Source organism: Pseudophryne corroboree, chromosome 6 (genome assembly GCF_028390025.1).
Source record: "Pseudophryne corroboree isolate aPseCor3 chromosome 6, aPseCor3.hap2, whole genome shotgun sequence".
Lineage (NCBI taxonomy): Eukaryota > Metazoa > Chordata > Amphibia > Anura > Myobatrachidae > Pseudophryne > Pseudophryne corroboree.
The window spans coordinates 16,616,363-16,688,451 of NC_086449.1; the positions used below are offsets into that span (position 1 = coordinate 16,616,363).

The 72,089-nt window shown below is 40.7% G+C and overlaps 3 protein-coding genes across 3 annotated transcripts; 2 read left to right on the forward strand and 1 right to left on the reverse strand.

Annotated features, from left to right (window-relative positions):
• Positions 1-4,655: 4,655 nt before the first annotated feature.
• LOC134934042 (olfactory receptor 11A1-like) lies at positions 4,656-5,582 on the reverse strand. Its single transcript, XM_063929559.1, has one exon. The coding sequence runs from the start codon at positions 5,580-5,582 to the stop codon at positions 4,656-4,658; it is 927 nt and encodes a 308-aa protein (XP_063785629.1).
• Positions 5,583-14,647: 9,065 nt separating this feature from the next.
• LOC134934043 (olfactory receptor 5G25-like) lies at positions 14,648-38,764 on the forward strand. The gene is made up of 6 exons (XM_063929560.1): positions 14,648-14,684; positions 15,885-16,077; positions 16,721-16,844; positions 34,979-35,282; positions 37,762-38,159; positions 38,195-38,764. Exons 1-6 carry the CDS (start codon positions 14,648-14,650, stop codon positions 38,762-38,764), a joined length of 1,626 nt encoding a protein of 541 aa, XP_063785630.1.
• A 24,983-nt stretch (positions 38,765-63,747) lies between these two features.
• LOC134934044 (olfactory receptor 10AG1-like) lies at positions 63,748-64,794 on the forward strand. Its single transcript, XM_063929561.1, has one exon. It carries the CDS (start codon positions 63,748-63,750, stop codon positions 64,792-64,794), a length of 1,047 nt encoding a protein of 348 aa, XP_063785631.1.
• Positions 64,795-72,089: the final 7,295 nt, after the last annotated feature.

Sequence of the window (72,089 nt, forward strand, 5' to 3'; positions counted from 1 at the left end):
CACACTCCCAAAACATATGGTAGAAGGAAGCTGTACAAATATGACATTTGGGGCATTCCCCCATTACCGTGGGGTTAAACCGAGCATGTTGATTTGGGGAGATATAGGCTCTCTGCAAAGTTCGGAGGTGGACCTCCTATAAGTAAGTTGAAGCCAGGGCTTTCAGGGTAGAAACGTAATGATCACTAAGTTGATGGTGACTGGTCAGGCTAGGTATATCTTTACGCCATTGGATAAGTAGTTTATTCCATCTACACTCTGTTGCACTAGATGTCAGGATGGTATAAATCTGTCTAACACGTGTTGGGCCAGCCTTATGAATTATAAACGAGACTAACAATGGGTGAGAGGAAGGGGGTGTGTCATGTGGTATGATGCGCATGGCTGGAGATACATGAAAAAATGAGAGTGAGGCAGGTCAAATTTCTCTAGGAGTGATGAGAATGGATATATAGAACCTCCCGGGTCAAACACTTTGGAAGAGTTAGACAGTCACTTATCTTTCCAGAGCCGGTAATTGGAGTTAATGAGAGATGGGTGAAAGGCGGGATTACCCCATAGTGGAATGCATATGGACACCCCAGGGTTACATTTAAATTTCTTGTGTAAGGAGTGCCAGTTGTAATAAACATCATGAAAAAGGGGGTTGTTAAGGATATGAGTCGGGATCAGGGAGGGTTTAGACAGGAGCAATGCCCCCCTGGAGAGTAGGGAATAAATAAGGCCTCATCCAGAGCAGAGTCTGTAAAGAGTTCCCTGTCAAACAGCCACTCAGCAGCACATCGGAACAAAGTCGCCATGGAATAGGACATATAATCAGGAACACCAAAGCTACCAGCAGATTTAGGGGCCATCAACTTATCCAAAGCAATAAATGCTTTTTTCCCCTTCCACAGGAATTTTGACATAATCTTCCGTAAGTATTGAATGTCATGATTCGTAAGGCGGATCGGGAGCATCTGCATAAGATAAAATAATTTCGGAAAGACTATGCTTTGTAAAACAGCTATCCTCCCCAACAGAGACAGAGGTAGTAGTTTCCAACTATCTAGCAATGAGGTTACACGTGCTAAGGCAGGAGTGTAGTTTTCCTCATACAGTCTGGAGAGATTCGCTGGGATTTGAATCACCAGATAGGTAATCTTCGTGTGGGCAATTTTAAAAGAAAGAAATGGGAGGAGTTTGGAAATGGTATGAGCAGAAGGACCCAAGGGTAGAAGTTACGATTTGGCCACATTAATCCTATATCCCACCCTAATTCCAAATGCTTGTATCAATCCAAGGATTTCCGGGATATAGGTAGATGGATCAGAAACGAATAATAGCATATCATCGGCAAAAAGAGCAAGACGGAGGTGAATGTTTCCAATTTTAATTCCCGTAAAAACTCTCGATTGGCGTAAGGCTATCGATACGGTCTCCAGTGCTATTGCAAATAGTAGGGGTGATAAGGGGCAGCCCTGTCTAGTACCGCGCTGAATCTCAAAGGATGAGGACAGTTCCAGGATCCCACCGTCAGACCAGGCATATGTCAGAGTAAAAGGCAAAACAGATGCATTCTTTACTACCTTCACAAGGAACAGTAACATAATCACATCCTGATGGATGGGGGGTGGGAGAGAGGGGGGAGGGAAGAGACAAAACAAGAGAAGAAAAAGAGAAAGAGGAGGCAATCGTGAATAACAGGCCGTACAATCGGAGAAGTATTACTTTAGAAAATAACCAATACACCAATGGCCAGCGACTTCCGGTCAACGAGCATGGGTGAGCACCAGTGATGGTGGATCCGCACACAATTGTTCAGTGGTGGACACCAACAGGAAAGGAGGAGCCCCTCCCCACCGCCACAATGCAATTAACTATACCCACCCAGAATCCCACAAAAATAAACAGGATAACAGTATACTCTGAAGAACAACATCTCATGGGCGGAATGTAGTGAGCAGAGTATTGTAGAAAACCTATGTAAAAGATTACAAATAAGCAAAAATAACCACGGAAGTCCATGATAGTGGGGCAGCCCCCAGCAATTTTGGATAAAATGGTAAGCAATTGTAGAATATATTTATATATGAAAACATATCAAAGGTATAATGAAGCAGAATCATACATAGAGCAGCAGCAGTCGCAAAGAGAACCAAGGCAGTTCACGTAGAAGAAATGATGAGACCGCAGGGGGAAAACCTGTGAATTATGATCCAGTTGCCGCTGAAGGGAGGTCTGTAATATCCGTGTCGTTTTCTCTAGAGATATTACGGAGGTAGGCCACAGCGTCAGCAGGCGACAGAAAGTCTTTGTGGGAGGTACCCTCATAAATGCGCAAGCGTGCGGGGTAGAGTAAGCCAAACTTGCGACCCTCTGATACAAGTTGAGTGCAAATGGGGGAAAATGCTTTACGGGCCCGGGTCAATTCCACCGAATAATCCTGGAATATGAAAAGCTTATTACCCTCCCATTGGATATCTTTCATTTTGCGGGATGCGGACCAGAATGCCAGTTTATGAAGGTAGTTCAGACAGCGAAACAGAGTCACACGTGGACGCGGTCTGTTGGGGGTGGGGACAGGGCCCACACGGTGAACCCTCTCAATAACTAGATCGCTGCAGTCCCGTTCTATGTCCAAAATTGCAGGAAGGGTGACACGTACAAAATGAGCCAGCGCTGTGCCTTTAATTGATTCCGGCAAACCCACCAATCTGATATTATTTCTTCTTGAGCGATTTTCAATATCATCTAGTTTATTACATATTTGATAGTTCTCTGTAGTAAGAGATTTCACTGAGTGATGCAGCCCCTCTATGTCATGTGTAGCTGCTTGCAGCTGGGATTCAGTGTGAGAGACTATGCTGTAGATACTGAAGCTGTGTAGTTATATCAGTAACAACCTGTGATAGCAGGGGGGCCATGGTGGCTTTTATTGCTGACACTACGTCCCCATACGTTACAGAGGCTTCAGGATCGTGGCATACCTGTGATCCTGTGATGTCTGTCCCCTCGGCCACGGTTTCTTGGAGGCAGGAGAGGTGACTTCAGGGCCGGCGCCAGGTGCCATGTTGCTACCCGTGCAGTGCTTCTCCAGCCTCGTGTTAGCGCTGGCGTGAGCCAGCGGGAGCCTGGGGAACCACGGCTATGGGCGTCACATAGCGGTCCATGCTGACCGCGGGTCCTGCCGAGGGTGTGCTGGGGGATGTGGAGGCTGTAACAGCCTTTAAAAGGTTTATTGTGGCGGGCGGCGGGACGGAGCTCCTTTAGCATGCGGCTCACTCCATGGGTACCGGAACCCGAAGTCCAGTACCTGTAGAATATTTAATAACTATTGGCATTATGCTATTGTTTTTATATTAAATAGTACTGGTTATAATTATGAATTTTATATCCTTTGTTTTACGGATTATAGAGGGTTAAGTTCCCACCACCCTCTTCTCTCTGCTCACTCTTCAAAGCTTTAATTACTGGCTAATTAATCTAAAAAACTTACTAGATGTTTAATTCTGTGATTAGAAAATAGAAAATTACTGACTCAATGTTCCTCGAATCATGTATATACTACAGTTAAATGTTAGATATTTTAAATACACCCACTCTAAAGTTTCTGAATATTATGTACTTAAACAAAATTCTAATTTCCAATTAATACACCGGATTTCATTAAAGCAATTAGTTGGGTATAAATGACCCAGCTCTCAACAGGAAGGCATTCGTCTTGAGGAAGTCTCCGGTTGCTAGGAGACGAAACGCGCTGACGCCCCTTTCTCACATTTGTGCATTATTGAATGAACAACATCACAGCACGGATCAGCTCTTTATTTTTGAAACTCCCGCACTCCGCTGGTTATTCACAGTACAGCCATTCAAACTTGGTGCAAGTGTGGCAAGTCCATCCTAACCACACGCCGTAGCTGCTCTTGGAGAAACAGACCCGCGAGACGGACATCCACGGACCCCCGCAGTGAGGTCGAGACAGTGCCGGCTAACTGTAGCCATACAGCTATTCATCGAGATTATCTGTCAAACGGGTGATGTCGTCCGCCGTGAGGTTTCCGGAGTCAGCTGCATTCCGTCGAGGACTGACGGCTCTGAATTCAGCTATTATATAATACCAGCGGGTCAGCTTTTACATTGATTACCAGAGGCACCAATTGCAGCACCTTGTTTTACCCCATGTAATTTCACACAGGACCCTGCAGCATCATTCAGGAACCAGCACGGTGGTAACTATTACGGCGTGTATGCCTCAAGTAACTTTAACCTATTGCGGATTTATATCATCTAAAACTACACTGGGACGCCAGTGTTTTTAGTAGTTGTTATTATATAAAGAGCTTTTCCCTGTTTAAATCAACAGTGAGTTTTACAGTTTGCTGTCATAATCAGCACAGTTTTAGGTTAGACACATTATTACTTTTTAATGTGCACATTATAAGGCTAGGACATATGTGTCTTTTTAATATGTTTCATATATAAATTGATTCTTTTGTATCTGTTGAATTTAACAATTTGATATAAATATTTGTGATTTAAAAGAGTTGCATTGAGTCAATTATTCACCCTGCTAGACTGCACTTAATTAATTAATCAATTTATCATTCAATCAACTACTAATAAATTTGGAGCGCAGAGCATATTTCTCTATTGTTTTTATATATATTTTATAATTATGTTCGAATATTTAAAACTTTTTGCAGAGACTGCCTAATCTTGTGGTTTCTAAGGCTGTAGATAATGGGATTCATCATGGGAGTCACCACTACATATAATATAGAATAGAACTTTTTTTTGATATGTGAGCTGTCTTCTGATGACCCCATGTAAACAATCATTAGGGTTCCATAATATATGCATACAGTAGCTAGGTGGGAGCTGCATGTGGAGAAGGCTTTTTTCCTTCCACTGTTGAGAGAAATCTTTAGTATGGCGTAGAAAATGATCATATAGGTTACGATAATTACTGAAAAAGGAATAAAGATAAAAACAACAGAGAAGAAAAAATCAACCAGTAACAACAATGAATTGTCTGATGTGGATATTTCTAAAATTGGGTCAGAATCACAGAAGAAATGGTCAATGTACTTTAGACCACAGAATTGTAATTGCAAAACCAAAATTAATTCACCCGATGCAATAAACACCAATAACCAAGAAGCAGCAATAATTTTTCTGCAAACATCGGGTGACATTATGGAATTGTAACGCATCGGATTGCAAATGGCCAAATATCTATCATAAGACATTATAGCAATAACAATACACTGCACTAATTCAAAAATATCAAAAAAGTAAATCTGCATGAGGCAACCGGTGACAGACACTTCTTTTGTATCGCTTAATATGATATCCAACATCATTGGTATAACGGTTGTGGTTATTAAGATATCAGCGACTGCTAGTTGTGTAAGGAAGATGAACATTGGAATTTTGAGGCGTTCACTAATCGACACCAAAACAACTATGATCAGGTTCCCATTGAGCACCACAATATAGGAAAAGAGGAACAGGATGAAAAATAGAATCTTGTATGAATATAGACCTTTAAATCCAAGAAGTATAAACACTGTGACTGCAGTCTGGTTGTCCTCACACATTTTGAGTGGGTAGAGAAGATGTCACTGAGCACAACTTGTATCCTGCAAGAACATTAACTTGATTAAACTGATTTATTAACTAGCAACCGGTCAGTAAACTATGATCATATATCAAGGATTATGTCTCCACCATAATATTACAACAAATATTTTGATAATGAACCCATTCTTTAGGTCAATTTTGTCAGAGGACAAATACCACACAACTACACACCATGCAAATGTTTTGGGGCTGTGAAAAGAAGACAGCACTAGGAGGAAACGCAAGCAAACATGAGGAGAACTTTCAAACACCACATAGAATTACACTTACTCTATGATCTCTGGAAAAGGAGTGATTTAAAGGCCAATAATACATATTTTCATATATTACATTTATATATTACATTGTATTATTATTGTTATTATTAATAATAATAATAATAATAAACAACATGAACTATCCCAACTCCAGATGACACCAATTTTGCCTAGCCTCATACAGTGTATCTGGAAAGTATTCACAGCACTTCACTTTTTTCACATTTTGATATGTTACAGCTGGAATAAATTATTTTTTTACCCTCCAAATTCTCCACACAACACCCCATAATGAAAGCATTAAAAAAAAATTTTTTTGAGATTTTTGCAAATTTATTAAAAATAAAAACTAAGAAATGATATGTACATAAGTATTCACTGCTTCTGCCATGAAGCTAAAAATTGAGCTCAGGTGCATCCTGTTTCCACTGATCATCCTTGAGATGTCCCTACAGCTTAATTGGAGTCCACCTGTTTTAAAATTCAGTTGATTGGACATGATTTGGAAAGGCACACACCTGTCTATATAAGGTCCCACACTTGACAGTGCATGTATGAGCACAAACCAAGTCAAAGGAATTGTCTGTAGACCTCCGAGACAGGATTGTCTCGAGGCACAAATCTGGGAAAGGGTACAGAAATATATCTGCTGCTTTGAAGGTCCCAATGAGCACAGTGGCCTCCATTATCAGTAAATGGAAGAAGTTCTGAAACAGCAGAACTCTTCCTAGAGCTGGCCGGCTATCTAAACTGAGCAATTAGGGGAGAAGGACCCTAGTCAGGGAGGTGACCAAGATTCCGATGATTACTCTGTCAGAGATACAGCATTCCTCTGTGGAGAGAGGAGAATCTTCCAGAAGGACAACCATCTCAGCAATCCACCAATCAGGTTCTGTATGGTAGAGTGGCCAGACTGAAGCAACTCCTTAGAAAAAAGCACATGGCAGCCCACCTGGAGTTTGCCAAAACACACCTGAAGGACTCTCAGACCATGAGAAACACAATTATCTGGTCTGATGAGACAAAGATTGAAATATTTAGCGTGAAAGCCTGGCGTCATGTTTGGAGGAAACGTGGCACCGCTCATCACCAGCCCAATACCATCCCTACAGTGAAGCATGGTGGTGGCAGCATCATGCTCTGGGGAAGTTTTTCAGTGGAAGGAACTGGGAAACTAGTCAGGATAGAAGGGAAGATAAATGCAGCAATGTACAGAGACATCCTGGATGAAAACCTGCTCCAGAGTGCTCTTGACCTAAGACTGGGGCGATGATTCATTTGTCAGCAGGACAATGACCCTAATCACACAGCCAAGATATCAAATGAGTGGCTTCAGGACAACTCTGTCAATGTTCTTGAGTGGCCCAGCCAGTGCCCAGACTTGAATCTGATTGAACATCTCTGGAGGGATCTGAAAATGGCTGTGCACCGACGATTCCCAACCAACCCGATGGAGCTTGAGAAGTGCTGCAAATAGGAAAGGGCAAAACTGCCCAAAGATAGGTGTGCCAAGCTTGTGGCATCATATTCAAAAAGACTTCAGGCTGTAACTGCTGCCAAAGGTGCATCAAAAAAAGTATTGAGCAAAGGCTGTGAATACTTATGTACATGTGAATTTTTATTTTTTTATTTTAAATACATTTGCAAAAAATTTCAAAAAATTTTTTCATGCTGTTATTATGGGGTGTTTTGTGTAGAATTTTGAGGCAAAAAAAAAGAATTTATTCCAGTTTGGAATAAGGCTGTAACATAACAAAATGTGGAAATAGTGAAATGCTGTGAATACTTTCCAGATGCACTGTATATTAGATATAAATTATCTGATGATTTAAATAATGTACAGTAATAGTTTTTTATTTCTTCCTATAATTTGATCCTCATATTTAAACTACAGAATTTATCCTTGTCACACAGATAATCAAGTGAATCAAATGTTGCAATTTTCAAGCATAAAGGGTTTATGAAGTTCTGCCATTCTAGAAATCTTGCATATTTGATTTCAGTAACTCAAGGATATCATTGTTAGGGGTGGGGGAATATGGAAGGTATGAGCGCAGGTAGATACAATCACATAATGGTATAAGATCAAGTGATAGTAAAATCCATAATAATAGTTGTTGTGTTAGTAATGTAGGACAAAGCCTAATAAAGAGATGTCTAAGGTGGAGGTGCACCCCTGATGGTCAAAGTAGTAGAGTGGAAAGAGATATGGGGGGACACAGCGCTGCACTTTTTGGGAGCTGCCTGAGGTTCTGGGAGCTGCTATCCCTATATGCTAGCCAATCCTATATGTGGTTATACAGTAAAATCGAGGGGGAGGGGATTGGAACCAGTGAATATTGAGCAAAGTGAATCTGTGAACTGCATGGAGCATTAGCAGTATTGATACTAGAAATTACTAAAAATTATTGAATTTCTTACATTTACTTTTTGATACCCAACAATATTATTAATTGTTATAATCTATATGTAAACATTTTGCTGAGCTTACTATTTTGCAAACTTAATCAAACATTGCTCAAACGGTATTAGTGAATATTGAGCTAAGTGAATCTGTGTACTATTATCAGTATTGATACTAGAAATTATTATTCTTTTACAGTTACTAATTGATACCTAATAATACAGTTTTTTGACACAATTTACATGAGAGTGTTTTGCTGAACCAATTAGTTTGCAAATCGAAGCAAATATTGCTTAAACGTACTCTTGATATCTATGTTACTTGTTGACATCTGTCTTTTGTCTGTTATAGGCTTAATGAGCAGATTTTAATGATTAGAATAAAAGTTAAGTTTTAATACCAGACATTTAAAAAAAAAGTGCCCCAAAAAACACGAGAGTCCATATTTCTCTTAATTTTCACAGTAATTCAAGGATGTCTAGGCTTTTTTTTCCAGAGCTCTGTGCAATAATAGTTTGAGTAATGTCAGCAGTTGTATGGTCCATATGCAAAAATGAATGTGTATGCATGAATTGCTGTTATATGGCTACAATTTATTTGTATTACAGTGTATAATATACTCTAGAAATATTCTGTATACTTATGCTTTTAAAGTATAGATTACTTTGCTGTAACTTACATCAACTTTAAAAATCTACTTGCTATGTAATTACATATACATCCATATGATAAATTATAGTATAGGTTTATAAGTGAGACTAAAGGCCCTACACACCGCCCGATTGGCCGCTGAGGTGCCCGATGGCCGATACAGCCGACGGATGAACGACCTGATGGCATGGGGGGGGGGGGTGTTGGGGGGGGGTGAAGTTTCTTCACTCCCTCCTTCACCCGGCTCTATAGCCCTGCAAGCTAATATGAATGACATTGTCCATATTGGCATGCATGTATAAACGAGCCAAGACCAACAATGAACGAGCGTGGGGCAGCACATCATTCATCGTAGGTGCCTACACACTGAAAGATATGAATGATATGTTGTTCATTAATGAATGAGATTGTTCATATCTTTCAGTGTAATCGGCCAATGTGTAGGGCCTATAAGAGCCTGATTCAGGGAATGACACAGGTCATACAGATGCTGTGTATAATATGCTGATTCAGCAGGAGGAGTCTTGTTATATAGATTCCCCTGCCAGCTTATGGCAGCCGCAGCTGTGCAGTATTGGATCAGTTACGTCAGCCATCTGTGAAACATGGGCTTTTTACAATGCTGCTGGGGCCAGAAAACTGGGGGCATTTTGCCCCCAATTTCTGAAAACGCTGCCCAGTTTCAACCCCCCCGACATCATATGCCGGGAAATTACCAGAACGGGGTCAGAACAAGTCCTACCATTGCAGATGCCCTACGATGGGAGATGTGCATAAACCATCAGGTTCACATATAATCTCTGAATCAGGATCTAATACAACACACAGCAGATTCAGAATTAGATCATTATATCACTATAAGATGCTGACCTTTTTCTTAATAAGTGTTAAACGTCTCTCTGTGCAGTGTTACCCTCCACCCTTGTACAATAAACTGTAAGAGGTCTGTTTCTCCAATGGCAATAGTTTTTGACAGTATAAAATGTGATAAAAGCAGATGAAATGAAGCCAGTAGAGAATATATCCTACAAAAAAGAAATATAAATGGTATTTAATACATTTACATTGATATTATCATAATAGTTTATAATTCAATGTAATGTGGAGTATTAAATTAACATCACTTACAGCAGATTACCCATTCAATTAGCAACAAATTAGGACGCACAATTTTTTACCATGTCAAAATCTCATGGCCATGACTTTTTGCTATTCATTAAGAAAACTACTGTATGTTAAGTTAATGTTGGTATCAGAGGGAGACATTTTGGCTCTCAGTAAGTTTCCAGAGCACGTACCTGATGACTAATGATGTATGTAAAGGTGTTTCAATAGTAATACATAGCTTATAATGCCACTTAATTATTAATGTTATTTTCTAAAAAGCAGAGAGATGGGTGTAATGATGGGGAACATGAAGGTCTATGCTTTTTAATTATGTGTTTTTGACCTGCCAGATGGGAAATGCAAGAGTTTACTAACTCACTTATAAATCACATTAGATACCGTAAATCTAACAGTAACCCCAAAATCCTTTTTTTTATTTGCTGAAATACTCCTGCTGGCTATACTTTCTAATTCTATCTTAAATGTTGTAGAAATCAGCCCTACGATACCTTACAATAGCCTCCTATGTTTTGCTTACTGTCCACTGTTACTAATCAAATCTGCAGTCATTGGACACTCTATCTGCGGATTTACCCAGATCTTCTTATTGGCACTCGGACGTCACGTGTTTAGGTTAGCCAAAAAGAAAAATCCAGAAAATCAGAATTTACGATAATTCTGGCGTTAAGAACCGAGTAAATTTCTACTTAGAATGACTCTTTCATGCACTTTACATAGATTACACATTACATAACTAATGCACGGTGTTGGCGCGATGTCCACACATTAAAGTTTTGAACTCAAAATTTTTTTTTATTTGCAAAATATGTTTAGATTATAAATGCGGGATGTCACAGATTGGAATTTGTGGCTAATTGAATAGATAAAAATATGGACAATATATATCTGAATACTTGAATTTGATACTGAAATTAAATTTAAAACAACAGACATCTATATTCTATCAATAAACCATAAGGAAAATGTCCATACTTATTGTGTCAGATTTCTGCAACACACAATGTTAAGAGAAAGAAAAAAGTTTTTGAAAAATGTAGACATATATTAAGTATGTATATTATTCTTGAATTAAAAATATGAAACTGTGTAATCAACAAACATGGAGTTGGTAACAGGAATCACAAATTATAAAAATAAAAATAAGAATGTAACAGGAAATGACTGTGCAAAGATGGTAAAAAAAATTGTATTGTAACAGATATTTTTTCCTATAAACTTCAAAGTTCTGAAATGTCCATAAATATCCTGAGTCCTACAAAATTATGTAGGGGGTGGCTAGTTAATGTAAAAGTTGGCAATAAGATGGGGCATTAAATGAGATGTCCAATTGGTTTTTTGTTTACTAAATTCCCCTATTAATAACAATACAACATGTAAATATCTATAATATCTATAATGTATTCTGTGGAGTCTTATAGTAAAAAAAGATCAAAATATAAAGAGTGGTCATGAGACAAAGTTGCACAGTGGTGAGTAGAGAAGGGGAATGTGAGAGCTTAGACGTCTTTTTTTTTCAAATTGAATTGTCAACTGATATCACCAGATAACACACTTATAATTTAGAAGTAGTTGTTTTATAGGATTATTTATCAAAGGTCAGAATACATAAATAGTAACAGATTACAATTCTCTTAATATAATTTTTAAAATGTATAAATGTGGCTTTGTAAATGTCACAAATTCTTTCACCAAATCACCTCCGAATGTTCACTAAGATAACCATCACTGGTAAAGAGATATACACAATTAGCAGTAACACTGCTAATGACATAATATGGATTGGAGAAAAGTCAGTTAATGCGAAACATGTGACTATTTTAGAACACAATTTCAGAATGGCATTCAGTAAGAAAATATTCCAGAAATATTCTGTCCTAATCCGAATTGGTCTTCACCAAACATCGTACTCTTGTCAATAATAAAAACAGCAGGTGATAAAATGATGGAATATTACAGTATGTTTCATGCATAAGAAGACATCTGAGGGAATGGCAGGTTCCTCCTCTCAGCAGTCGTGGTGTTCTGGTTTGTTAATGTTGTGACTGCTGTACAGTATCTAGCTCCCAGCTTCTGTGGTGATTTTATAGCAGGCAGAGATCCTTGTGGAATTACATGTGAGGATGATTTCATGAATGTCACAGAGGAACAACAATCACGTGTGAATCCCTTAACAATTAATTAATACGTAGAGCAACAATTTGTTAGTAAAATTAAAAAGCTTTCAAATGACAGTAAAATATTCATATATTACAGTATATTGATATCCATTTTTGATATGTAAGTAATCTGAGGTATTGAACACAGCCATCTCTAAGAAAGCAATTAAAATGAACTGGTCAAATACACTTCTTTATTGGGTTTGCTAGCTTGACCAGAGTTTATTGCTTCTTCCAAAGGAAAAAGCAATTTTATCAATACATTAATAAGCTTCACCCCAAATGCATGTTTATTGGCTGGGTTTTACTTGAATCTTCATCTCTACTAGGCTACCTCCTTTCTTATATCAAGCTGATTAGCCCAAATGTTGTTTGTTTTATCTGAATGCAGCCCCACCATTAAATCTGCCGCCAGGAGTGAAAGCCAGTGCCATAACTAGACATTAGTGCCCCCCCAATATTTAAAACAGGGTCATTGCTCTCCTTAAGCCCAAGCTAGAAATATAGGGCATGGCTTCTTCAGGAGTGAAAGCCAGTGCCGTAACTAGACATCAGTGCCCAACCCCCACCCCCACCTCCACTATTTAAAACAGGGTCATTGCGCTCCTTAAGCCCAAGCTAAAAATATAAGGGCATGGCTTCTTAGGGAAGGGGCATGGCCACAAAATATTACCAATTCATATTACACTGCACAGTAGTCTCCATTATTCAAATTACGCTGTACAGTAGCACCACTTACACACTTTAAACCAGGTAGAGCCACTTTTACACATTATGCCAGGTAGAGCACCTGTCACATATTATGCCAGATAGAGCTCCATTTTACAAACTACTCCAGGAAGAGCCTGTATCACATATTACAGCAGGTAGAGCTGCCTTTTACATATTATGTCAGGCAGAGCTCCCTGTTACATATTAAGGCAGGTAGAGTCCCCTTTTACACATTATGGCTGGTAGAGTCCCCTTTTACATATTACACCAGGTTGAGTTAAGAGAGAGAGAATGAGAGAGGAATGGAGAGAGTGATAGGGTTGGGAGTTAGAGAGAAAGAAACATGGCACGTAGAGAGACAGAGAGAGAGTGGTGGGAAGGAGACAGAGAGAGGGGTTGGAGCAGGATAGAGAGAGATAGGGGGGAGTGAGAGATACACACACTCATATATGAGACATACAATTTGCCTGCAGGTAGGTGACTCCCTGGGACATCACCACCTGCCTTTGCTTTATGTGCTATTTAGAAATGATTAGCAACTGAAGCACGTCACTTGACATGCCAAAAGCAGACTCAACAGTGGCGAGTGCTAATGCCCGGGGTCTTCTGTATGCGCAACTGGCTGTGTTTGATGAAGGGATTTTCAGGCCCTCATATAAGTAAGTTCCCAGCCTGCTCGCATTGTATGCTGCATTCTCCAGGCTCCAGTGCTCTCTCCAGATTCTGGAGACGGAGTGGGGACGTCACCTCTACAGGCTGGCTAAGGTTGCAGTCTCTACAGTGCTGGGTGGAATGCTGCGAGCTGCCCGATCACTGGCCAGCAGTGATCGGGATATGCTGGGGGAGGAGCCATGGGTCCAGGGAGACCAGGGGGTCTCTCTGGCATACAAGGCAAGTGCTGCAGCCAAATTATTAAATAAATTAAAAATGACAAGGGTGGCACACATCCTGCAGCGCTACCCTGCTTTTCTTCTATTTAGCAGTTTCCAAGTAGTCTGGTGCCATAGCCATGTGGACACACAGGGTAGCATGTTGCCAGCGTTCCTACGCCCACTGTGGACATGTGCTGTGTGCCAGGCACCGCTGGCACACATCAAGTTACGGCCCTGAGGAAAATATAAACACATTGCATTTCTTGGTACTGTTTTAGGGGTCCTACAAATGCTTGCTTGCTTCCTAGACTGGGCTACTGTGGGGTTGGATGCCTGCAGTTTACCAGCAGATCAGTGAAGAATGAGAATACAGGATGTGAGGAATACCTACAGCTCAGCTGAGAGCTCCTCTCTCATCTCCAAGCTCCGTAATGTGTGTGTAGGGGGGAGCGGTGATTCCATCCGATCATCAGTGCACACATTACTTCCCTCTCCTCATCTCCACAGAAGCGGCAGCCGGCTCCAATGCCCACTTCTACAAACCACACGGGGGAAGCTGTGCACAAGTGGGATGCCCAGCGTTAACTGCTGTAAGATTTGCAGCACCGCTACAAAACAAGGGGGATGGCCACACAGAAAAGCCTGACCAGCGCTGCCTCATGTTATGTCTGCAGCATCGGCACAGCAAGAGAGAACACTGAAAACACAAATGGACTCTGCCTCTCCAGCACTGCTGCTGCAGCTCTCTTAACATATAGAGAGATGGTTAATAGGGTGGATGCAGATGGTGGACCCACAGGACAAATGCACTGTGTGCAATGCACCATCTGCCCACACCTAGTTATGAACCTGGTGAAAGTAGAACTTTTCCAAACATCTGGTATGTTCTTTACGTTGCCACAAATTCCTCCAACTGAAGCCTTCAAATCAGATTTAGGGGATTCTGTGGGAGAGCAACTTTTTTTAAAAGCACAGTCATGTTTTTAGACAACAGACCAGCAAGGAGATGTAGAGAATCAATCCTGCTAGTAAATTGTGGAAAAATTGGAAATAGTAACCAGTTAGTTCCCACCTTTCAATTTATAAACTGTACTTGATTAATGTTACAGTAAAAGCTGATTGTTTGCTTTTGGGCAACTTGGCTTAATACATTTTTCACAGATCTACTGTATGTTCTACTCTAAAGAGGATTAGCTGTTCTGCTAATAAGCACTAATTCACTTAATTTAGGGCCTAATTCCGACCTGTTCGCTGTGCTGCAAATTTGCAGAAGTCGTCTACGATCAGGTCTGAATTACCACCCAGGGAGAGTTACAACCCACCCCTTGCAAGTGTGCAAATGCATGTGTATGCCGTGCGAAAAATCCACCAGACAGAGGACAGCTGCAAATCCATTCACAACTCCCTCACCATCGAATGATTTTTCCACTCTGTGCAGTCTGTGAGTAGCCCAAAACTTACTCCTGCAGTGCAACACAAACAGGCTGATCGGTGCCGCAGATGATGTCACACACAGGCCCTGAATACGCTTGGGAACACCTGCGTTTTCCTGACATTCCCTAAAAATGGGCAGTTACCACCCAAAAACGTCCACTTCCTGTCAATCACCTTGCAATTGCCTTGCAATCTAAATTTTCACACCATCCTGTTGCTGTTTGGCAACGCGCCTGCACATTGCGGTGCATACACATACACAGCCATTTGATAATCAGCCGCTGTGTGAATTTGCACAATTGATCAGTTATAGATCATGCCCTTACTTCACAACTGTTCTTACATTTAATGTAATTATCAATGCACAAGGAGCTTGAGGTCAGGACCACTTGGGTAAACTTCAGCCTACTGGCTATAAAAAAACATGGCTCACACAATCAGACACTGCCTACCCTGCAGAACTGACATATGGTGTTTTTCACTTCACACACACCTCCAGGACTGGTAACAGTAAAGGAAATGGGTTAGAATATTACTAACCCAATCTTTTACATACACAGTTCAACCACTGGTTCCATCACTCACATTCACATTATTTGAAGTATATTCTATCAGATATACTCTACTTTTTCTCTATGTGTTGCAGCTACAGTATCTATCACCCACATGGGCAACCCAACCAATGTCTGGAAGATTTTTTCTGCCTTGCACCCTCCCATCCTATCCTCTTACATCTCCACCATCATAATTAATGTTTTCAATATCCTTAATGAGTCTGAAATCTACTGCTCATGTCTCCAAACTACTCTCTCTGACCCTCTCTATCAGCCTCTCCCAATGTACTGACTCCTCTACTCACCAGGAGGGCAAATGCCTTGATCTTGTATTCACCTTCCCTTTCTCAGATCACAACCTTATCACCTGCATGCTGTCATCCGATACTTCAAACTCAATGTCACTGAAACCTTCAAATCTTTTTCAAACCCGCTGATATAATAAAATAATTAATTTTCAAGAACTTTTCACCTCTCTGCAACAACTGTTCTTACCTATTTCTGCATTCACTTTTCCTGAGACTGGTGTATTACACCTGAATGAGACTCTAGAATTAGCCCTTGATGAAGTGGCTCCAGCTACCCATCACACTCCATATATACTTAGTTGTTAACCATGGTACTCTAAATCAACAAAGACACAAAACCTCTCACATAAAGTTGAACATCAGTGGCGTAAATCTTGTACTTGGTCACATAATTGACTATCTGCCACTCCTATCATAATGCCCTGGACTCTGCAGAACAAAAATATTTCCAAACTCTTATCTCTGCTCAAGTTTGAAACCCCAAGTGACTTTGTAATTCACTTCTCAATCCTCCCTCACCCAACCCACCACCACTATCAATGCACAAGATCTTCCATCCCACTTCAAGGACAAGATTGAAAAGATCCAATATTAACTGGTATGCTCTTTTTCTTTGCCAGTTACCTGCTCAATTCTCTACCTGAACCCTCTGGCACCTTCTCTTCATTTGAGTCCACAAATGAAGATGAAGTATCAACACTCTTCTCCTACTCCTACTCTACTACCTCGCTTCTTGATAGGAATGTATTTAACCCATTCTTAAAGGTGTTGACTGAGTCCGCCATTACTACTCTCTCAGGCAGGGAGTTCCAAACACGTATTGTCCTTACTGTGAAAAAACCTTTCCGCCTCAATGTGCGGAAACCACTCTCCTCTAACCTAATCAAGTGACCAGGTGTACTCTGTGCTTATCTTAAGAAAACAGGTCCCTCCCAAGCTCTGTGAATTGTCCCCTTATATATTTGTAGATGCTGATCATGTCCCTTCTTAGTCTCCTCTTTTCCAATGTAAACTTGCCTACACTTGCAAGCCTTTCCTCATATTCCAGCATCTCCATGCCCTTGATTAGTTTGGTCGCCCGCCTCTGAACCTTTTCTAGCTCCAGGATATCCTTTTTGTAATATGGTGCCCAAAATTGCACACAGTATTCAAAATGTGGCATCACTAGTGATTTATGTAATGGGAGTATAATACTCTTGTCCCTTGCATTAATATCTCTCTGAAGATATAGCCTCCAGAGCTAAACACAGAATTCTAGATGTGGCTGTACCAATGACTTATACAGTGGCATTATTACAGATGTGTCCACCTACATCTAGCTTTCCTGCACATTAAACAGCCCTTCTAGTCACAACATACTGTGGCATGACTCGGTAGCACTGAGTGTCTGATTTGGACTTTTTCCATTAAATGCATCTTATTTGAAAAATGATGTAAATAGGATGCGCAAGAATCTTATGCTGATTAAAATGATATGTTGCATGCCTATATGTTGTGTGAGACCGTGGCTGTTTGTGCATACAAAATGGTACATTACAGTGTTTTCCAGCTGCAGATGCACAGAGAATAGGCATGCCACATATCATTTTAATAAGCTGTGTCTGGTAAGACACATTTTTAGCAAAAAAAGACAAACAACACCAAAGAGGATCTGTCAGCTCACTCACACCAGGTATCTCCCACTGCCTGACATACTGAGTCAGGATGTATCTGTACTTCTTTCTTTCTGCTACTGATTCCTCCCCCAATGCACAAAGCATCTGACTAGCCTTCCTAATTGTTTTGTTACACTGCTAACCTGCTTTAAGTCACTCTAAATAGTAACACCTAGAGCCCTTTACTCCTCAGTAGTTTCCTGTATATTGTCATTAATACTATATTTAGTCCTTGAATTTTTGAGACCCAAGTGCATGATTTTGCATTTTTGGGCATTAATCTGTAGTTGCCGCTCTTTTGGCCATTTTTCTAGTCTACCAAGAACATCAATCAATTGTTTTACCTCTCCTGGTGTTTCTACCCAGTTGCATACCTTTGTGTCATCTGCATAAAGGCATACTTTCCCTTCAATACCATTTGCACTGTCACCAATAAAGATATAAAAAAGCACTGGTCCAAGTACAGATCCCTGGGGAACTCCACTGGTAACATATCCTTCCTTTGAATGCACTCCATTAATGACATCTCCCTGTTGTCTATCCTACAACTAAGATGTTATTCATTCAACCATCTTAGTATCCAATGCCATGCTTTCAAGTTTATTTAAAAGTCTGCAATGTACAGTAAGGCAGTGTTTAAAGCTTTACTAAAGTCTAGATAAGCTATATCTGCACCTACCCCTTTATCTATTACTTTAGTTAGCCAGTCAAAAAGTCAATACATTTTTTGACATGATCTCCCCCAAATAAATCCATGCTTTTTGGGATCCTGTAAGTTGCTGTATTTGAGATCCTCAACAATTTTTTTAAGAGTTTTTCCATCAATTTCCCTACTACTGATGTATGGCTCACTGGTCTGCAGTTGCTTGCCTCTCCCTTGATTCCACTTTTGTGCAGTGGGACAAGGGGGGTCATTCCGAGTTGATCGCTCGCTAGCAGTTTTTTGCAGCTGTGCAAACTCATAGTCGCCGCCCACAGGGTAGTGTATTTTCACTTTGCAGGAGTGTGAACACCTGTACAGCAGAGCACCTGCAAACACATTTTGTGCAAAACAAGACCAGCACTGCCGTTGCTTATCCTGTGTGACGATTGCTGCGATAAGTGACACGGTAATTACGTCAGATACCCACGCAGCAAATGCCCGGCCACGCCTGCGTTTTTCCGAACTCTCCCAGAAAATGTTCCATTGACACCCCGAAATGCTCTCTTCCTGTCAATCTCCTTGTTGTCAGCAGTGTGTTTGGAATTGTCGCTAGAACCAGTGCAAAACCACAAAGGACTTTGTACTCGTACAATGCACGTGCACATTGCGGTGCATACGCATGCGTAGATAAGCCATTTTTTACACTGATCGCTATAAAGTGAACAACGGCAGCTAGCAATCAACTCAGAATGACCCCCTATGTTCAATCTTTTCCAGTCCTCTGGAATTACTCCTACCAGCACCAGTTAAAGCTCTTTTAGTATCTTTGGATGTATACCTTCTGGCCCCATTGATTTACTGTATCTACTTTCAGTTTTTAGAGTTTTGTTAGGACCTTCTCTGTAAATGTATTGATTGTTACCTCATTTTTCAGAATATGCCTACAACATAACTATGGGCACTTCCCTTCTCTTTCAGTAGTGAATACTGAGCAAAAGTGATTATTAAGATGATCTGCTATTACAGTGTCCCCCTCAACAAGACTCACAGTCTCTGTCTTTAGTCTTATTATTTCACCTTTTGTTTTCCTCCTTTTTTTATATACCAAAAAATAACTTTTCCCTCTTTACTCACTGTCTTGGCCATTTTTTCCTCAGTTTGTGCCTTTGCACATCTGATAGAATTCTTAGTCTCCTATCTTTGCCTTTATTACTTTGTGCCTGCTTATATTTCCTAAATGCCATCTTTTTTGCTTTCACAGTACTTTATTATTCTTTTGCAAACCATACTGGATTCCTCGTCTTTGTGTTTTTCCTAACTCTTTTGACACAAAGATCTGTTGCTTTTAGTATTGCACCTATTATTTTTTTCCCATCTCTACTGCACTCCTTCCAAATTCCTCCACTTTGGCAAAGAATCACTTACACATTTTCCCAGTCCTACAAAACCAGCCTTCCTAATTTCTAACACCTTTGTTTTTGTATGGGATTAGTCGATCTCTGGGGTAAATTTACTAAGATGGGAGTTACATTTAAGATGGGATGTTGCCCATAGCAATCAATCAAATTCTACTTCTCATTTATCTTACACCTTTTACAAGATAACACCTGGAATCTAATTGGTTGCTATGGGTAACATCCCATCTTAAATAGATCTCCCATCCTAGAAAAAATTACCCCTCTGTCTCTATTCTGTAGATCACTGGATCCCAGGTTTTCACTCACTTTTACATAATATATTATTTCTCCATTTGTAAGTATTAAGTTTAATATTGCATCTTTCCGAGTGGGCTCTCTCAAAAATTGCTGGAGGTATGCTTCCTGCAAGGAATTTAGACTTTCCCTACTTCTAGTTGAACTTGCAACAAACACTTCCCAGTTTATATCCGGTAGATTAAAGTCTCCCATTATTATTACCTCTCCTTTTTTGTCATTTTAGTGATGTCCTGTTTGTAGTGTTTGGAAAAATGCAGGCATGTCATGGCCCTTTTTTAGGGCATGTGTCTAATATCAGTTTGAGCTCGAATGTACAAAACATGGCACCTGCATGAATACTGCTGGGTTTAGTCTGTGTAGGGCTACCTTTAAGCCAAATGTTCATGTTTCATGCATATAGGCTGAGTATGTATATGCATTTGTGAATGCGTTACGTAAGCTCTGGTGGGCATATCTTAATATTTGAGTTGTAGCTTCATTTGTAATATTAGTAGTTGCATTGTGAAGACTTGCAGCGGCATTAGTACTTGCAGCGGCATTAATGCACTTCCCTGAATCAGGCTTTGTCTCTATGCCACAAACTTGGAATAGCTCTTTGTTTTCTGTATACATAAAACTTGAAGTGTTGAGAAGCTGTAAGGAAAGAGGGGTAAACTTGTTGATGGTTTTGGAGGTCCTATAGCTGGAACAAGTGCTTATGACATAGGGGCAAAAGATGGAACTTGAAGGTGTAAACCATAAACTGTATGGAATGTAGTGGAAAGAACAAAGGGGAAAAGGGACTGGGGATATAGGCCGCACAGGAAAAATAATTATTTAGCAGATTATAATTACCTCAGAAAAACTGACACTATTGGGATATTGCTTTCCCTTTTGTTAATCATTTGTATACCTCTAGCCTATTGGTATAATGGTTACAATGAATTCTGACGGTCAGTGGTGCTCCCAAGGGTATAGAGATACAAATTATAAAAATGACCACAAAGAAGACCAAAAAAAACCCTGGTTGGAAGCACTCTTGTCTGAGGTAATGAGACAAAGATTTTTAAGAAAAAAAGGAGATACTAATGAGAAATTATTATAAATATTAAGATTTCAAATTTTATTGGTATGCCTTAAAAATAATTTATATATCCTTCTTGTGAGTGAACTAGTAATTATGTGATCTACTTGCAAAAATATGAAAAAAATATTTATGGTCTAATCTAATTGACCTCAGTCAAAGACAGTTGATTCTATTTGAGTCCGTCAGTGTGGTAGTTCCCTACTCATAAATATAATAAATAATAAATCAAAATTTAGATAGTGTGACCATCATCTTTGTCATATATGTGCCCATATACAGATTCTCAGGGCAGTAGTTTTGAATCATAGGTCACTGGAGGGATTGTTTTTGAGTTGGGTCAATTGTGTATCAGCGTGTGGCCCAGTTAACGTGGAGAAAGTATCTATGTAGTGGTTTCTTTCAAGACATGAGAGGTCAAGGCATGTCATCAATGGGACAGAGATAATGGTACCACCTGTATGAAGAGACAAGGAGTTAGGGTTTATGTTGAATCGCCTACGTAAATGATGAAAGAATGCAAGGCCCCCGTGTCATAACCAAATTGCCCCGTGTGTTCTATCCCAGTTATTTATAGGTTAATCACCCAAAAAGAGAAAAATATAATTATTTAAACTACCTTCAGAAAGGATCATAGAGGTTTTTATATAAAGATACGAGGTGCGTAGGCTTTCTATTCCAGCAATCTGTCAGGCAATCCGCCTGCTGGATTTAAGAAAGGAGATGTTGAGGTAAAGACACTCAGGCAGTTGTCTAATTGATAAATAGCTTATTCTAAATAGTTGAATAGTGGATCTCCAAAAGTTAATTTACCTTAATTATCCACAGCCGAGTATTCCTAAGTCTCAAAAGCAAATCCTTTCTATGAAGAACCCTGGACGTATCACTCCTGATCTCCTTGTCGTGATGTCTTTCACATATGTCCCATGGTTTTAAACAAGAGTCCTGACAGAGATATGGGGCACGGTTGCCTCAATTATTTGATCAATGACTAATCAAATGGTTGATTCAGCAGCAAACTGATAAATTGCTGAAGTACAAAGAGTTGTTATTTACTACCATGTCCAAACGAAAAAATGGAGGCACCAATCCCTCAATTCCTTTCAAAAGTTATCAGATGATCTCAAATACATGACAAAGGTATGCAGCATACAGAGTTTTGGTTCTTTTTTTGACCAATACCAAATGGTTCAATATCAGAGGTATGAGGCACCAATACCTCAGTATATACATAAATGTCAAAAATTGAGAAATTAATTTAATTACTTAGCAGAGGTCATTAACCCAAAAACTTCTAGTCTTACCAGCAGCTACTGGTGTATCTCGCTAATTTATGATCATAATATACTAAGCACATAGAGGTATGAAGAGTGGCCAAGATATAAGCAGACTCCCTTCTGCTGTTCTCCCGTCTTGCCAACAGGTATAGGACGAGGAATGAGAGAGGGTGGGTGCGTCCAAATTGGCCAGAAAGAAGAGGAAGAGGAGGTATCAAGCAAGAGGACTCAGGCGGGTATTCCCTGATGCCTTATAACAGGTAGTGCAGAGATTTAAACCTGCACATTTGTCTCTGGTGCGGTACACTCCAGAAAGGTCAATTGAGATTATAATTACTATAATAACTGGTCAATATCATCCAAATTACATGATAATATGCTTATTCTCACTTTACCCTAAACTCCTCCCATAAATACCCCAACACATGAAGGATTATTGAGAATTGAACAAAACTGAAAAAAATGAAAAAGTAAATAAAGATAAAAATATAAATATGAATGAATGGATGACTATCTTCACAGTGCCTGACAAAACCCGTTTGTCATATAAAAATCAGCTGTTCTCTCTAATACAATGTAGCTGCTGCTGCCAGTGTGGGTGACCACTGTTCTCATTTATTAATTATGACAATGGGTAGCTCCCATAGGCTCATGAGCATGTCATAATGAGCTGTTTTCTCTGATACAATTTTGTTGCTGCTGTCAGTGTTTGTAGCTGATATTGATACTTTGTCAGAAATGTTGTATCAAATGGATATGATACATCTATCAAAAGACATGTTGCTATTTTCTATTGTCCTAATCTTTTGCGGTGGAAGCAAAGAGTTTGATTGTCACGTATAAATTACACATGTATGTAATCACTGGCCACCACTCTGTCAAATATAGTTACCACTCCCGGGACAGGGTGCGGAAAGAAAGGGGGAAATGTCACCCCGGAGTTTCACATGTAGACGGCTGTACTCGTGAATAATCCCCGCCGTCTATCACCGCACGGCGTCCCGTTCTCCTGCGGCCGCTCTGGCCAGCGGCAGGCCGATACTTCCTCCGTTCCCAGCTGCCGCACTACTGTTCTGCTGACGGACCGGTGGGTCACGTGTGCGCACCACGTGACTCACCCTTTAGACGACCTGACGTACGTTTCACAAGGCTTGATCACAGGTAATTGGATAACCTGTGGTCCTTTGCTTTTAAAAGAAAAGGCTGCTTTTTCACAGTCTTTATTCATTATTAATCAGTTATAGGTGCCAAACGCAATCCTATACATCTAGGCTACCCAATTAAAGGTCATAGGTTTCCAATAAGATTAATCAGAACCTATTAGGTACAAAATTATTATTGCTGCCAAGAAATAAGTGAAAATTCACTAATAAATATTGCAGTGAGTATATGTATGTAGTCCCAATTATAGGGAAGAAAAAGGAACAAGGGGGGAATGATGATATATAAAATATTCAAGAACACATGTAGTGATTATAAATGTATTCCTATAAGGGTCCTGTTTAAACCCAAAATTGTTTTAAGATCATTTGAGATTTTTAATTATTTGTATGAATTTGGAACAAGACTATGAAGGGGATATAAAGAAAGAGAAGTGATAATAAATATAATGATAATAATAATTATGAGTAAAAACAGAATTAAATAATAATAATAATAAGTGGCAAGTAATATTGTGTTGATAGAAATCAATAATAATTAATAAAAAATATTATTAATAATAAAATTAATAATAATTAAATAAATTAATTAAGTGATATAGAATATAAAAAAGTTAAAAAAGGTTTTTTTGGAAAAAATTTTTTACATATAAAAAATTGCATATTAATACTCATAACCAATAATGTATTGTTAACGATTAAAGTGACTACAGATATACATATACATCAGTATTTATACATATCTGTCTGTCCCTGCATTGCTATTATTGACTTTCAGACCGCATTAGATTAATAGTGGTGTAGAATCATGTCATCCACCATATTGCAAAAATGTTTATACTGCATTTGTGTAGAGGGCCCTAAACCCTGTGCAAAGAATAAAATATGTGAATACTTCGAAAAGTGAGTGATGTGTGGAATTATTGTGATAAATATGATTATTATAAAAGTGATGTCAATGGTTTGTGTATATACTATATATCACTCTCATAGAGGTGATATATAGTAGTGCCAGATTTCTATTAAGTCGCTAATGAAATGTAAGGCAGTGATATGATAATCTGAGAATGGTAGGACTCAAATAAAGAAACAGTGACTAACATGGTGAAAGGAAAAAGGTAAAAAAAGTGAAAAAAAGTGCTAACGTGTTGCCTTGATATATGAAGCGTGAATAGTAACGAACAGTGTATATGAAAAAACTGAGTTGAGTTATAATTAATGAAATAAATTAACTGAACTACAATTAGCTAAAAACGACCAATTAATGTGATAACCAAGTTATTTGGGAAGAAAGGCTCCGAAATTAATGTTTTCATTTAGACCCTCAGGGTTAAGAGCCCCAAGTTTGAAGGTCCATTCGCATTCCCTTTGTAATAATTGGTTGACAATGTCGCCTCCTCTATTCCCCAACTTGACTTGTTCCAAACCATAAACCTTGAGATTTTGCCAGGACCCATCATGTTCATAGTGAAAGTGACGTGCAACTGACGTCAGTTTTTTGAAATTTGCCAGATCCTTTGCGGCATTTCGTATTGAGCCAATATGCTCTAAGATACGTTGTTTGAAGGGTCTACTTGTCATCCCAACATACCGTTTGTTGCACTCACATGATATGCAGTAAACTACTGCTTCTGTGTTGCAGTTAATGTAATGTTGGGATTTTATGTTTTTACCAAAGCGATCCGTAATGTTATCTGTTTGTTTGATCCACTTACAGGCTTTACAATGTCCACAGGGGAAAGTTCCCACAGTTTTAGGTTTTGTTATTGGTACCCTTTTGAAATGGCTTGAGACTAATTGGTCTCTCAAATTCTGGGATCTTTTCCAGCTCATAGAGACATGTGGACCTAATTTCTCTGCCAAGACAGGGTCTAATTGAAGAATTCCCCAGTGTTTTTGGATCGCATCCTTAGCCTGATGCCATTGACGGCAAAATCTTCCAACAAAGCGTAGAGTGCCTTTGTCATCATTCTTTGATTCCTTTTTTGTAAAAATTAGTTCACTCCGATTTATATTCCGAACACTGTTGTGAGCTTTCTTAACTGATGTTTTGCTATATCCCCTTTCTTGTAACCTTTTAGTGAGTTCCTTACTCTGTTCAACAAATGATGTATCATCTGAGCAGTTCCTTCTCAAACGGAGAATAATAATTTTATATAGCGCTCTTTCTCTAGCAGAACTCAAGGCTCTTTTACTGCAATTACAATTATTACAATTGTCTCCTTACTTGTCTTAACAAGAACAGACTCTTTCCACTACAATCCATCTGAATGCAGCTGCGAGGCTAAGCTTCCTTGCTAAATGTTCCTCTTCTGTAGATCCACTCTGTCAGTCCCTCCATTGGTTACCTGTTTTCTACCATATTCAATATAAAGTTCTTTTCTTACACACAAGGCTATTAACCAAACAACACCATCATACATCTCTTCTCTTATCTCAAATATCACCCAATTTGAGTTCTCTGCTCTGCACAAGTTCTGACTCTCTCATTCACACTTAGTACTCGCTCCCATTCATAATTGCACATCTTTCTTTGTGCTGGTCCCACTCTGGAATGCTCTCTCATGCACAATTAGAGTATCCTCTAGTTTCCAATACTTCTAGTGTTCAGATAAGCTTACATAACCTTCATAAGCTTTCTTTTACAATTACATCCCCACTTTACAGTCCACAAATAACCTCACATATATTTTCTTTATTCACTTCACTTACTCATGACCTCTGGCCAGCTTTGCTGTGTGACCACATAATACAGCCCTTTGCAATCTGGCTGGACCATTTCTCAAAAGATAGCACCAGTTCTTGTATATGAATGTCTTTTCTTCCTATAGATTCTAATCTTGTGAAATAACCTTCCTACTGCTTTGTCTATTATTACCCAGTTTGTTATATCACTGTTTCCAATTGTAAAGTGCAAAAGAACATGCTGATTTATATAAGAAACCGTTAATAAATAATTATAAGCAGTCAGAGGTATGCAGCCCCCAGCATATGTTAGCAGTGTATTCAGTGGTGTCATAAGGTGCAGGGGGTGTGGCCCACACCCAGGTGTCACCTACCGGCTCCTGCTAAGTGACAGGAGTCAGGTGCTGCAATGTACCATTATGTGCAGCACTCAGCTCCTGTCATCGTGTACAAGCCAGCACTGCAGACAAGGAAGTGTCCAAGGGTAGCCCACATCCCCCGGACCCCCCCAACTTGAGGGAAATTGGGGTTTGGATGAGTAGCCACTCCCCCTCTTGCGAAGCCATGTACCTTTTTTAAATGGACCTCACACAGCCACATTCCCATTTTAGTGGCTACACCCGTGGGCCATGAAGCCATGTCACCGTTTTGCAGCCACCACACCATGTTTCCTTGGGTTGAGTGATGCCACTGAGTGTATCGAGCCTCCAATGAGTTTTGTACCTTACAATACTTTGCCATAATCCTCTCTCACAACTGTGCAGTTTCAGCAACACAAACTAGCACACAGTTGAACTTATCCTCCTTCTATCAATAACAGTTATAGAGTTACCTTAGTGCTATAATAGTGTCTCAAAAGTCTGCTTTTTGGAGCACATATGAAATTAGGCTAATAAAGTAACACTTTATTTACAAAGAAGTTTAATTCTTAGTTAAATAAATTAAATAAATATCATTAAAAAGAGGTAAAGATTCCATATACAAATACTGTATGTGTTGCAATGTCAAATAAGAAGGAGAAATTTACACAGAATAACACTCACCTTTTTCTGAGTCAGGGACATGGCAGGTAAATGCAGGTAAGGCATCAACTTAGAATTAATGATGCAAGTCAGAGAGCAAAATGTTCTCATACCTTTTATCAACTATTCCCTACAACCATAATGATGTCATGACCGAGTCCCCGATGACTGGACAACTACCTATGAAACTTTTAACCAAAGTACAAATAACTTTACATAATTTCCTCTGTGCTATAGCTACATGAAATATGGTATGTTCACATCAGTCTCTATTTTTTGAGTTATAAAACTATTGTAGACAAGACTGCTCCGGGATGTACTATACTGTATATTGAGTATTTGCCTCATTTCCACTAAATCATATGATCTAGGTGCCCTGAAATTACATAAGCCCAGTATATACTGTAGATTTTATGTATATTTCTAGGATTTTGGGGTCAACTATGTGTGCAAGAATTTGCCCCATTACTGTTATGCACACCAGTGCCTGCAGGAAAGTACTGGTGTCAGAACTGTTATGCACTCCAGTGCCTGCAGGAATGTACTGGTGTTTGAACTGTTATGCAAAACAAATGGACTCACAGACAGACTGGGGAATATGACATAACGTACACAGAAGGTGATAGGGTAACAAAATACACACACAGTGAACAGAGAAGCCCAGAGGCTAAGGAACTGGGTATCTCACTTGTATTAGAAATGCTCAGATGGGAAAAGCAAGATGTTGTGTTTTAATACGTAGAGAACCCGAAATGCTGTTGCTAAGGGCAACAGCAAAACCCTAAAGGGTTACCAACGGGTGTGGCAGTAAACTCCTTGGTCAGAGATGGAATGATAGACACAAGGAGAGTCTCCACAATCCTAATTCTCACTTGCATTGCACAGGTTCAGCTTACTGCCACTAAACTGACCCCTGACACCTAGCACCGTGAGACAGGATTAGACAGGCAAGTCTTAGAATACAGCCGCAAACTTGCTAAGTTCACAGAGTAGTAACAGAACCCCAGCAAGCTAAACGACTGACTCCAGTCTTACTGCTAGGTCTGGATTGGCAGAGTGTAATACCAAATCCCCAGGCCTATTTGCAGTAAGCAACAAACAAATACAAAGCTACACAGTACTGGTTAACTTTTAGGAACTGACTAACCAACAAAGATTCAGCAGCATCTGCTTACCCTGAGAAGAGGCCTTATAAAGCAGGTGCTGTCCACGCCCCACTCAGACCTCACAGACTGTGAGCACAAAAACCAGCACCGGATCCCCTGCCGTGCACAGAGCCTATAACCACTGCACAGCAAAAGACCCGAACCGGAGTATCAGCTGCACTCAGGTTACTCCGCTAGCACTTGTCTCCCGGTTGCCATGATGACAAGGCAGCACAGGGCAGGAGACCCTAACAGTACCCCCCCCCTCTGACGAGGGGTCAAAGAACCCCTATCACCGGGTTTATCGGGGAACTGCGAGATGAAAGAGCGTATCAGTCTGGGGCATGAAGATCACAACTGCGCACCCACGACCGCTCCTCCGGGCCATACCCCTTCCAGTGCACCAAAAATGACAGCCGACCCCGAACCACATTGGAGTCAAGAATCCTTTCAACAACAAACTCCCTCTGGCCACGTATCAGAAGAGGGGAAGGTCTTCCACTGGAAGAAGGATTACTAATCGCCCGTTTTAAAAGGGAACAATGAAATGTTTTATTGATACCCAAAGAACGGGGCAGATCTAACTGAAATGCCACCGGATTGATAACCCTGGTGATCTTATGAGGGCCGATGAACCGGGGGCCTAACTTATGAGATGGCTGTCTCAACTTCAAATTCTTGGTAGACAACCAGACAAAGTCTCCTAATTTGAAGCTGCAGGGTCTTTTCCGCTTATCAAAAACCCTTTTGGTCACTAATGACACAGACACAAGGGCTTTCTTCACTTTCCGCCAAATACCTCTAAAGACCGAAACCACAGAGGAACCACCAGGCGTGGAGTCCAGGGGGTCAAAAGAATTGGCCTTAGGATGATGCCCATACACACAAAGGAAGGGAGAGATCCCTGTAGCAGAGTGAGCCGCGTTGTTATAGGCAAACTCCACCATGGACAGATGAGCAACCCAGTCAGTCTGACACTTGGAGACATAACACCTGAGGAACTGCTCCAAGGACTGGTTCACCCTTTTAGTCTGCCCATTAGATTGCGGATGGTAGCCTGACGACAAGCTGACAGAAATCTGGAGATCGGAACAAAATGCCCTCCAGAATTTGGCCACAAACTGGGATCCGCGGTCAGAGACCACATCAAGTGGTAACCCGTGGAGACGCACAACATGCAGCATAAATAATTCAGACAGGCGTCTGGCCGATGGCAGCCCAACCAGTGGAACGAAGTGCGCCATCTTCGAAAACCTGTCAACGACAACCCAGATGGCTGTCATCCCCGAGGATTTGGGCAAGTTCACCACAAAATCCATTGAAATGTGGGTCCATGGCTTAGATGGGATAGAGAGTGGATGTAATGGGCCAACAGGAACCCCTCTAGGAGTCTTATTTCGGGCACAGATTTCACATGCCCGAACCCACTGATCCACATCCTTAGCCACCGAGGGCCACCACACCGCCCTAGATAGCAACTCCCGAGTTCTGGCAATACCCGGGTGACCTGCCGACTTCTTGGCATGGAATTCCAGGAACACTCGCTGTCTTAACCTAGGAGGCACAAACAAAAGACCCACCGGAAGGTCTGGAGGAGCCTGCTCCTGTGTTCTAAGGACCAATGATAAGAGGTCCTGGGTAATGCCCACTTTAATACATGATGGGGAAACAATGGGCAACGGCTCCTCGGTGGTCTCCTGGATTGGAGCAAAACTCCGCGAGAGCGCATCAGCCTTGATGTTTTTTGACCCAGGGCGATATGTTATCAAAAAATTAAAGTGAGCAAAAAACAAAGCCCATCGTGCCTGCCTGGCATTGAGATGCTTCGCTGACTCTAAATATGCCAGATTCTTATGGTCAGTGAGAATTGAGACCACAAACTTAGCCCCCTCAAGCCAGTGTCTCCACTCCTCGAGTGCATCCTTAATAGCCAACAATTCCCGGTTACCCACGTCATAATTCATCTCGGCAGGCGAAAATTTACGGGAAAAGTAAGCACAGGGATGAAGGCCATTATCAGACACTCCCATCTGAGAAAGCACTGCCCCAATACCCATCTCAGAGGCAAACAACCTCCACCACAAAAGGACGCTCTGGATCTGGGTGTCGCAGCACCTTGGCCGAAACAAATGCCCTTTTGAGACGGGCAAAAGCCGCTTTAGCCTCACAAGACCAGTGAGCAACATCCGCCCCTTTCTTAGTGAGTGCCACCAAGGGCGCCACTATAGACGAAAATCTAGCGATAAATCGTCTATAAAAATTCGCAAAGCCCAGGAAACGCTGAAGCGCCTTCAAACTAGTGGGCTGCACCCAATCCAGGACTGCCTGTACCTTGGAACCCTCCATTTGGAATCCTTCTGGGGAGATAATATATCCTAGAAATGCGATTTGCTGAACTTCAAATTCGCACTTCTCCAGCTTCGCCCCAAGCCGGTGGTCTCTGAGTTTCTGGAGGACTAAGCGTACATGCTACCGATGTTCCTCCAGGGAATGGGAGAAGATTAGGATGTCATCTAAGTATACAACTAAGAATCTATCCAAATATTCCCTGAGCACATCATTCATGAAATCCTGGAAGACTGCCGGGGCATTACAGAGCCCAAAAGGCATCACCAAATATTCATAATGCCCTGAGTGGGTATTAAAGGCAGTCTTCCATTCATCCCCCTCTCTTATTCGGATTAGATTGTATGCACCGCGTAGGTCAATCTTAGAAAAAATGGTGGCAGTACGAAGCTGGTCAAACAAGACCGAAATGAGAGGCAGTGGGTATGAGTTTTTAATCGTGATACGGTTCAATTCCCTGAAGTCGATGAAGGGTCGCAACGAACCGTCCTTTTTACCCACGAAGAAGAACCCCGACCCAACTGGAGACTGTGAAGGTCTGATAAATCCCTTAGCCAAGTTCTCCTGAATGTACTCTGCCATAGCCTGTGTCTCAGGACGTGACAGGGAGTACAACCTACTCTTGGGAAGCTTAACATTTGGCAACAAATCAATGGCACAGTCATAGGGGCGATGGGGAGGTAGTACCTCTGCAACTTTTTTGGAGAACACGTCCACAAAATCTGCATAACACCCTGGCAATCCTGGCAAACTTAGCTGCGAGAGCCTGACTGGAAGGCTTAAGCAACTCCTGAAACAATCAGTACCCCAACTACCAACTAAGAATCTCCCCAGAGACCCAGTCAAATTGAGGATTGTGGGCCCTTAACCAGGGTAACCACAACACCAATGGGGCAAAAGTACAGACAGTCACATAAAAGGACAATTTTTCAGAGTGTGTGGCTCCAATAAACAAAGAAATCTGGCTAGTGCAAGAAGTAATTTTACCTTGGGATAATGGTTCCCCGTTTAAAGCACAAATCTCAATTTCCGATGCCAAGGGTACTAAGGGAACAGAGTGTTTCAGGGCGAATTGGCGGTCCATAAAAACCCAGTCGGCCCCACTGTCCACAAAGGCCTCAGTCTTGACAGTTTGACCGAGGATCTTCAAGGTCACCGGAATGATAAAAGTCTTCTTGGGAAATTCTGACTTCTGGCCTGACAGGATATTTCCCATCACCCTCAGGCCCTGAAATTTTCCGGCTTTTCTGGGCATGATACTACCACATGACCTTTATTCCCACAGTACAAACACAACCCCTGCTGTCTCCTCCGCGTCTTCTCACGCGAGGAGAGGCGGGTAGCCCCAATCTGCATAGGCTCCTCGGAAAATTCCTCAGAGTCTGAGGTTCCCTTGGGAAGGAAGGAAATCTCAGTCTCCCTTTCAAGCCTACGCTCTCTCAGCCGTCTATCCACCCGGATGGATAACTGCATGAGCTGATCCAAGCTATCAGGCAAGGGATATTGTACCAGTTGGTCCTTTATCTGGTTAGAAAGACCTCTTCGGTACTGGTGTCTCAGGGCTGGGTCATTCCACTGGGTATCATGGGCCAACCTCCGAAACTCCGTAAAGTAAACCTCAACTGGCCTTCGCCCTTGCTTAAGGATCGAAATCTGAGCCTCGGCTGAGGCCGTCTTGTCAGGGTCATCATACAACATGCCCAGTGCCGTAAAAAAAGCATCAACACTTTTAAGCGACGGACAGTCAGGCTGCAACCCATATGCCCAGACCTGTGGGTCTCCTTGTAGCAAGGAAATCACTATGCTCACCCTCTGAATCTCCGACACAGAAGACTGAGGCCTAAGCCGGAAGTATAGCTTGCAGCTCTCCTTGAAACAAAAGAACTGCGAGCGATCTCCAGAAAAACGATCCGGGAGATTTACTTTCGGCTCCTTAACCCCTGCAGGTGCTGCTACTGCTTGAGCTCCGCCAGCAGCCTGGGAGGTGTGCATTTTAATGGACAAATCATTAAATTGTCGAGTCAGGACCTGCACCTGATCGACCACCTGTTGCAACGTATTTTGAGCGGTATGCTCCATATTCCCACAAAATTTCAACAGGAGTATTAGGCTGCTGAATATGTTATGCACACCAGTGCCTGCAGGAAAGTACTGGTGTCAGAACTGTTATGCACTCCAGTGCCTGCAGGAATGTACTGGTGTTTGAACTGTTATGTAAAACAAATGGACTCACAGACAGACGGTGGAATATGACATAACGTACACAGAAGGTGATAGGGTAACAAAATACACACACAGTGAACAGAGAAGACCAGAGGCTAAGGAACTGGGTATCTCCCTTGTATTATAAATGCTCAGATGGGAAAAGCAAGATGTGGTGTTTTAATACGTAGAGAACCCGAAATGCTGTTGCTAAGGGCAACAGCAAAACCCTAAAGGGTTACCAACGGGTGTGGCAGTAAACTCCTTGGTCAGAGATGGAATGATAGACACAAGGAGAGTCTCAACAATCCTAATTCTCACTTGCAGTGCACAGGTTCAGCTTACTGCCACAAAAATGACCCCTGACACCTAGCACAGTGAGACAGGATTAGACAGGCAAGTCTTAGAATACAGCCGCAAACTTGCTAAGTTCACAGAGTAGTAACAGAACCCCAGCAAGCTAAACGACTGACTCCAGTCTTACTGCTAGGTCTGGATTGGCAGAGTGTAATACCAAATCCCCTGGCCTATTTGCAGTAAGCAACAAACAAATACAAAGCTACACAGTACTGGTTAACTTTCAGGAACTGACTAACCAACAAAGATTCAGCAGCATCTGCTTACCCTGAGAAGAGGCCTTATAAAGCAGGTGCTGTCCACACCCCACTCAGACCTCACAGACTGTGAGCACAAAAACCAGCACCGGATCCCCTGCCGTGCACAGAGCCTATAACCACTGCACAGCAAAAGACCCGAACCGGAGTATCAGCTGCACTCAGGTTACTCCGCTAGCACTTGCCTCCCGGTTGCCATGACGACATGGCAGCACAGGGCAGGAGACCCTAACAATTACACACAAAATAGAAAAACTGCTTAGCTGAACAAAACAAAGACATGCCCATCAGGGTTTTCAATTTTGCAATATTCAAAAATATTTACTTTTTACAAAGAGAGAAAGCATAATCCAACAATGTTGTACTGTATTAAAACTTGGCATATAATTAATAAATGGTTTTAAAATTTACATACAAAAAGGCAAGATACACTAATAAGATCTTATCTGATAAATAAGTCATCCTGGCTTCATTCTCTACAGCCCAAACATTAAAAGTATCAGAGATAAATTGCAATTTCCAGTGCATTTCATCCTGTCATGCTAATGGTGTTTGTAAGACGTCATCAATGATACAGACAAAAAAACACATACATTGAAATTTACTCTTAAATTATGATTTTTAATTCAGAACAGCTGTGTTGCTTGCTTTGGAAATTCCCAGTCTGAGAGTTAGGCAAATTTGCAGCAGCTGGACTCCCAGAATTTAGATTTGAAATCTAAATTCCAAACTGCATGAAGATTTGAACAGAGACTCGCTTCAGATTAGATCTCCTTGGAGCATCCAGACCGGGTTTTGGTTCAGTTCATATACAAAAAATATGGATTCATTTGGATTTCTGAAGAATCAAACTGCACACCTCTAGTTTAGATATTATATAGTTTATTCCTTGTCTTTGGTGTTACAGTAAGTGTATAATTATTTGTTGTGTCATTAGTTGTTACTTTTATATACTGTATTTGTTATTCATGTGTGTATATTTCGTATCGCTCATGATAAACCTAAGTCATGCCTTTTCTTACTATTTGGAAATTAATAGTTGTAGTGGATATAGAGGACATTAGTATGCCTGAAGAAGGTATATGCAGGGTGACAGAATGAGAGAGAGCCCCTGTGTATTGGGATGTTTCCATACAATAGAGGATTTAGACGTGTGATGACCTTCAACTCTGAAATTCCCTGTATGCATGTTGGACTGACATGCTCTAGAACTACTGTACCCAGTAACATTAGGTATGTGCTGGCATTTCACTGGTGTGACACGTGCGTAAACCTGTGCTAGAAGCGTTCATTTGGAGTGGAAATTAAACTATACTTAACCTTTTGTAACCATCAAGCTTAAAATATACAGCAATTACCATCTGCTGCAAGTATTGTGCTGGAGGAAGTTGGTGAAGTAGAGCTTGTAACCATCACTCTCATTGTGCTGGAGGAAATTAGAGACACTGAAATAAAGTTTTCCTTTTGCATAATGAGATTGTCTGGTGCCCAACATTCCTTTATTGCACTGCACCTGTTATTCATGGGTGTTCCCTCCATCATGTACTTTGTGCTAAAGACCCGAGTATTCAGGGGCCCTGCTGGCCATGAACGTCATAGCCAGAGCAGAAGAGAAAAACTGCAAATGAGTGAGACACTACAGTCGGGTACCCGAAGTAAGTGTACCACAATACCAGTAGGTTTTCAGATACATATCAGTGACCATATGCTTTGATGTGATTTTTTTTCTCTGTGCTCAGGTTTTCATGCATATTGTGATATTTGGGGCCATATTCTGCATAGGGGGAATTCAATTAGCTAATTGATCATCCGGAGCTATCCAATTAGCCCCAAAGCCAATGTCAGGAATGTGCATACAGCACATCTGCACTTGCCTATGTGCTGTTCTGCGCTGTCCTGGAGGATCCCTCAATGTCTACCAAGGTAACCCATGGTCACAGTGATGTCTCCAGTGTGTCTGCCATGTGGGGGTTTAGAGGTTCCTTACAGCATCTCTGTTGTCTCAGTGTAATGGCTGCAACCATTTTGAATCTGGCCAGCTGATTGCTGAAACTTCAGTAACATTTCAGCTTTGCTTATCTCCACAGTCAATCCTTGTATCATGTGATTCTTTCCACCACTTCTAGTGCACCTCAGGGGATAAAAGGTCACCAATCAATCCAATCTGGGCCAGAACAATGTTGCTTATTCAGCCATGTCCTTGGCTCCCTGACCTCTGGCAGTCAGGTGGATTCTCCAGACTTTCCTGCATTCCCTGTGTCTCCAGCATCTTCTGACAAAGCTCTCCCACTGCACAGAGCTGTAAACATTATTATCTGTGCTTTAGGAACTACTGGCCCCAGCCAGCTGTCAACTTCCTAGTGCATCTCCTGAATCAAGCCCTGCTGTTAACCTGTCTTCCAGGACTCAACCAATTGCTAGTGTACTGTACCTTCTTCAATTAGAAGTTGTTCAGCCACTGTAAATACTAATCCACAGGAGTTAGCACTTAGAAAGAACCACAAAATAATGGAATGTGTAAAAATTTGAACATATTCAATAATTTTATTATGTGCATAAATGACCACAAGCTATATATTAAACCTATAAAAAATATTAGAATTAATTGAGTGTGATCTTTTACTTTATGCCCAGAACTTTATTTTAAATATTAGCAAGTTTGTTACAAATAATTTTCCTTTATTAGAATGTCATCTGTAATTTGTTATTCACTTTTCAATTATCTCATTTAAAAAGTTAGTTCCCAAACTGTACAGACAACTTAAACACAAGAGATCTTCAGTGAGGTCTCCACAGACTAACTAGCTCTGTTACTATAACTCCGACAATAAATAAGAGAAGGTTGACGCATCAGTTTTTACACAAAGAAACAAATCCCTGTATTAAATGAGGATACTGCTTTATAGAAAGCTTTTTTCAATATCTAACAGAGAAGTGTGAATTTATCCAGGTATATTCCTATGTATTTTTTCTAAGTGGTACTGTAGCTCAGTGGTTAGCTTTTATACTTCAAACACTAAAGTCTTGGGATCAATTTCAGTCAAGTTTCTAATGTGTGGAATTTCTATGTCCTCCCTCAGTACATGTTTGTTTCCTTTGTTACTTTGGCTTTCTCCAACAATCCAAAAAATGTACTGTTAGGTTAAGTTGCTTCAGACAAAAAATAACCATAGTTTGTGCACATGTGGCAGGAAATATACTGTAGACATTAAGCTCCACTTTGGCAGGGACTGATGAGTGAGTGGCTAACACTTCTCTGTGAAATGCTGAATAATACATGTGTACTAGATAAATCATTATAATAAATTAATACATTTTTATTTGACAGTGTTGAATATAGTTGCATAGTGGAAACACATTACATGATATTTGTTTAAATGTCTATGAACATAGTGCACCACTGCAATATCACAAACTGTACAAAATTAAGTACATTTTAGTAGTTGTCTTACATTTTATTATATTTGTTTAATTTATCAAAGCATTTCTAAGCACATAGGGGTTATCAAAGACAAACTGCAAAGTACATTTCAGTAGTTGGTTTATTAAATTTTTTATAAACTTGTTTAAATTTGAAAATCATTGTACAAATTAGATTAAATCGTAATATGCTATTTCTAATCCAGTATCAACCTTCTGTAAATGCAACAAATTTAAATATATCAGGGTTCAAAGGTCTTTTGTCCTGATGAAGGTTCATGAGAGCCTTAGAAGTGTGCAAATATTTCCAGTAGAGCAAGCTGTCTTTGATTTCTTAATTTATATTTGTTAAAGTACAGTACACTACATTTTTTCTCCTCTAGCTATTGACTTCCCTTGTCCGAGTCCATAAGATTAAAACATTTCAAATCTAAAAGCTAATTTTAATATTAAAATTATTTTTAGATTTATAGTTCAATAAAATTGTTATTTTAAACAGAATAACTATCTCAGTTTATTTTATAATTGCCTCTTTGTAGCAACAGCTCATGATTAAAAAGCTGCCACATATTATACAATATAAAATTCAAACCACACACATAGTTAGATATACAAATCTTGTCATCTTCTCAAACTTAAGTTTAAGGTAAAAATCATATATTACTGTAGTAGATAAATATTTGATGCATACAACATTTCATGCTTGTCTTGCAGGACTTCATGAAGAAATGCACAAGAATAATATCTCACACATCTTTATCCTGGGATTTCCAAATCTCCACAGCCTCAATTGTCTATTGTTTATGTTCCTGCTCATAGTTTACTGTGTCACCATATGTGGTAATGTTATTATAATATTTTTAGTTTCAAAGAGCAACAGTCTCCACTCCCCAATGTATTTCTTTATCACAATAATAGCTCTAATGGACATCATGATGACAACAGACATTCTCCCCAACTTACTTCACATTGTCCTGCACAATGGTGGCACTGTGTCTCTTGCCTGTATATTACAGTTTTTTGTGTTTGGCAAATCAGAAGTATTTGAGTGTTTCATTTTGATGGTGATGTCTTATGACCGTTATGTGGCTATCTGCAACCCACTAAGATATATATATATATATATATATATATATATATAATAAACAGAAGATTCTGTGAGATTTCTGTCATAGCATCATGGTCTTTGAGCTTCTTGTTGGTGTTGATGAATGCAGTAGCTACATTCATATTAGACTTCTGTGGACCCAATGTTATTGATAATTTCTTCTGTGATTTTACTCCTATTATAGAGCTTTCATGTTCTGATACTTCAGTACTTGAAAACCAGACCACTTTAATTGTTATTATTGCACTTGTATTTCCATTCATAATAATCTTTATTTCTTATGTGTACATCATCACCACCATCCTAAGCATCCGCTCCATCAGTGGGAGACAGAAAGCCTTCTCCACCTGCAGCTCCCACCTGACTGTTGTGTGTATTTTTTTTGGATCTCTTATTACTGTGTATATTGTTCCAACAAAAGGACAATTAAGAGCTATCAGCAAGATATTATCCCTACTTTACACTGTGGTGACACCACTGCTTAATCCATTCATATACAGCCTGAGGAATAAAGACTTAAAGAAAGCTTTTGAAAAATGTAAATGGAATTTGAGTGATTTTATGAACAATTTCAGATACAAAAGGGAAAAACATTTGAGAATAAACTAAATTTAATTTAGTATTTTTTTTTACAAGAGTGCTGTTTATCACACTCCCACCCATCCTCTTCGATCTGCTAATGCATGCCGACTTTCCTGCCTACGGATTACTTCCTCCCACTCCTACCTCCAAGATTTTTCACGTACTGCACCACTTTTCTGGAATTCCCTACCTCTGCCCCTTAGACGCTCCACTTCTCTACAAAACTTCAAACGGGCTCTCAAGACACACTTCTTCACCAAACCCAACCAAATCTTATCCTAACTCTCTTTTCCACATTCTCTATGTACGACATCTGTGTCACCCCTGTCTATCTACCCCTCCCCTTTAGAGTGTAAGCTCTCACGAGCAGGGCCGTCTTCCCTCATGTGCTTATCCTTTTTCTTACTTTAATAATCTTCAACTGCACCAAATCCAGCATCCTTATGATACTTATTCCAGTGTCATCTGCTGATGTAGCTATGTTTATTTACCATGTACTTGTCGTGTATTGTCATCAACTGTAAGTTGCTGTTTTCCTGTTTAATTATTTGTTTATGTACTCTGTAATTGGGTGCTGTGGAACCCTTGTGGTGCCATATAAATAAAGGATAATACATAATAAATAAATAAATAAAACATAGGTACCACCATGAGACAAACTGTAGGAGAAGAGTTACTAAAGCTTATAAAAGAGGCAAGTGGTATGTTGCCCAATGCACGTAATCTAATCATAGCTTTCATTTCTCTGTTTCCTTCTAGAAATTGATAGACAGACTCTGGTTGCTTATGGCATAAGTATCACTTTTATGTTTTAGAAGCTTTAGTGAATTTACCCCATACACTTTGTTGATGTCCACAGTCTATTGTCATTTTGTTTCAGACCATGGGACAGATGTACTAAGCCTTAAAGTTGAAAGTTATAATGTCCCAGCAAACTAGCTCCATCATTATTATTTATTTATTTATTAACAGTTTCTTATATAGCGCAGCATATTCCGTTGCGCTTTAATCATGCCATGTTAAAGGATGTGAAACATGACCGTTAGGAGCTCATTAGGTGTTACCTTATTTATCTCCACTTTCTCACTTTTCAAAAGTGCATCTGGCCCCATGTGCTTTTGCAAAACACATTAATACATGTGAGTGTTGAGAATCATGCTCTGTGTAAGATATAGATATCAATGTACTGTAAATAGCAGATTATGGTGGATGTGTACATGTTAATTAAAATTTGTTAATGTAATTTTTTTTTAACATGCAATTTTTATTTAGTAAAGCGTAAACGGACCATATCAAAATGTCAAAATTGACTGTTGTATACAAGAATAAAGATATACATATATAAGATAAACTGTAAATGGAGACAACCCATAGATGAGTATAACAAATACATATGTAGACGATATAGTGCCAGTCTGGATGTAGAGCTAATTAGTTCTAAATGTATTGATAATAGCTAGTACATAATAAGATGAATTGTCAGTTGGTACAGAAAAATATAATTGAGTACTTTAAGTATATGGTCATACAGCATATAACAAGGTATGATATTATATTATGTGATATATTAAAATATTAGGCATGTGTATGTATATTTTTATATATATATATATATATATATATATAATTGATAAGAACTTCCTAAATAATTATAGTTAGAACAAAAACATTTACCAGTATAACTAAATACAAGGGAGAAGGTGAGGGTGTGGGAGGAGGGGTTGAGTTGTGAACATCAAGAAAACAGCAGGTTGACATATCAAAAATATAAGGTACGAGTCAGATGAGTGAGTAAGGAGCAAGCACAAAGGAGGAGGCATTTATGAGTTGGAAACATTGCATAATAGTTGCCAGTCAGTATTTTCAAATACTTTTATAATGCCATTTTGGGTTTGTGTATCTAATGAAATAATGAAGGGGTTACATTTTCTGTAACATTTTGGTATGTGTTTGTTAATGTCTGGGAAGGTGGCTTTTCTGTCAAAATATTAGAGTTGGAGAAGTTTATTTTTAAGTTTAAGAGATGGAGACGTTTTAGATATCCAGTGGACTAGGATAATCTTCTTAGCCGCTGTGATTATAGTAGTTAATTATAGTAGATTAGGGGAAAGTCGGTGTGTATTTAGACCAGTTTGTGAAATTAGCAAGTAAACAAGCTATTGGATCTAGATATAACTTTGTATTCAATAATTGATTGATGTAGTTTAGTGTTTTATTCTAAAATTTTTTGATTTTCCCACATTCCCAGAAACAGTGAAAAAATGTTGCATGAGAGAGAAAATTTTTTAAACAGGAACTAAAGGCGTCTGTCGAAAAATTATTTCTTTGTGCAGGAGAAATATAGGCTCGTTGCAATGTTTTTAAATGTAACATAGAAGCATCGAAACATAGAATTTGACGGCAGATAAGAACCACTTGGCCCATCTAGTCTGCCCCTTTTTTATCCTTTAGGTGATCTCAACCCTTTTAGAACCTTCATTCTTTGTAAGGATATTCATATGCCTATCCCAAACATGTTTAAATTGCTCTACAGTCTTTGACTTTACCAACTCTGATGGGAGGCTATTCAACTTATCCACTACCCTTTCTGTGAAGTAATTTTTCCTTAAATTTCCCCGGAACCTGCCTCCCTCCAGTCTCAGTGCATGTCCTCGAGTTCTAACACTCCTCTTCCTTTGAAGAATGTTTACCTCTTGATCTTTGTTAAAACCCTTGGTATATTTGAAAGTTTCTATCATGTCCCCCCTTTCCTTACTCTCCTCCAAACTATGCATGTTACGATCTGTTAGCCTTTCCGGGTAAGTTCTGTGTAGGCCATGCACCATTTTAGTTGCCCTTCTTTGTACACTCTCTAATGTATTTATATCCTTCTGAAAATATGGTCTTCAGAACTGGACACAGTATTCAAGATGCCGCCGTACCAATGACCTAGACAGTGGCATTATCACTTCTTTTTTCCTGGTACTGATTCCTCTCCCTATGCAACCAAGCATCTGACTTGCCTTTCTCATTGCTTTGTTGACTTGCTTTCCTGCCTTTAAGTCACTTGAAATAGTGACTCCTAAATCCCTTTCCTACTCATTAGTTTCCATTATAATACCCTTGATACTGTTATGATTCCAGTACTTCTGACCAGAGGAGATCTTATGACAAAGGCCAGAGTACTGGAAGGGAATGCTGGTTACGGGAGCAGGAAAGCCTAGTAACCCCTGGCGCCCTAACTCCGTTGTCTCGCCCGTGTTATCAGAAATCCCCTGCGAGACTATGGTTGCTTGAGCCCATGGCAGCCGCGTTTGAAGGGCGGATTATGTCTGCCCAACTCCGATGCCCCCTCAGGTCTTAATGGGAGACAAAGGGAAATCCGAGACAGGGTGATAACAAGGGGCCCTCTGACTAAACAACCAGGCCAGGGGCTACAAGCTAACTAAACTTAAACCAGAAGTATGTGCGGACAAACCGCCAGGGAAAAGGACAACCAAAATCCACTAATCCGTTACTCCTACCCAGCACCGCTGGATACCAGAGTGGATTTGTGGGAGCAGAATCCTCCGCAAAAGCTCCGAGACTCAATATAACAAATAATAAATAGTAAGCGGTCAAGCCGCAACACACGGCTACGCCGCGACTCACGAACACCACAGGATGTTAAAGGTGCTCGGTCAGGACTCCAGGAACAGATGACAACTTCCGAGTACTGGACCACTGAGGACAGGAACGACCGGATAGAGCAGGACTGGAAACACTCTCTGCAACAGATACAGCAAACAGGAAGCTCAGGAACTAGCAGGAACCAAGCTCAGAACTCAAGCAGACTGAAAACCCAGAAATATCACCAGCGTCTGTGAACTGCAATCAGCCAGCATATAACAGAGAGGCCTAATTAATAATCCAGAGCAGCTGGCCTATTGCATGATTCCAACTGACAAGATGCAATTAGCAGCCAGGTGAGGCTGAACACATGGAACAAGCTGCAATTACACAGACTAACCAGCAGCAGCAGACAAGAGCATACTAAAACAGAGCAACAGGAAATCCTGGCATGCAAGACAACTTAATAAACATAAAATAGAAATGAACCACTACCTGTGGTTCATAACAGTATCCCCTCCATAAGGGTGAGCTCCGAGCACCCAATGACACCCACGGGGAACATAAACAGAAGTATAACATGAAATACCTAACAAAAATGCAAAACAGGAATGAGCCACAGCCGTGGCTCATAACATTACCCCCCCCTTGAGGAGGGGTCAAAAGACCCCAAAATTCAGACTATCCAGAACAAGGGATACAAAAAAAAACCTGACACATTGGTCAGACAGACACGAAAACAGAAACAAGCTGCAACCACAGCTTGTAACAGTGCCCTCCCCCTGACGGTGGCCACTGGACACAAGATAAGGAAAAAAAAATCTTTTTTTTTTTTTTTTTTTTTTATCAAGGCAAGAGTCAAAAATTATTTCTTTTTCTTCTTCTTCTTTTTACAAAGCTCTTTAGGTCTGACCAAGGTAATTCCCCAAACATTGTCTGAACTGATGGTACCACCCAACAAGGCTGCGTTCAAATCAGAGACAGGTTTCTTACCCTTGGGAGCTGAACTTTCTGGCAAAGTACTATTATTAGAAGAAGAAGAAGTCAGAAAAGCACATCCTGCAGTCAAAACAACGGGCTGGGACTCTTGTGCCGAGTTTACAGTATTTGGTGGAATCTCAGCAGACAAGACGGGTGACTTAGAGGAACCTGAACCAATTTCTTTGGAACCATGGCCCTCATTCCGAGTTGTTCGCTCGGAGATTTTCATCGCATCGCAGTGAGAATTCTCTTAGTGCGCATGCGCAATGTTCGCACTGCGACTGCGCCAAGTAACTTTACTATGATGAAAGTAAGTTTACTCACGGCATTTTCATCGCTCCGACGTTCGCATTGTGATTGACAGGAAATGGGTGTTACTGGGCGGATGCACGGCGTTTTAGGGGCGTGTGGCTGGAAACGCTACCGTTTCCGGAAAAAACGCAGGAGTGGCCGGAGAAACGGTGGGAGTGCCTGGGCGAACGCTGGGTGTGTTTATGACGTCAGCCAGGAACGAAAAGCACTGAACTGATCGCACAGGCAGAGTAAGTCTGAAGCTACTCAGAAACTGCTAACTCGTTTGTAATCGCAATATTGCGCGTACGTCGGTCGCAATTTTAAGAAGCTAAGATTCACTCCCAGTAGGCGGCGGCTTAGCGTGTGTAACTCTGCTACATTCGCCTTGCGAGCGAACAACTCGGAATGAGGGCCCATATCTTTTAATAATTGCATCACTGAATGCTGGGGGATCCTGAAGAATGGGATCTTCAGCTTTCATTAGGCTGATCACCCACTCAAAAGGCTCTCCTTTAAAAGAATAAATAAGATAGAGCACAAGGTTCTCTGGAGTGATGCCCAGAAATGGTCTAGACAACATAATAATGTAATAGTGTTTGTAAAGCGCCAGAAATTGGGCTAAGTCCCCATCAAAGATTATGGATGTTGAGATATCAGAGTCAGGATCTGTTTCCTTCCCATCTGACTGACTGAAGTGCTTTGCTAGGACCTGGTCACTATTGCCCTTACTTGAGGCTGAGACTCTCTGAACCCCACCCGGGGCAGTGACTTTCTGAACCCCACCCGGGGCAGTGACTTTCTGAACCCCACCCGGGGCAGTGACTTTCTGAACCCCACACGGGGCAGTGACTTTCTGAACCCCACCCGGGGCAGTGACTTTCTGAACCCCACCCGGGGCAGTGACTTTCTGAACCCCAACCGGGGCAGTGACTTTCTGAACCCCAACCGGGGCAGTGACTTTCTGAACCCCACCCGGGGCAGTGACTTTCTGAACCCCACCCGGGGCAGTGACTTTCTGAACCCCACCCGGGGCAGTGACTTTCTGAACCCCACCCGGGGCAGTGACTTCCTGAACCCCACCTGGGGCAGTGGCCTCCGGGAACCCCGCTGGGGCAGTGGCCTCCGGGAACCCCGCTGGGGCAGTGGCCTCCGGGAACCCCGCTGGGGCAGTGGCCTCCGGGAACCCCGCTGGGGTCAGCACCTCGGATTCTTTTACTGGGACCGGGCCGTTGGCCTCCCTGACTGGGATCGGGCCATCGGCCTCCCTCTCTGAGTCGATAATTATCGAAAGTTCTCCCGGGACTATGACTTCCGGGACTTTTGCTGAAGCAATAACGTTCAGATCCTCCACTAATGCTATGCTTCTTAAGTTCTTTCCTGGGGAAGCGACTTCTAGACCCTTCTTTGGGGCTGCGTCTCTCGAGACCCCACTTGGGGATATTACTTCAAAGATCCCTTCTGGGGTTTTGCTTCTCGAGTTCCCTTCAAGAACTATGGTTTTAGATACCCTTTCTGGGATTGCGCTTTTCAAATCCCTACCTGGGGTAACAGCTTCTGAGACCCCTTCCGGTATGGACACCTGAACTATAATATTTGATGTCCCTCTATAAGCTAGGGCATCGGGTACCGCTCCAGCACTCTGGGCATCGGGTACCGCTCCAGCACTCTGGGCATCGGGTACCGCTCCAGCACTCTGGGCATCGGGTACCGCTCCAGCACTCTGGGCATCGGGCACCGCTCCAGAACTCTGGGCATTGGGCACCGCTCCAGCACTCTGGGCATCGGGCACCGCTCCAGCACTCTGGGCATCGGGCACCGCTCCAGCACTCTGGGCTACGGGCACCGCTCCAGCACTCTGGACTACGGGCACCGCTCCAGCACTCTGGACTACGGGCACCGCTCCAGCACTCTGGACTACGGGCACCGCTCCAGGACCCTGGGCATCGGGCACCACTCCAGGACCCTGGGCATCGGGCACCACTCCAGGACCCTGGGCATCGGGCACCACTCCAGGACCCTGGGCATCGGGCACCACTCCAGGACCCTGGGCATCGGGCACCACTCTAGGAACCTGGGCATCGGGCACCACTCCAGGAACCTGGGCATCGGGCACCCCTCCAGGGACTTGCAACTCCGCTTCCACAGGAACCTCAAGAGAGGAGAGAAACATTCTCTTTTGATTCCTGAATCTATAATGGGGCTCCTTTGCCCAAGGACCCCAATTAAAGGACAGAGAGCTTTTTTGTGTGGGTTGTGTGACAAGTACCTCTGCCACAGTAGAGACAGGAGTAGGTCTTGTATCATGACTCAACTTGGCCAGAGGGCAAGACTCGTCACCACACTTTGGCTTGCGCAACTCACAGGTCTGCAGATAATGGCCTAAACCCCCACAATATAGGCATAAGTTTAAGTTTCTGCGACGCAGACGCTCCTCTTCTGAGAGCCTGGGCCGCAGAAAACTTTTAAACCTTTTCTCTTCAATTAAACCAGAGGATTCTCTTGTCACCATACTGTGAACAAGAGTCTCTTTAGAGATAGATGTACTCTCAACGACTTCTGGCAAAATGAGCAAGATTTTAGTCAGAAGGTTTTGCAGTTGCTTTAGGGATTGCTGCCAAACTTGTAGTCGCTCTGGTCTCAAAGCACTGAATACAGAGTTCAGGGCTTCGAGAGATGCCTGCAGGGCTTGCATAGTAGACATAGGAGGATTTAAGACAAGGCAAGACAAGGCAAGACAAGACAAGACAAGGCAAGACTAAATTTTGCTAAACAAATCAAGACTTTTTTTTTTTTTTTTTTTTTAAACACCGGACTGGATTCTAAACACCGGACTGGATTCTAAACACCGGACTGGAATCTGCACACTGAATTCTAGACAGGACTGGATTCTAAACACCGGACTGGAATCTGCACACTGAATTCTATACAGGACTGGATTCTAAACACCGGATTGGATTCTGCACACTGAATTCTAGACAGGACTGGATTCTAGACTAGACACTGGACTGGGCCAAAAAAGAAAAAAAGTTTTATTTCTTTTTTGTGGTATGGCTGGTGATAATGTTATGATTCCAGTACTTCTGACCAGAGGAGATCTTATGACAAAGGCCAGAGTACTGGAAGGGAATGCTGGTTACGGGAGCAGGAAAGCCTAGTAACCCCTGGCGCCCTAACTCCGTTGTCTCGCCCGTGTTATCAGAAATCCCCTGCGAGACTATGGTTGCTTGAGCCCATGGCAGCCGCGTTTGAAGGGCGGATTATGTCTGCCCAACTCCGATGCCCCCTCAGGTCTTAATGGGAGACAAAGGGAAATCCGAGACAGGGTGATAACAAGGGGCCCTCTGACTAAACAACCAGGCCAGGGGCTACAAGCTAACTAAACTTAAACCAGAAGTATGTGCGGACAAACCGCCAGGGAAAAGGACAACCAAAATCCACTAATCCGTTACTCCTACCCAGCACCGCTGGATACCAGAGTGGATTTGTGGGAGCAGAATCCTCCGCAAAAGCTCAGAGACTCAATATAACAAATAATAAATAGTAAGCGGTCAAGCCGCAACACACGGCTACGCCGCGACTCACGAACACCACAGGATGTTAAAGGTGCTCGGTCAGGACTCCAGGAACAGATGACAACTTCCGAGTACTGGACCACTGAGGACAGGAACGACCGGATAGAGCAGGACTGGAAACACTCTCTGCAACAGATACAGCAAACAGGAAGCTCAGGAACTAGCAGGAACCAAGCTCAGAACTCAAGCAGACTGAAAACCCAGAAATATCACCAGCGTCTGTGAACTGCAATCAGCCAGCATATAACAGAGAGGCCTAATTAATAATCCAGAGCAGCTGGCCTATTGCATGATTCCAACTGACAAGATGCAATTAGCAGCCAGGTGAGGCTGAACACATGGAACAAGCTGCAATTACACAGACTAACCAGCAGCAGCAGACAAGAGCATACTAAAACAGAGCAACAGGAAATCCTGGCATGCAAGACAACTTAATAAACATAAAATAGAAATGAACCACTACCTGTGGTTCATAACAGTATACCCTCCTTAAGGGTGAGCTCCGAGCACCCCATGACACCCACGGGGAACATAAACAGAAGTATAACATGAAATACCTAACAAAAATGCAAAACAGGAATGAGCCACAGCCGTGGCTCATAACAGATACTATATTTAGCCTTTGGGTTTTTGAGGCCCAAGTGCATGATTTTGCATTTTTTTAGCATTAAACTGTAGTTGCCACATTCTTGACCATTTATCAAGCCTAGCTAGGTCATCAATCATTTGTTTTACCCCTTCCAGTGTGTCTACCCTGTTGCAAATCTTTGTATCATCTGCAAAAATGCATACTTTCCCTTTAATACCATTTGCAATGTCACCAACAAAGATATTAAAGAGAATTGGTCTGAGTACAGATCCCTGGGGTACTCCACTGGTAACATTTCCTTCCAAAGATTGCACTCCATTTACTACAACCATCTGTTTCCTATCCTGCAACAAGGTTCTTATCCATTTAACTGTTTTGTAATCCAACCCTACGCTTTCAAGTTTATTTAGCAGTCTGCAATGTAGGACAGCATCAAATGCCTTAATAAAGTCTATATATGCTACATCTACAGCCCCCCCCTTGATCTATTATTTTCATCACAGAGTCAAAAAGGTCAATAAGATTTGTTTGGCATGATCTCCCACCAGTAAATACATGCTGTTTTGAATCCTGTAAGTTGTTTGATTTAAGATATTCCACTACTCTTTCTTTTAATAGTTTTTCCATTACTTTCCCTACTACTGATGTAAGGCTTACTGGTCTGTAGTTACTTGCTTCTTCCTTGCTTCCACTTTTGTACAGTGGAACTACATTTGCTCTTTTCCAGTCCTCTGGAATGGTACCTGTATTGAGTGACTGGTTAAATAATTCTGTTAATGGTACCACCAGCACATCTTTTAGCTCTTTTAGTATCCTTGGGTGTATACCATCTGGCACCATTGATTTTTCCACTCTTAGTTTTGAAAGTTCTGTTAAGACCTCCTCTTCTGTAAATGTACTTTCATCTACCTTATTTTTATGAATGTCCTTGCAGCTTAAATGTGGCCCCGTCCCTTCTCCTTCTGTAATAAATACAGAGCAAAAATAATGATTTAGGTGATCTGCTATTGCCTTGTCTCCCTCCACCAAATTCTCACTCTCTGTCTTAAGTCTTATTATTCCTCCATTTGATTTTTTCCTTTCATTTATATATTTAAAAAAAGTTTTGCCCCCTTTATCTACTGACTGGGCCATTTACCCCTCAGCTTCTGCCTTTGCACATCTGTTCACTTTCATAGCATCCTGACATCTGTCAAGATACACCTCTTTGTCGTTCTTATTTTGAGTCTGTTTGTATTTCCTAAAAGCCAGCTTTTTTGCTTTCACACTAGTTGATACTTCTTTTGTGAAACACACTGGCTTCCTTTTTCTGGTGCTTTTCCTAACCCTTTTGATACAAAGGTCTGTTGCCCTTAATACTGCCATTTTCAGGTTTTCTCACATCTCCTGCACTCCTTCCAAGTCCCTCCGGGCCGCCAATGAACCAATTTAACATCTCCCCATTTTTGCAAAGCCAGCATTCCTAAAATCCAACACCTTTGTTTTTGTGTGACAGGAGTTGGATCCTGTCTTTATACTAAACCATACTGCTTGATGATCACTGGATCCCAGGTACTCACCCACATATGTGTCTGATATCCTGTCACCATTTGTGAGAATTAAATCTAATATTGAGTCTTTGCAAATGGGCTCCCTCACCAATTGTTTGAGAGATGCCCCCTGTAAGGAATTTAGAAATTTGCCACTTGTAGCTGAACTAGCAAAAGACCCCTCCCAATTTACATCAGGTAAATCAAAGTCTCCCATGATTATGACTTCTCCCTTTAAAGCCATTTTAGAGATGTCCAACAATAGGTTCCTGTCCAAATCCTGTCCCTGGCCTGGTGGTCTATAGATCACCCCAATGTGAATAATATCCTTCTCACCAGTTTATATGGTGACACAAAGGGCCTCATTTTTGTCTTCAATATTTTGTATTAAAATAACATTTATGGTTTTTTTTCACATACATTGCTACCCCTCTTCCAATTCTTCCCATTCTATCCTTCCTAAATAAATTGTAACCTGGTATAGCAATGTCCCATTCTCATTGCACTATGACTGTAATTGCCACAATATGAAGGTTATCCCTTGTCATTGTTGCAATTAGCTCTGGAATTTTGTCTCCTAAGCTCCTAGCATTTGCATACATAGCTTTAAGAATTTGGCCTGTGCATCTGTTACTAGTAGCTGTTACTGTTACTGTCAAGAAAGTACAAAATAAATGACAAGTTTAAAGTTGAAATTACTTGTTTGGTGATTTTGCTCAGTGTTTGTTATTTGTTTTCTATTACTAATCAGTAATCCTACTCTGACCTTTACACCACGACTACACCTCACTAAATATAAAGATATAGTACACCTGTCCAGAAATGGCCAAATGGTCAAGGAGGTAAACACCAGTCAGCATGCAATAATAAGCTGTTTCACTGAGCAACTTCCTCACACATGTAATGACAATTACAAGAAAGTCATTACATCAAAAAACATACATGGGTTTGTATAAGAGAGAACTGTGGTGAGCAGATTAGGGATGTCTTTGCATAGGTTAAAAAAAGATAATATGCATAAGATGAATTGCATACTTTTGAGGCTTAAGGTAGTCCATTTTGGTAATGTTGGTGTGTTGATGTTTCCCTTCGGTTTAACACAGGTATAAAGCTAATTTTATAATAACACTTTTAGGTCAGCACTTCTATGAAAGCACTCCCAGCCGATGGCTTCCAGCCTTAGACTAGACATTAAATAGGAACAATTGCCATGTGAATGCAATGATTGCAAACTCCTCCCAATACAATCCCACTTCAAAGTAAGGCAATACATTAGCTTACACAAACAGGCATTACATACCAATAAGGCAGCAAACTAAATCTTTACAAAGGGAAAAAAAACAAACAAAAAAACTTTCTTTTTCTATGTACCTAAACTATGCAATCATGGTATTCATTTGAGATAATTAGCAGATGCAGTACATCTTGCTGGTATGTGTAGTTCCATGAATCGTACCTAAACTATGCAATCATGGTATTCATTTGAGATAATCAGCAGATGCAGTACAACTTGCTGTACCTCTTGTAGGTAGGAGGATTTTAGCCATGTGAGGACTTTGTCATAATGTTTAGTGAAAACTTGAAGGATATCAATATCAGGTAAATATTAAAGCCAGGAGGATGTTAAAGATTGCCACGTTTTCTTGTCAGAGTGTGGCAGTAACATGTTATAAACATATGTAGTATAATAGAGTGTCATTTTAAGTAAATGGAGAAGAGAAGATAGAGGCTCTGAGGAAAGTGTATAGCGAGTATCCGGTATTGAGGAGTAGGCATAATGCCTGAATTGAAGGTACATAAAAAAAGGTATTGTTTGGCAATTGATATAGTTCCTGTAAGTTGGAATAAGATAAAATGGGGCCACCGGGAACAAAAACGTGGGATGTAAGTGATAATCCTTTTTCTTTCCATGTGAGAAATTGTGAGTTATATAGTGAGGGAGGAAATGTGGGATTTCCCCATAGGGTAACATAAGGAGATGAAGACAGATCTCTAGACAATTTTTTGTTCATTATCAGCCAGTTAAATAGAGGATGGTGTAGAATATGTGGAGGTATGAGACGTCGGTTAGTATGCAAGAGTGCACTTGGGGAGTAGGGTGAAAATAGGGCTAAGTCTAGAGAAGTACTGTAATTGTGTAGGAGGAAGTAGAAAGGAGCCAATCTGAGATGTAAAGTGGATGGGTAAGGTATAATTGTGAAGATTGGGTAAGGATAATCCACCTTTAGTTCTATGTGTCTGTAATTTGGATAGTGCAATACGAGGCTTTTTGGCTTGCCATAAAAAGGTGCGGGTAAGACGATCAAATTTGCAAAGATCTTGTTTGGTTAAACCCATGGGCAAAATTTGAAGTAGGTAAAAGATTTTCAGAAAAATAAAAATTTTAACAACCGCTATGTGACCTAGTAAAGATAAAGGCAGGTTAATCCAAGAGTCGTAGAGAAAGTTTTTTTTTAGTAAGAATAGGAGTAAAGTTATGAGAATATAAAGATGAGATATCTGACGGAATGTTAACACCGAGGTATTTTATAGTTTTTTTTTACTAGGAGGGAGTGTGGGAAAAGAGGAGGGAGATTGAAAAGTGAGGTTTGTTCCCAATATTGTTAAAATTTCTGATTTGGAGGGATTGATTTTGAAACCTGATACTTTGCCAAACTGATCAAGAAGATTAAATAGTGGTAATAATGAAGATTGGGGGTCAGTCAGGAATAGTAACATGTCGTCGGCATAGAGGGCTAGTTTCAAATCAAAATCACTTAGTGAAATACCAAGAATATCAGGAGAGAGTCTTATTTGAATTGATAGAGGGTCAATGGCTAGGGTAAAGAGTAAAGGGGAAAGGAGGCAGCCTTGTGCCCCTGTATAATTGAAAGGCATAAGATAAAAGTATATTGCAGTTCAATTGTGAAATAGGAGATGTATAAAGGGATTGAAGTATGGAAATAACTGGGGGTGGGTAGCCAAAGTATTATAGGGTTTTAAGTAGGTGTCACCATGTAACAAGGTCAAAGGCCTTTTCTGCATCTAGTGCTAAAATAATTTTATTGAAGGGTGATGAATTGGTGGATGAATTATATATTGCTGAGAGAAGTTTAGGTACATTAGTCACTAAATGGCGTCCCCATATGAAACTAGTTTGGTCTGAGTGTATCACATGAGGAAGGGAAAGTTTAAGGCAATCCGCAAAAAAAATTTTGTGAGTATTTTGTAGCCTGTGTTTAAGAGTGAAATCGGTCGATATGAGCTAGGAAGGGAAGGATCATGACCTGGTTTAAGAAAATGTTTTATAATTGCAGAATTGAAATACAGGGGTAGAGTATGAGATCCCATAATCGTGTTGTATAATGTCAAAAGATGTGTATCTATTTTGTCTATAAGTAATTTGTAGAATTCACTTGAAAAAACATCTGGCCCAGGGGCTTTGTTAGTTTTTAAATGTTGTATTGTATAGCGTAATTCTTCGATAGTAATTGGTGTGGGGAGAGAGGAGTTAAATTCAGAGGGGATCTGAGGCATTTGAGGAAAGCACCAGGTTTGGGAAGTCAGGTGTATTGATGGAGAGGGGTCATTATAGGATGATTACGCATCTAAAAGTACATGTCTGTGTCAACAGGATCAGAATATAAAGCTTCATAATATTATTTGAGATTTTTGATGTGGGTCGGTGGTTAAGGATTCATCTGATTGTTTCAGTTGATAAACTATGTAGGGAGATGATGTACCTTTCATTAACTTCATTAGTAGTTTTACAGTTTTGTTGCCATATTTCTGAAAACGAAAATCTACATAACAAAATATACGTAATTGCTCCCGTTATTAACTTTACCAATATCTCTTGATTAGGTGCTCCTATAAACTAAACCCTGGATTAGTATCCAGTGAGTATAATAGTAACACTATTTAAAAAAAAAAATCTTGGGATAACAGTGAGCTATATGTAACATTATGAGTATATAGGCTTCCATATATATGATTAGCAATTTGGATCATATCAATGGCTGTTAGAGTCGATGGTATAGTTTACATGTGTATGGTGCTGACAGCTCCCTAATCTGTTTACATGTTTAAATGATGCACTGGTAATAGTTTGTTTTAAGTCTAAATACTATATTTAATCCATGATTCTATCCGCTTTGCATATCGATACATTGAAACTATGGAGGTATATTGACTATGATTATAATATGATACTTGTATCTAGCGGCATTGGTTGCTAGTGTTGTAGTCTGTTTCTAGGTAACCTGTCTGTTCTATTTACATAATCATGGTGATGGTATGTACACATGGGTAAGTGACGTAGGGTGACATCACTGTAGCCGCGCCGGACGGCAGGGGGTGGTGTCCCGCCCGCCACATGCGGCAGGAGCACAGGGTGATTAGCTGCCTTTATAGGTAAGACGTTTTATGTATATGTTTGTAACCTGAGGAAAATGCCTAAATAAAAATTGACAATGAAAAGTTGTTTCACGAAACTGCCTACTCACGAGATTTATTTGACAAGACTCCAGTCTATTGGCTGTGTATGTGATTTTATTACGAAGGCACCGGGAGCAGTTACTTCTTTTCCAATGGAGAGCCGGAATACTTGGGCTGTATATTCGTAAGTTGTTGGAGTGGCACCTCCAACATACTATTTATTTCAAGGCTCCCTTATGCACACTGCAGTGTATTAGTTACTCTGTTTCCTCTGCCACTTGTTTTTAATTGACACTTGCACTTTAACTTGCGTATTTGCACCAGCAGATGTTTGCACATTGAATTTACGTATACAGGAGACGGGTTATGTGGAGCAGGTCTGATACTGCAAAATTTGTCTATTTTAGCAAATATATACATGTAGAGATATAGTTGTGGTATATTTGGTCTTGATTATGGCTGAATCTAGTGGTGATGTGGGGGGTTGCCCCAGCTCTCTAATTATGTAACTTGCATGGGTATTCAGAAGCGGAGGCAGAGGAGATACTATACACAGAAATTATGGATGCTCAAAAGGAGGCCAGCGCACCAGATAGCTCCTATCGTGAGTTACTCCGCCTACACCGCAAAGAGATAGATTATTACTATCATTGCATCTCGCTGTCAGATTACTACAGAGCAAAAAAGATCCCCCGTGGTTTACGGGTGAGGAACTCACCCACTATAGGCCGTAATGATCTGGCCTTCTGTAAGAAGTGGGTGGGCATCCATAACAAATGCTCTATGGATCTTATGCTCTTGATAATAGAGCTATCCACTAAAGAGATGAATGCCATTAAAGTTAAAATTGCAGAATTCGAGACCACCCACAAACCTATTCTACAGGCAGACACAAGTATCAACTGGTATGAGAAACTAAATGGTCAGCTCCAAATCCACAAACGTGATTTAATCAAGTTTAAAGCACAAAAACGTGCCAAAGTCGATGGTGTCTATGAGAACCACAATGTATATCGATTTACAGACTCCTCTACCTACCGTGACCAAAAAAAAACATTTTTTTGACACAGACCTTATCAGCAGAGAGACTTTGAGTCGTCTAATGAACACACTTTATCCACGAGTGAATCCGACTCTGCCGGGCATCAACACCTGGGTAATCGCACTTTAGGCAGTACCCCACGAACCCAGCCACCAGACAAAAACGCAGCAAGTGGCCCTATACAAGATGTGGGCATTAGTGGCAGAGGCAGGAACAGAGTAGGGAGACCACCAAAAAATCAGAGACGCTAGTAGTCAATTTGTCAGATTAAGAATTATCAAGAACTGAACAAAGTGTCTTGTCTAGAGGACTATCATTCATTCCGACTGCCAGACGTGATCCATTTACCTGGCAGATAGAAAAATACTGGCTGCAGCGTCAACTTAAATTGAAAGAACATTTCCACAAACAGATACCATCAACTACAGATACACAAATTCCTCTTAAACTTCAACAGATCTTGCCTAAATCTAAATTTGAACCCCAGTCCCAGAATGCTTCAATCAAAACTTTTGGTAGACTTTTGGACAAGCAAGCCAATGCCTACGTAACCAATATGCCTCAATTACGCTATAATTTATCTAAAGCCGAGAATGAAGCCCTACACAATCTGGCAGCACAGGAGGAACTTATTTTCCGCCCCGCAGATAAAGGCGGGGCATTAGTTATCCAGAACAAAAAGGATTACAAAGAGGAAATTAAATGTCAACTACAAGGTTCTGAGCCATATTGTTTACTGTCTAAAGACCCTACTAATGAATTCAAATGCCAACTTACTGCATTATTGGATAGTGCAGTACAGGAGGGTTTAATAACAAGTGTCATACGAAATGCACTCATTCCAGCACATCCCGTTATGCCACTGTTGTACACTACACCCAAAATTCATAAGTCACTCAGTAAACCACCAGGGCGCCCCATCATTTCTGCCCGTTCGTCCCTATTTCAACCCACTGCTCTGTATATAGATTCCCTGCTTCAACCCTGTATACAAATGCATCCACGTTTTCTGTTAGATACCACTTCATTATTGCAGAAATTACAGCTACTACCTAGGTTTGACGACAATACTCTACTTTGTAGTATTGATGTTCAAAACCTTTATACAGTGATTCCTCATGATATAGGTCTAGAGATCATGGAGCAGTTTTTGAGCAATCATATCAAATTTCAGGGTAATAGTGTGAAATTGTGCATCCAATTATTGCAAATGACCTTACAATTTTCCCCCCCCTATATTATGGTAAGATATATTTGCAACGGAAGGGGTGTGCTATGGGGTCCTCTGTGGCCCCGGCATACTCCAACGTTTTTATGTTTCATGTAGAACAGGAAATATTTTTTTCAGACCCCGGTGTGGCGAGCAGTATTTTGTTTTATTGCTGCTACATCGACGACCTGTTGTTAATTTGGCAGGGACCGCAAAGTAAACTTGAGGATGTCATTCAAACCCATAATATGCTACAGCATCCGATTAAACTCACGTATACCATCAGTGACCATGCCATTAATTACTTAGATGTACATATTTCTCTTGAACAGGGTAAGATTACAACCTCCCTATATTCTAAAGCTACTGATAAGAATAATATGTTACATTATAAGAGCTTTCATCCCAAGCCACTTAAAAGAGGTTTGCCTTTTTCCCAGCTCCTTCGAGTTAGACGTATTACTTCCGACCCTGCCATAGCGGATGCACAGATGGAAGGGATGATAGAGCAGTTCGCCCAACGGGGGTACCCTATGCATCTCCTTAAAGCAGCTAAGGAGAAGGCATTGAGGATAGAACGGGATACTTTGATTAGTCCACCTGATACCACTACTACATTTAACCCCATGATTCCTTGGGTGGTACAATACCATGCTGCTAGTACAGAGATCAACCTGATCTCTAAAAAGCTGTGGCCCATCGTCCAGAGTGATTCTGAATTGGGCCTGCATGACACTAAATTGATGTCTTGTTACAAACGCAATAAAAACCTCAGAGACATTCTAGTCAAAGCAGATGTCTCTCAACCAATATCCCTGCAATGGGTATTTAATAAAAAAGGATGCATTCGATGCACGTGTACTACGTGCCAGTTTTTAATACCGGGAGATACGTTCCAACACCCCCAGTCAGGCAAGACCATGTACATTTTCCATACGCTCACATGTTCCTCTAAATTCGTTATATATCAATTTATATGCCCCTGTGGGCTGTCATATATTGGCAAAACAGAACGAATGTTCAAAGAACGTATGGCAGCCCACAGATCTGCTATTAAATTAGCTAATACTAAAGGTTCAAGCGAACAACCTGTGGCCAGGCATTTTGCCCACAGTAAGCACCCTCTGACCAATCTCAAGTACCGGATGATTGATCATGTACCAGCCTCTATCAGAGCGGGGACTGGGGTGGCAAACTCCTGCGATTAGAAGCACGCTGGATTTATCGGCTGGGTACCATCTATCCAAAAGGACTCAATGAGTCCCAGGGTTTTAATTGTTTCTTGTAAACTACATGGCCATTTTGGTTCTCCCTTTTCCCCTACATATGTGGTCTGATACTATAGGTAACCATAATTGTTGCTTTTATATACATAATTGCTCCCGTTATTAACTTTACCAATATCTATTGATTAGGTGCTCCTATAAACTAAACCCTGGATTAGTATCCAGTGAGTATAATAGTAACACTATTTAAAAAAAAATTATAGGGATAACAGCGAGCTATATGTAACATTAATTGGCATTGAAACGTTGTTTCACAAAACTGCCTACTCAAGAGATTTATTTGACAAGACTCCAGGAGTGCCACGTCTATTGGCTGTGTATATATATATATATATATATAATGCTTAAAGTGGGCCGGTATACCGTGGAATAGATTTCAAATGTTGACGCCACGGTCATAGGGACCAAAGGCCATCTCCACACATCCGCTGCCCTGGGCTTCCTCCTCTTCACCGCTGCTGCCCATGTCATCCTCCGCTATGCCATCCAGGGCCTTCTCCTGGTCACCACCACTGCCCAGGGCCTTCTCCTCACTGCCGATGACTTCAGTCTCTGCACCGCCGCCGACCACAGCCCCATCAGCTGCTCAGGTACTGTCCCTCTGTCACTCTTTCTGTCCGTCTGTCACCGCTGTCACTCTCCCTGTCCCTGCTGTCACTCTCTCTCTGTCCCTGCTGTCACTCTCCGTGACTCTCCCTGTCCCTACTGTCACTCTGTCTGTCACTGTCCCTGCTGTCTTTCTGCCACTGTCCCTGCTGTCGCTCTCCCTGTCCCTGAATTTTGGATCATACTGAGTGGGGTAATGTGAATTTTGAATCATACTGTGTGGGGTAATGGGAATTTTGGATCATACTGTGAGTGGAAATGTGAATTTTGGGGGGTAATGTGGGTGAGGGTTATGTGAATTTTGGCTCAAACTGTGTGGGGTAATGTGAATTTTGGCTCATACTGTGTGGGGTAATGTGAATTTTGGCTCAGTCTGTGTTGCACAATGGGAATTTTGGCTCATACCATGTGGTAAATTTACTAAGATGGGCGTTCTATTTAAGATGGGATGTTGCCCATAGCAACCTATCAGATTCCAGGTGTTATCTTCTAGAAGGTGCTAGGTAAATGAGAAATAGAAGCTGATTGGTTGCTATGGGCAACATCCCATCTTAAATAGAACTCTCACCTTAGTAAATTTACCCCCATGTTGCATAATGTGAATTTTGGCTCATTCCGTGTTGCATAATGTGAATTTTGGCTCATGCAGTGTTGCATAATGTGAATTTTGGCTCATGCAGTGTGGCATAATGTGTAAGGGGCACTAGTACTAGATGGTATAAGGGGTCCTACTATTGGGGTGCATAATGTGTATAAGGGGTATATGATGTGGTACACTACACTTAAGGACATGCCCCCATTTGAGTGGCCACACCTCATTTTCCCTGAGTGCACGCGCCTTCGGTGTGCACATAATTGCAACCTTCACTTTTCCATACCCGCACTTCACAATTTCCACTATGACCACTATATATAATATATGTGTGTGTGTGTCTCTCCTACTGGTGGGATGTCTTAAGAAAGGTTACGTTAAGTTTTTGTCTGCATTGGTGGTGTGAGTAAATAAAACCTGCTGAAAAGTCCCTGTTGAGTGCACCTCTTCTTATTGGAATGGATATATATTATGGTATACTGGGTTAGCATTTTTTGGATATATATATATATATATATTATAGGCCCCACTGTATGGCATAATGTGTATAAGCAGTGCTACTGTGTAGCGTAACGTGAAACAACGATATAAACAATTCTGCTTCAATGGTCATAACACCCAAAAAGGCATCAGGTTGAAGAAATCAAGATTTTGGTGCCATTTTAAAGAATATGGTGAAAATGATAGTATAAGTAAAGGTAGGCAAAGCACATCAGCGAAGTGGACCCTGCTCACAAAAGCGTACATCAAAAAGGGGAGGAGAAGACAGACAGGAGCATTAAACTGATTAGTTTAACATCAGCCATGGGAAATATTTTGCAGGGAATAATACAGGATAGAAAACAGGAGTATTTGGATACCTCCAATGTCATTACTAGGAACCAGCATGGTTTTGTGAGGGACAGGTCATGCCAAACTAACTTAATTAGCCTCTACAAAAAAGTGAGCAATAATCTTGACCGGGGCAATGCAGTAGATGTGGTCTATTTAGATTTTTCAAAAGTCTTCGATACAGTGCCTCACAAGAGGCTGATTTTCCAACTAAAAGAGCTCGGCATAGGAAATACCACATGTACTTGGGTAATTGTTCTCCAACTGGAACACTGTATTCAGTGGAATACCACAAGGGTCTGTACTCGGGCCTCTACTGTTGGAGAATGAGATTTAATATATGAAATGGAGAATGAGATTTAATATAGATAAATGTAAAGTCATGCACCTCAGAATTAAAAATAACCATGCATCCTACAAATTAAATGGAAAGATTTTAGGAAAAACTGTATTAGAAAAAAAGATCTGGAGGTGCTCATTGATAATAAATGTAACAACAGTCTACAATGTCAGATTGCAGCAACAAAGGCAAGTAAGGTTTTAGCCTGCATAAAATGGGGAATTGTGACAAGGGATGAAAGTGTAATTGTACCATTATATATATCACTGGTACGGCCACATCTTGAATATAGGTGGTGATTAAGCAAAATACCGGGTCAATACCGGGTTATTTGTGCAGTGTGAAAGGGGTATGAGAGGAGACATTATCAATATGTATATAAATACATAAAAGGACAATACATGGAGCTGTCAGGCAATTTGTTTATTAGGAGACCTATACAGAGGACACACGGACACTCTCTGAGGTTAGATGAGAAAAATGTAATACCCAATGTAGGAGGGGTTCTTCACAATAAGTGCAGTAAGTATCTGGAATACCTTGCTAGAGAAGGTAGTTATGGTGGACTCAGCAATTGAGTTTAAAAATGGGATGGATACATTCCTAACTGATGAAAATATCCAGGGATTTAACATTTAAAAAGACTGTATTGAGTAACTATGGGTAAACTTTGGTTACATTCAAATGAGTATAGGATCTAAACAAAGGTTGAACTTAATGGACATCTTGTCTTTACAACCTCACTAACTATGGAGGTCATTCAGATCTGATCACTGGGCTGCATTTTTTGCTGTTCTGCATTCAGATAGGCATCGCCTACAGTGGGAGTGTATTTTTGCAGTACAAGTGTTCAATGCTTTGTGTATGGCAAGCTGCTAAAATTCTGTGTGAGCAGTCTCTGCACAGCCCAGGACTTACTCTTCCAGTACGATAGATTCAGGCTGATTCTGGGGCTGAAGCTGTCGTTACACACCCGCCCTGAAAACACTTCGGAACTCTTGCGTTTTCCAGAAGACTCCCAGTAAATGGTCATTTACCAGCCACAAACAGCTTCCGCCTGTCAATCACCTTGCGAATGCCCATGCAAATGGATTTTGTGCACCATCCTGCCGCTGACTGACAATACCCATTGTTGTTGTCCGAAGCGCACGTACAAGGCGGTGCATACACATGTACTGTTATGACCTGATCGCCAGCTGTACGAAAATGCACAGCATAAATTACATCTGAATGACCCCCTATGTTACCATGTTACTAATATGTTACTATGACATAGATGATGTAGACAATGAGCATGGAACAGAGAATTAGAATGATCTGGGTTTGATAAAAAAAGTTGGTATTGAGAGCATGTTTGAAGTTTTGTAGAGAGGTGGAGAATCTGAGGGGTAGAGGTAGAGTATTGCCGAGATAGGGAGCAGCATGTGCAAAATCTTGGAGGTAGAAGTAGGAAGAAGTAAGCAGTTGGTAAGAGTAGGTTTTTTTTCTGGTGGAACGAAGAAGGCAGACGGTAGTGAAAAGGGAGATTGTCAGAGAGGTGATTAGGAGATGAGGACATGTAAGGGGAAAAGATATAGATCTGATTGTCATATAAAGGAAAAAAATTAAAGTGGTACAAGAACAGATCATTGAGCACCTGTAATGGACTAATAAATTAGATTTAAAAAAATACATTAGGAAGAGAAAGAACAAATGAAAACATGGATAGCCGGCAGTTTCACATCGACCATGGTAGGAAGGATTTGCAGGTGTAGAGGCTGGTCAGTGGTGTCAAAAGCAGCAGAGATGCCAAGGAAGATTAGTGGTCCTTGTAGTTAGCAGCAAATATGCATGCAGGGAGTGGGAGGTTAGAAAGGCGGTAAGGTGGCAGTAAACAATGTGCTTAAAGTTTTGAATTTAAAATGGAGAAGAGAGCATGGACAGTAATTAAAGTGTTAGGATCCAGGGTTGGTTGATAAGAATGGGGGGAGGACAAGGCCATGCTTAAAAACAGAGAAGACAGTGCCTGATATGATGGAGATATTGAAAAGATGGGCAAGATGAGAAGAGGTAACTGAAGAGGTGGAGGAGGAGTAGGAAGTGGATGAAGAGGAGGATGAGGCTGAGGAAGAGGAAGATGAGGAGAATGATGGCTGGATGAGGAGGTGGATGAGTAGGAGGATAACTGGGATAACTGTCTGTGATTTCTTGTATTTTGAGAGAAGTACTGGGGACAGATGTAACAGCCAAAGCATAGAGTCCGAAGGGTCTAGTTTCCCATGAATCTTTGTTGAAAGATGGATCATCTAATTCCAGTAGAGGTGAAGGCTTGGGCATTGCCAACATATGTGAAACAGGGTACCAGGATCATTGGACCAGCACCAGCACATGTTAGGAACACCAATCTCTACATTACAAAGAGTGTGCAGGCATCTGTACCTTTAGGATAATAGCATATATTGAGTTTCCACAACACAGGAGCTAGGCAAACTAGTATGAGCAAAGATAAATAATTTATCATCTTCCTGTGAGGTGCACGTCACGACAGCGATGTGGTCGGATGATGCGCCGGACGGCACTTTCTCTTGGGTAGTGACAACCCACCCATCACTGTTTTAAAATTCAATAATACTACGGGCTTCTAGCGTTGCTGGGTAACAGGACATAGGCCGATCACTTGACCGTGATGAAGGTCATGTGATTTGACTAATATATATTAGTTCTTTCATCCGAAAAATATGTCCCGGGTTTTAAGAAAGCTTTACAATGTTGCCTAGCGATGATGTAAATAACCTGGTCACGTGATCAGAACCCGGTCGCGTGACCTACCCTGACTGTGATGAAGGTCATGTGATTTGACTAAATATATCAGTTCTTTCTTCCGGAAAATGTGTCCGGGGTTTAAATAAAGCTTTATACTGTTGCCTAGCGACGAGGTAAATAACAAGGCCACGTGATCGGAACCCGGTCACGTGACCTATTCTAACGAGCTATACAACCTTTCTTTCACTAAAATGAAAGAGAGGCTTAAAATGCACGCCTGAACTTCTGCTGTAATCTCTTCCTACTTCCGGGATGAGCGATCATGTGACCATCATCAATTTAATAAATAGTGCTTTTTAAGGTATTTCTACACCTCGTTTTTACTAATGTTTAACATGACTGTCTTCTGGTATCTGATACAATGATTTAATCAGACTAGTGTTCAAATTTGATAATTTTATTAACTGATTGTTAACTACACACCTGTGGTACATTATGATCAACACTGCTATATAAGGGCTCTATTCACACTGCATCTACACCTTGAAAAAGCTGCGCCAGCAGTGAAACGCGTTGGTGATAAGACTGGGACACCCAAACTGCAAGACTTGCCGGTAATCCACCTGGGAACGGTGATCCCTATGGAATGACTTCAGGGAAGATATTTGCATCAGGACCTGCCATGGTTCAAATTAATTCCAGCACGGGACAACCAAACAAGTGAGAGAACCCCCATAACCTACGGAGTGCTAACCGATTGGAGGACTCACCACAGTGAACTGTTGACACCGTTTATCTATTTCCCCAGGATAAGGCATCTTGCTTTATACCCAGCATTTCAAGAATTTTTTCCATAAATAAGCAGTGTTGATCTTGGCCCTACTTTTGGAACTTTTAATTTTTGGTTTTTGGTACCATTTTTTTATTTTATTATTATCTGTTGCAACAGTAAAATATATGTTATTATATAAAGAATCAATGATGTATGTTCTTAAGTAATACATTTCTTAATACTTATTTAACTAGCTATCAGCGCTGAATTACTTTTTACCTATAAAAAAAATCTTGTTTAGTATAGGCTGGAGCTAAAAGTGCAGGTTAATTATTAAACTAAGGCAGTAACATTTGATCTTGAGACCAAAGTAGTTTGCTCATGATGAACAGTGCAATAAAGTTATTGATAATACTGACAACCACTATTTTTATGAGTTTTTCTTTTGTTATCGAGCAAGAAGATATATGCTCATCTTTGCTGTGATGCGGAATATTGTAAAATGGCTTGATGCATGGCGTGCCAGGCTGTGTCTATATACAGCTGGCGATCGCTCCATTAGTTCCTTTAATTAATGGTGTAATAACCGGTTGGAATAGTCACATCACAGTAAGATGAGCATGGCTACATCTGTAGATTTACTTTCAAATCTCTCTAATACTTATACTTTGAAGAATGATGTGTTCTTGCCCTCTTTAATAGAAAATGTGTCACTTTTAATCATACAGTATCTACAGTGTGAGGCTGGTATTGAGAAGAAGACATGCACAAGAATAATATTTCACACATCTTTAACCTGGGATTTCCGAATCTCCACAGCCTCAATAGTCCTGTTTTCATTCCTGCTCATCGATTACTGTGTCATCATATGCGGTAATGTTATTATTATTGCTTTAGTTTCCGTAAACAAAAATCTCCACTCACCAATGTATTTCTTCATCACAATAATAGCTCTACTGGACATCCTGATGACCACGGACATTCTCCCCAACTTACTTTACATTGTCCTGCACAATGGTGGCACCATGTCTCTTGTTGCCTGTATATTACAGTTTTTTGTGTTTGGTAAATCAGAAATATTCGAGTGTCTAATCCTGACGGTGATGTCTTATGACCGTTATGTGGCTATCTGCAACCCACTGCGATACAGCTCTATAATCAACAAAAGATTATGTCTTGTATCTGTCATAGCGTCATGGTTTTTGAGTTTCTTGTTGGTGTTGATGAATGCAGTAGCTACATACAAATTAGACTTCTGTGGACCTAATGTTGTTGATAATTTCTTCTGTGATTTAACTCCTATTCTAGAGCTTTCATGTTCTGGTACTTCAGTATTCCAAAACCAGACCATTTTAATTTGTGTTGTTTCCCTTGTATTCCCATTTATTATAATCTTTGTTTCTTATGTGTATATCATCACCACCGTCCTAAGCACCCGTTCCATCAGTGGGAGACAGAAAGCCTTCTCCACCTGCAGCTCCCACCTGACTGTTGTGTGTATATTTTTTGGATCTCTTATTACTGTGAATATGGTTCCAACTAGAGGACAATTAAGAGTTATCAGTAAGATACTATCGCTGCTTTACACTGTGGTGACACCACTGCTTAACCCATTCATATACAGCTTGAGGAATAAAGACTTTAAGAAAGCTTTTGAAAAATGTTAATGGAATTCAAGTGATTTCATGAACAATTTCAGGCACGAAAGTGAAATTTTTTTGAGAATAAACTAAATTTAATTTTGTACAAAATTGTACAAAAATGTTGTTTATCATAACACATAGATATCACCATAAGACACACTGTAGGGGTAGATTTACTAAAGCTTATAAAAATGGCAAGTGGTGTGTTGCCCTTAGCAAATAATCAGATCAGAGCTTTCATTTCTCTGTTTCCTTCTAGAAATTGATAGACAGACTCTGTTTGGTTGCATTTGGCAATGTCACCAACATTATGTTTTAGAAGCTTTAGTAAATCTACCCCATACACTTTGTTGATGTCCACAGTCTATTGTAATTTTTTTCAGACCATAGGGCAGATGTACTAAGCCTTGAAAAGTTATAAAGTGGAGAGTTATTATGTCCCCACCAACCAGCTCCGTACTGCCATGTTACAGGCTGTGTTTGTAATATGACAGGAGCTGATTGGATGGTACTTTATCTCTCTCCATGTTATCCTTTTTCAGGGTTTAAACTGGGTACACACTATAAGGTTATCTGTCCAATCTGTCTGGTTTGGATGAAAAACTGGAAATGTCTGGGAGCAAATAACTGTCAACCATTTGCTCAAAAAAAAAAAGGAAAACTTACAAAATTGGTCATTAGGATAAATTGGATAAATCAAACAGATTTTACCGATGTGCCTGAATAACCATTTTGTCTGTTTTCCAGTGTTTGTGAGCAAATAGTCAATTGTTATGTGCTCCCATACATTACCAGATTTTCATTCCAACCAGAAATATCACAGTGATGGGCAAGGATGTAATGGAGTCCAAGTTCGGTGGCCATGAGGGATGCTGGCCAAAATCTGACATTTTTTTTAAAGGGACAATTATTTGCAAAGCATGATTAAGCCTTGCTAATGATTGCCCTTTTAAAAAAAAGTAAATTTTCATCTAGAGTCGTGCATTGCCACCAAACTCGGACTACATTGCATAATCTTGTAGCGTGTATCCAATTTAAGTACAGTTGGCCCCATGTGCTATTGCAACACATAGTTTAACATGTGTGCTTTTGAGAATTATGTTTTGTGTAAAATATAGATATCAATATACTGAAAGTCACAGATTATGGTGGATATGCACACATTCACCAATATTTCCTAGACTCTATTTAACTGAACTTCAATGACATTAATTAACTTATGAGTAACTGATATATTTAATACAATTATATGCAATCATAGTACTGACATTGCTATATTCAATATGATATTGGGGGTCATTCCGAGTTGATGGCTAGCTGCCATTGTTCGCTGCTTAGCGATCAGTTAAAAAAATTGCAAATCTGCCCATGCACCGTAATGCGCACACGCGTTGTATGGGTACAAAGTGCTTTGTGGTTTTGCACAGGTTCTAGAGACAATTCCAATCATACAGCCGAACGCAAGGAGATTGACAGGAAATGGGAGTTTATGGGTGTCAACTGACCATTTTCTGGGAGCGTTTGTAAAAATGCAGGCCTGTCCAGGCGTTTGCAGGGCGGGTCTCTGACGTCAATTCCGGGACCATCGTTGCAGCAATCATCGCACAGAATAAGTAACTACAGGGCTGGTCTTGTTCTGCACAAAATGTGTTTGCAGTCGCTCGGCTGCACAGGCGTTCACACTCTTACAAAACGAAAATACACTCCCTGTGGGCGACGACTATGCGTTTGCACGGCTGCTAAAAGTAGCTAGCGAGCAATCAACTGGGAATGACCCCCATTGTTATATTCTATGTAATGATGTGCTGTGAAAGAGCAATACAGGATTTTACAATTAAATGGCGATTATGTTTGTTATATGTGGAATGTAGAAGTCACAGGGTGGCACAGGATCAGTGTCAAATGCAGTATTTGCATGGGGGGGGTTTCCAGAACTGGGCAGAGCCAATCACGGGGGTGGGGACTGAGGCGACCCAGTATATGCTGGGTCCGTAAAACTAGTGTGTCTGTGTGTATATATATATACATATACACATATCTAAACATATATATTTCATATATACACCTTCATATATATATATATATATATATATATACATACATACATATACATAGCATATTAAACATGCATACATATATATATATATATATATATATATTCATACAGTACACGTATATATACACATGTATATATACATCCCTCCAATGGCGGCACTCAAAGGTTCAAGTAAAAATGACACAAGTCGGCTCTTTAAAGGCAACGTTTCAGCACCGTTCAGCGCTTTTATCAAGCCAATTACAAAAGTGATTTACACATACCGGTATTTAAGTGCTCCCACCACCATGCATGTAAGCTCCGCCCACTTCCGTATCCAGGTCACCCTACAGACCGGCTCAGGTAGCAGGGCTGTTACCAAAGTAACCTAACAAATCACCACAGCTGTGTAATGCATGAATACAAATAGATATACATACATATGATTAAAAAGACAAACAATGGTTAAAAACAACAAGCTGTATATGAGAACCACAAACAGTTACATCTAAGCGATAGCATTATCAAACTATTACTTATTCAGTATATTTAGCTATAGAAAATTTAGTAGCATATTCTCAATAGAAGTAACATCATTAAAGGAGCAATCAAATGTATCAAGAAATTTCATGTCGTGACTTACACTAAAAGCTATATATGCTACATTATGAAGAACACTGCTAATCTCATTCAAATAAAGACATGTAAACCCAATGTCTCGTTTAAGCCACTGGGAACCAATGTATCTAGACGCATGATCCATTCACACTCACGTTGTAACAATTTTACAGACCTGTCTCCCCCTCTAGTAAGCGGCGGCACATGGTCTATAATACGATATCTCAGGGTAGACAAATTATGTTTTGCTCCTTTAATGATGTTACTTCTATTGAGAATATGCGACAAAATTTTCTACATCTAAAGATACTGAATAAGTAATAGTTTGATAATGCTATCGCTTAGATGTAACTGTTTGTGGTTCTCATATACAGTAGAGATGAGCGCCGGAAATTTTTCGGGTTTTGTGTTTTGGTTTTGGGTTCGGTTCCGCGGCCGTGTTTTGGGTTCGACCGCGTTTTGGCAAAACCTCACCGAATTTTTTTTGTCGGATTCGGGTGTGTTTTGGATTCGGGTGTTTTTTTCAAAAAACACTAAAAAACAGCTTAAATCATAGAATTTGGGGGTCATTTTGATCCCAAAGTATTATTAACCTCAAAAACCATAATTTACACTCATTTTCAGTCTATTCTGAATACCTCACACCTCACAATATTATTTTTAGTCCTAAAATTTGCACCGAGGTCGCTGTGTGAGTAAGATAAGCGACCCTAGTGGCCGACACAAACACCGGGCCCATCTAGGAGTGGCACTGCAGTGTCACGCAGGATGTCCCTTCCAAAAAACCCTCCCCAAACAGCACATGACGCAAAGAAAAAAAGAGGCTTTTTACTGATATTTGGTGTTTTGGATTTGACATGCTCTGTACTATGACATTGGGCATCGGCCTTGGCAGACGACGTTGCTGGCATTTCATCGTCTCGGCCATGACTAGTGGCAGCAGCTTCAGCACGAGGTGGAAGTGGATCTTGATCTTTCCCTAATTTTGGAACCTCAACTTTTTTGTTCTCCATATTTTATAGGCAGAACTAAAAGGCACCTCAGGTAAACAATGGAGATGGATGGATTGGATACTAGTATACAATTATGGACGGACTGCCACGGTTAGGTGGTATAAAAAAACCACGGTTAGGTGGTATATATTATAATAATAATACAATTATGGATGGACGGACTGCCTGCCGACTGCCGACACAGAGGTAGCCACAGCCGTGAACTACCGCACTGTACACTGGTTGATAAAGAGATAGTAGTATACTCGTAACAACTAGTATGACACTATGACGACGGTATAAAGAATGAAAAAAAAACCACGGTTAGGTGGTATATATTATAATAATAATACAATTATGGATGGACGGACTGCCTGCCGACTGCCGACACAGAGGTAGCCACAGCCGTGAACTACCGCACTGTACACTGGTTGATAAAGAGATAGTAGTATACTCGTAACAACTAGTATGACACTATGACGACGGTATAAAGAATGAAAAAAAAACCACGGTTAGGTGGTATATATTATAATAATAATACAATTATGGATGGACGGACTGCCTGCCGACTGCCGACACAGAGGTAGCCACAGCCGTGAACTACCGCACTGTACACTGGTTGATAAAGAGATAGTAGTATACTCGTAACAACTAGTATGACACTATGACGACGGTATAAAGAATGAAAAAAAACCCACGGTTAGGTGGTATATATTATAATAATAATACAATTATGGATGGACGGACTGCCTGCCGACTGCCGACACAGAGGTAGCCACAGCCGTGAACTACCGCACTGTACACTGGTTGATAAAGAGATAGTAGTATACTCGTAACAACTAGTATGACACTATGACGACGGTATAAAGAATGCAAAAAAAACCACAGTTAGGTGGTATATATTATAATAATAATACAATTATGGATGGACGGACTGCCTGCCGACTGCCGACACAGAGGTAGCCACAGCCGTGAACTACCGCACTGTACACTGGTTGATAAAGAGATAGTAGTATACTCGTAACAACTAGTATGACACTATGACGGTATAAAGAATGAAAAAAAAACCACGGTTAGGTGGTATATATTATAATAATAATACAATTATGGATGGACGGACTGCCTGCCGACTGCCGACACAGAGGTAGCCACAGCCGTGAACTACCGCACTGTACACTGGTTGATAAAGAGATAGTAGTATACTCGTAACAATTAGGATGACACTATGACGGTATAAAGAATGAAAAAAAAACCACGGTTAGGTGGTAGGTATATAATAATAAATAATACAATTCTGGTCGGACGGACTGCCTGCCGTGTGCCGACACAGAGGTAGCCACAGCCGTGAACTACCGCACTGTACACTGGTTGATAAAGAGATAGTAGTATACTCGTAACAATTAGGATGACACTATGACGGTATAAAGAATGAAAAAAAAACCACGGTTAGGTGGTAGGTATATAATAATAAATAATACAATTCTGGTCGGACGGACTGCCTGCCGTGTGCCGACACAGAGGTAGCCACAGCCGTGAACTACCGCACTGTACACTGGTTGATAAAGAGATAGTAGTATACTCGTAACAATTAGGATGACACTATGACGGTATAAAGAATGAAAAAAAAACCACGGTTAGGTGGTAGGTATATAATAATAAATAATACAATTCTGGTCGGACGGACTGCCTGCCGTGTGCCGACACAGAGGTAGCCACAGCCGTGAACTACCGCACTGTACACTGGTTGATAAAGAGATAGTAGTATACTCGTAACAATTAGGATGACACTATGACGGTATAAAGAATGAAAAAAAAACCACGGTTAGGTGGTAGGTATATAATAATAAATAATACAATTCTGGTCGGACGGACTGCCTGCCGTGTGCCGACACAGAGGTAGCCACAGCCGTGAACTACCGCACTGTACACTGGTTGATAAAGAGATAGTAGTATACTCGTAACAATTAGGATGACACTATGACGGTATAAAGAATGAAAAAAAAACCACGGTTAGGTGGTAGGTATATAATAATAAATAATACAATTCTGGTCGGACGGACTGCCTGCCGTGTGCCGACACAGAGGTAGCCACAGCTGTGAACTACCGCACTGTACTGTGTCTGCTGCTAATATAGACTGGTTGATATTTAAAGAGATATTAGTAGTATACAACAATACTATACTGGTGGTCAGGCACTGGTCACCACTCCTGCAGCAAAAGTGTGCACTGTTAATTAATATAATTGTACTCCTGGCTCCTGCTAACAACCTGCAGTGCTCCCCAGTCTCCCCCACAATTAATTATAAGCTTTTAATTTATACATTGATGACTGTGCAGCACACTGGGCTGAGCTGAGTGCACACAGACTGAGTCACACTGTGTGACTGACTGTGCTGTGTATCGTTTTTTTTTTCAGGCAGAGAACGGATATAGCAGAGAGAAGTGAACGGATATATTATATTAAATAAAAGTTAACTAGCAACTGCACTGGTCACTGACTGTGGTAAACTAACTCTGTCTGCGACTCTGCACAATCTCTCTCTATCTAATCTATCTATCTCTATTCTAATGAAGAGGACGCCAGACACGTCCTCTCCCTATCAATCTCAATGCACGAGTGAAAATGGCGGCGACGCGCGGCTCCTTATATAGAATCCGAGTCTCGCGATAGAATCCGAGCCTCGCGAGAATCCGACAGCGTCATGATGACGTTCGGGCGCGCTCGGGTTAACCGAGCAAGGCGGGAAGATCCGAGTCGCTCGGACCCGTGGAAAAAAAAGTGAAGTTCGTGCGGGTTCGGATTCAAAGAAACCGAACCCGCTCATCTCTAATATACAGCTTGTTGTTTTTAACCATTGTTTGTCTTTTTAATCATATGTATGTATATCTATATGTAATCATTCATTACACAGCTGTGGTGATTTGTTAGGTTACTATGGTAACAGCCCTGCAACCTGAGTCGGTCTGTAGGGTAACCTGGATACGGAAGTGGGCTTAGCTTATTTGCATGGTGGTGGGAACACTTAAATACCGGTATGTGTAAATCACTTTTGTAATTGGCTTGATAAAAGCGCTGAACGGTGCTGAAACGTTGCCTTAAAACAGCCGACTTGTGTCATTTTTACTTGAACCTTTGAGTGCCGCCATTGGAGGGATATATTACGTGGAGCCGTGCAGGCTTACATGAGGAAGGCACCGGGTGCAGCATGTGCTGTATGTCAGCGGAGTGCCGGAGTTGGAGAAACACATGTATATATATATATATATATATATATATCATATATGTATGTGTTTATATGTATGTATATACATGTGTATATATGTATGCACATGGATTTATATGTAGTATAATTAAAATTAAGTAAACTTTTATTAAGCACTTACAAGAGCCACCAGGAAGACAGCAGGCTGCAGAGGATGCTAGACAGCCATTAATAATACTCATGCAGCAAAAAAAAATATATATATATATTTTTTTTTTGGTGAAGGGGGGTTTCTGGGTGCTCGGAAACCCCCCTGGGTGTGCCACTAAGGATGATACCTTAGTGTTAAAAGGATTCCTTCATGCTTTGCAGTTTAACTGAGGCTCTGAGAAGGAGTTTTTCACATATTTGAGGAGTATGGACTTTATTTAGTATGGATTGCAAATTCTACTTTTTAGCAGAATGTACAA

Excerpts from the sequence above, each read along its gene's own strand:
- LOC134934042 (XM_063929559.1), bottom strand. The coding sequence starts at position 5,582 with ATGTGTGAGGACAACCAGACTGCAGTCACAGTGTTTATACTTCTTGGA.
- LOC134934043 (XM_063929560.1), top strand. The coding sequence starts at position 14,648 with ATGAACCTGGTGAAAGTAGAACTTTTCCAAACATCTG. Across the intron at positions 14,685-15,884 it reads AGAACTTTTCCAAACATCTG|CTACAGTATCTATCACCCAC; the intron begins GTATGTTCTTTA and ends TATGTGTTGCAG. Across the intron at positions 16,845-34,978 it reads CCTCGCTTCTTGATAGGAAT|CAATTACCATCTGCTGCAAG; the intron begins GTATTTAACCCA and ends TAAAATATACAG.
- LOC134934044 (XM_063929561.1), top strand. The coding sequence starts at position 63,748 with ATGGCTACATCTGTAGATTTACTTTCAAATCTCTCTAATACTTATACT.